The following is a 72,089-nucleotide window of genomic DNA, read 5'->3' as shown; positions in this document are numbered from 1 at the left end:
GTTATAGAGCAAACAACGCAATTATCACAACACATTGGTTGTAATATGGCTTTTTTTACTGGCTTGGCTTCCCCAGTGATTTCACCCAGGTGCCGCTACTGGCGCTAAATTCAGTATAAACTAATGTACAGACTTTATTATACAAGAGATAAAATTCACAAATGCTACAGCACAATGGCAGAGTCATGTCTTAAGTGTAAAACGAATAATGACTTAATAATCCATTTCTGGGAATGCTAAAAAGTCTGGAAGTTGTGGGCGGGGCTAGAAAGTTGGCTGTCAGAGGTATTACAATGTAAACGTACTTTTAATCCGTCTGTCTGCTGTCGTGATGTGACTTTCATTAATGTGATGACTGTTATTTATTGAATAATTATATACTATGTTTAATTGTTACCAGATTAAATTAATCATGTAACAATTAACTCATTTTTGGTGCACCCCGGGAAGAAGTTGTTTGTCGAGTTACCATCTCCCTAATTAAACTCAAGAATATATAAGTTATATATCGATAGTAGTCACTTATTAATCATTACCTCATATTAGTCTCATTCTGAATGATTTATTATTTAAATATTTACAGTAGCATTGGCGACTGAGAAACGTATTGATACAATTTGGCAAACAATAATGCAGACACTAGGGATGGGGGTGTGAGCACGTGGATCTGGGCAGATGAGATGTAGTCATTGTTTGTGTGCGTCTGTAGGTTGTTGTTCGTATGTACTGTATAAGTTTGTATATGGAGTGAAAAAGATTAAATGAAAACCATTTAAAAAATAATCATAATAATTTTAGAACACAACTTGTTTTTTTATACCATCACATTTCTACCTTAGCTTTATGTATGCACTTAGTATTAATTGGACATCAAATGCTAGCTGAAACCTTGCAACAGACCTAACAGCTTGCCTGCTTCTAGCATCCCAACATAAGACAGTATCGAGTTGTGTTGCACATAAGCAATGACTCATATCCCCATCTAAAGATGAACATAACTGATGACTGTGTGATACTTAACCTTTTAGTATCAGACAGGAGTCATCAAAGGCTCAGGGAACATGTCAAACAATAAATCATATAGAATAATGAACAGTTTAGTGAATACTGCAGAAATGTGGTTACTATATACCACACCGTGCAGTGTTTGAATAAAATAAGTCTGTGTGGTATCATTGACTTGCATTTCATTTTGTTGAGGTTAAATATTCAGTACTTCCCTGCAACAATCCAACTTATAGGTAGGCGGACCAGTACAGTGCATTCGGAAAGTATTCCCTTTTTACACCTTTTGTTACGTTACAGCCTTATTCTAAAATGGATTAAGTAAAAAATTGTCCCAATCTACACACAATACACCATAAAGACAAAATAAAAAAAGTTTTTTTTTGCAAATGTATTAAAAATAAATAACAGAAATACCTTCTTTACATAAGTATTTGGACCCTTTGCTATGAGACTCGAAATTGAGCTCAGGTGCATCCTGTTTCAATTGATCATCCTTGAGCTGTTTCTACAACTTGATTGAAGTCTACCTGTGGTAAATTCAATTGATTGGACATCATTTGGAAAGGCACACACCTGTCTATATAAGGTCCCACAGTTGACAGTGCATGTCAGAGCAAAAACCAAGCCATGAAGTCTAAGGAATTGTCCGTAGAGCTCCGAGACAGGATTGTCTCGAGGCACAGATCTGGGGAAGGGTACCAAAATATGTCTCCAGCATTAAAGGTCCCCAAGAACACAGTGGCCTCCATCATTCCTAAATGGAAGAAGTTTGGAACCACATAACAAAGGGGAATCCCTATTGCCTATTGAAAACCACAACCAGGAGAAAAACATCTTGGTTTCATGATATCAATTTGCATTTCATCTATTCAACCTTTCCAACAGAACGTAACCAGTTTTCAATGTAAATCGTGCACATATATGATGACAGGGAAACGAAGTGTCCTTTAAATCATGAGTGCGTTAACAGTCTAGCAGGTCTTCTAACCCCTGATTGAGGGTGGGGGTGTTTTGACACTAAATGTATTTCTATCTTCCCGGCACTAATTACATTCACCCAGATGATTGTTGGGAGATGACAGAGGCGGGTCAGTCCAGCCTCCAGTCCCGAGGAGCATCTGCTCATGAGATAGACTTCTTCCTCATGAACATTTAGTAGGAGAGGCAGAATTCGCTACCGCAACTACAGGGAACATGTGCTTGGTCTGAAATTATTACGGGAGAGGGAATTCTCAGCAGACTTCTCATAGCTATGCAAATGAACCCACATATATATTTCTTATAGTGAAATGTGTTGTTTTACAGGGTCAGTTATAGTAGCTAAGTGCCTTCTTTAAGGGCACATCCACAGATTTTTCACCTTGTCGGCTCGGGTATTCAAACCAGCAACCTTTCGGTTACTGGCCCAACGCACTAACCGTCTACCTGTCGCCCTACCTGGGGCTGAAAAACCTATAAAACAAAAAGGTGGAATGCTTTCGCACTCAAAAAGATGAAGCTTGCATAAAGCTTACTGAATTATTACTTTTTTGAAATTATTTTCACTGCATCTAGGATAGCGTAATCAGATGTTTTGGCTTCACAGCCTTCTTCAATGTCTAGGTACAATTTTCTTTTAATTCAAAAGCATTTGTCAAGAACAGTGCCTTCAGAAAGTATTCACACCCCTTGACTTTTTTCCAAATGTTGTTGTATTACTGCCTGACTTTTAAAATTGATTAAAATGAGATTTTGTGTCACTTGCCTACACACATTTTTTACTAATTAATGTAATATAAAAAGCTGAAATGTCATTAAGTATTCAATCCCTTTGTTATGGCAAGCCTAAATAAGTTCAGGAGTAACAATGTGCTTAACAAGTCACATAATAAGTTGCATGGACTCACTCTGTGTGCAATAGTAGTGTTTAACAGGATTTTTTTATGACTACCTCATCTCTGTACCCCATGTGTACACCCCTTCAAATTAGTGGATTTGCCTATTTCAGCCACACCCGTTGCTGACAGGTGTATACAATCGAGCACACAGCCATGCAATCTCCATAGACAAACATTGGAAATAGAATGGACCGTACTGAAGAACTCAGTGACAAATGTATGCCCTGCTAGAGCTTCCCTGGTCAACTGTAAGTGCTGTTATTGTGAAGTGGAAATGTCTAGGAGCAACAACGTCTCAGCCGTGAAGTGGTAGGCCACACAAGCTCACAGAATCGGACCGCCGAGGGCTGTCCGTGGTTGCAACACTCACTACTGAGTTCCAAACAGGCCCTTGGCCTGTACCACTAGAGGGTGGAGTTCGCCATTTGAGAGAGTGGTTAATGTGCTATAAATCCGGAGGACGCAGGTGAACATAACGAACAGACCACTCTTCATGATTCCACTCATTCGCAAAGAAGCAGGTGCGATTAAAACTCAGTCAGGTCAAGAATATAAGTGTTCTGAGCTTTGATCAACGCTGGGAGCCATATTTAGATGTTGACCCATAATAGACTTTCTTTATTGTGCAAAAATATATATGTAGTTATTAATACAGAGATCCGGACCTCTTTACTAGTGTATTATAGATGATCATGGGCTTGTTTTGTTTCATTAATTTATTGGTGATTAATTATTTATTCATCAACTAGAATATATTTAAAACACCGATTTATTAGATCTGGATAAAAAAAAATCTAAATTATTCAACTGTAATAGAGAGATCAAAAGGAAAAAAATGGAAATGAACCTAACAGTGGTATTTCAGAAATGTTAATCCTTCTTGCATACAATGTCTGAGAGAAGGTAAAATCCTGAAAAATATTCAGGGTCACGACCTTTGAAGTTGGCCATTTCAAGGGGAAGGTGGGTAAAATCTGATTACCTCAGAGGGATAAGAGTGTTTTGTATCTCCTCAGACTTATTTTATTTCCCTTCTCCAAGAATAAACAGCCTATATCTCTGGCAACTCGCCGCAATTGATTTTCTTCCTTCTTTTTTCTTCCTTCTTTCTCAAATCACTCCACCTTAGGCTTTGCCTCCAGCCTCGAGATGGGATTCAATCCATCCCTATGGTCCAAACAGTTCATTCAGATTGAGCCGATAAAGGGGCGTGGGGCGTGAGGAGGAGATTCAATGCCGAGCATAAGAAATGAGTCCCGCTTGGACATATGAATTGTGACCTTGGACATATGAATTGTGATTATAATTGTGGCATCCGTTGTAGTTTGTTAGACTGGCTCAGAATTGTTCAACTCACAGTAGGCCACTTGTTCAGTGTGATTTATGTTGCTTTTATCTTTTGTATTACAATGTCCATCAGAATGCAAATTGAAAGTGTATTTGGATTAAGTATTTTCTTGTCTTTGCAAATATAGTAGGATAAAAATATTCTAGATACAAATAGCTAGCTGTTGTTCAGTGCATGCAAGCCATCTGACAAAACTGGACTTTTACGCCAACATCAGGGGTTTCGGAGCAACTTTTGGAAAACATGTTTAAAATGATAATTTCTAGTTTTAAAGGTAGGCATGAAAGGTCAAACTGAAACGAATCAATTTCCACTCTACACAATTATCAAAAATCAAATATCATCATGACTGCCTCTCTCCTGCATGAAATGAACACATGCAAATCACCCTCTAGACTGAAGCTGCTATCATTTCATCAAAGATCATAATATCATATATTATATGATAATTCAAATTGATTCACACTCTGACAGAACGTCAGTCTATGAACTCTATGAGCAAAGAGTGGCACTTCTGACTATCTTACCTGTTGGTTTGTGGCCTGTCGTTCTCTCTGCCTGTTTTCCTGTCCATCTGTGGGTATCATCATGGCTGCATCTCTCCTGCATGAAGTTAGCACATGCAATACACACTGTAAAAAGTAACTGCCTAACTCATTAAAGAAATTGAGTAGTGGCTACTCAAACATATCCAACAGTCAGTAGAACTCAAATCATAAAAGTAGGACTAACTCATATGTCAATAAGATGTCTTGTCACTTAATGTTTTAGAGTACTGTTAACAAATATTATGTTATTGAGTAAATATAACCTTATTTATTTGTGTTCTGCTAATCTAAAGTTGTTGAGTTTTAAAAGTCAACCTAACAGTTATTAAATAAGTTGTTCGTACTTTATTCCATTATGTTTTACATCTTTACTTAAAATAATAAAAGCAGCAGTCAGACTAACGCCTCCTCTAGCCATTTGGGGGCCCTAAGCAAGATTTGGTCTGGGGGCAAATCCCCCACCCTTGGCAGGACATTGTCTGTCATAGTGTCAGCCTGTTGATTTGTGGCCTCTCTCTGCCTGTCTGTTTGTTCATGGCTGTCACTCTCCTACCATGATCACGAGAGCACCAAACAATGTCTTAACACCTTCATGACCCATAATCATTGTGATGAAGTTAAAGACATCTAAGCTGAAAGCACTCAAAATTGCCAGCTAGTTTTGGCAGTTGCCAAGAACCTTACTTAGTCCTTTGCACAATCTACACAAAATACTCTGTAATGTCAAGTGGAAGAAAAATTCTAACATTCTTTAAAGACTAATGAAATGTAAACACTAATATATCTTGATTAGATAGGTATTCACCTCCCCCAGAGTCAATACTTGTTAGTAACACATTTGGCAGCGATTACAGCTGTGACACTTCTTGGGTAAGTCTCATAAGACCTATAAACACAAGTGTTGTCCAATATTTGCCCATTATACTTTTCAAAATTCTTCAAGCTCTGTCAAGGTGTTGGGGATCATGGCTAGACAGCAATTTTCAAGTCTTGTCATAGTTTTTCAAGCAGATTTAAGTTAAAATTGTAACTTGGCCAGGAACATTCACTGTCTTCTTGGTAAGCAACTCCAGTGTAGATATGGCTGTGTTGTAGTTCATTGTCCTGCTGAAAGTTAAATACCTTTCTGTAAAGCAGACTGAAGCAGGTTTTCCTCTAGGATTTTGCTTGAAAAACTCCCCAGTCTTTGCCGATGTCAAGCATACCCATTACATGATGCAACCACCACCATGCTTGAAAATAAAGAGGCAGTTACTCTGTGATGTGTTGGATTTGCCCCAAAACATAAGGCTTTGCATTTATGTCAAAAAGTGTATTCCTTTGCCGTGTTCTTTTGCAGCATTACTTTAGTGCTTTGTTGCATACATATGCATGTTTTGGTATATTTTGATTCTTCTTTTCACTCTGTCATTTAGGTCCTTATTGTGGAGCCACTACAATTTTGTTGATCCATCCTCAGTTTTTTCCCATCACAGCCATTGAACTCTGTAGCTGTTTTAAAATGACCGATGACCTCATGGTGACATCTCCAGTTTCCTTGTTAGTGGAACAGGGGAACCCAAGAGCAGACTCAGACAAGGAGACTGGGATGAAGTATTTATTGAAGCACTGGGGGGAGATGGAGTGCAGGTCAGGGGAAGCTCTGGCGGGTTGCTGGAAACCAGGTGCGGAGGCTGAGGCCTCTTCACGACTGTCTTGGTATGTTTGGACCATGATAGTTCGTTGGTGATGTGGACACCAAGGAACTTGAAACTTTCGACCCGCTACACTACAGCCACGTTGATGAGAATGGGGGCGTGCTCGGTCTCTAGGATAGGGGGCAGCATTTTCACTTTGGATGAATGGCGTGCCCAGAGTGAACTGCCTCCTACTCTGTCCCAGATGCTAATATATGCATATTATTATTACTATTGGATATAAAACACTCTGGAGTTTCTAAAACTGTTTGAATGATGTCTGTGAGTATAACAGAACTCATATGGCAGGTAAAAACCTGAGAAAAAATCCAAACAGGAAGTGAGAATTCTGAGGCTGTTCGATTTTCAACTCATCGCCTATTGAAATCCCAGTGGGATATGGATCTGTTTGCACTTCCTACGCCTTCCACTAGATGTCAACAGTCTGTAGAACGTTGAATGAAGCTTCTACTGTGATGTGGGGCCGGGTGGGAGGTGTTTGAGTCAGTGGTCTGGCAGAGTGCCAGTTCCTGGTCATGCCACATGATATCGACTTGCGTTCCATTACTTCTATAGACACAAAGGAATTCTCCGGTTGGAACGTTATTGAATATTTATGATAACAACATCCTAAAGATTGATTCTCTACTTAGTTTGATAAGTTTATTCGACCTATAATATAACTTTTTGAAGTTTTCGTCCGACGTTCGCCTGGATCTGCGCGAGCGTTTGGATATGTGTACTATACGTGCTAACAGAAGTAGCTACTTGGACATAAATAATGGACATTATCGAACAAAACAACAATTTATTGTGGAACTAGGATTCCTGGGAGTGCATTCTGATGAAGATCATCAAAGGTAAGGGAATATTTATGATGTAATTTCGTATTTCTGTTGACTCCAACATGGCGTAGAAATGTTGTTTATATCTGAGCGCCGTCTCAGATTATTGCATGGTTTGCTTTTTCCGTAAAGTTTTTTGAAATCTGACACAGCGGTTGCATTAAGAACAAGTGTATCTTTAATTCTATGTAAAACATGTATCTTTCATCAAAGTTTATGATGAGTATTTCTGTTATTTGATGTGGCTCTCTGCAATTTCTCTGGATATTTTGGAGGCATTTCTGAACATGGCGCCAATGTAAACTGAGATTTGTGGATATAAATATGCACATTATCGAACAAAACATACATGTATTGTGTAACATGATGTCCTATGAGTGTCATCTGATGAAGATCATCAAAGGTTAGTGATTAATTTTATCTCTATTTCTGCTTTTTGTGACTCCTATCTTTGGCTGGGAAAATGGCAGTGTTTTTCTGTGGCTATGTACTGACCTAACATAATCGTTTGGTGTGCTTTCGCCGTAAATCCTTTTTGAAATCAGACATGTTGGCTGGATTCACAACAAGTGTAGCTTTAATTTGTTGTCATTCATGTGTGATTTCATGAAAGATAGATTTTTATAGTAATTTATTTGAATTTGGCGCGCTGCATTTTTACTGGCTTTTGGCCAAGTGGGACGTTAGCGTGCCACATATCCCAGAGAAGTTTTAATGGGGGCCTGTTTGGCCCGCCTTTTCCTGTAGTCCACGATCATCTCCTTTGTCTTGCTCACATTGAGGGAGAGGTTGTTGTCCTGGCACCACACTGCCAGTTCTCTGACCTCCTCCCTATAGGCCATCTCATCATTGTTGGTGATCTGGCCTACCACTGTTGTGTCATCAGAAAATGTAATTATGGTGTTGGAGTTGTGTTTGGCCACGCAGTCGTGGGTGAATAGGGAATACAGGAGGGGACTAAGAACACACCCCTGAGGGGCCCCAGTGTTTTCAGGATCAGCATGGCAGACGTGTTGTTGCCTACTCTTACCACCTGGGGGGCGGCCCGTCAGGGTATGAATGGGACTTTAGGTTTTTGTTCAACCCCTTATCTAGCACACCTAACTAACTGGTTGGTCAGCCCTGCAATAGTGATTTGGGATTTGTAAAAAAAAAATTAAGTAGAGACCAATAAATCATCAAATAATCTGAACCTATTATACAATTTGGCTACATAGGCTTACAAACATTTACAATAAATAGCAAAATCACAATAATCACAAGAACGGCTTCAGATCAATGTCTACGTTGAGACCGATGGGAGCAAGGCTCTTTAAATTAAAGATCCAGGCAGCCTCTCGTTTTAACAATAAATTGTTGAGGTCACCCCCTTTCCTAGGGAGGGTGACATGTTCGATGCTGCACAACTAATATAATAATATAACTTAAGGTACGAAATCGAGTGGTTCGCTTCCAAAAAGTTGGCGGCAACTGTGTACATCGAGTTTTTGCACCTAATGGTGCTACAATGCTCCGAGATTCGTACTTTTAATTTGCGCTTACTTTTACCCACATAATTTTTACCACAAGGAAAAGTTATAAAATAAATAACTGCCTTAGTGGAGCACGTGATAACCCTTTGGACTGGGATCCGTTTCCCTGTTTGGGGGTGTTTAAAGGATCTACATTTGTAAGTGCCATTGCATTGAGCGCAGCAGTTACAGTTTCCATCCGGTAGAGGTGCAAATAGACGTTGTGCAGGTGTATTTTGGGGTGGTAAATCAGAGTTTACCAATTGATCTCTGAGATTTCTGCCTCGCGAGAATACGACCAAGGTAGGGTCCGAAAACACATTACGGATACAGTCATCGGATTTTAGAATGTGCCAGTAATTGTGAACGATTGCCTTAATTTGTTTAGAGCACTTTGAATAGTGGGTAGTGAGGACGCAAGAATGCTTATTTTTGTGAGACTGTCCTTGAAAGAGGTCATGTCTCGATTTGTTTTGGATTTTCTCAATGGCAGTATTAATCTGACCATTTTTGTACCCCCTCTCCTTACATTTTCTTTGCGTCATAGCCATATTTCTGTCAAAATCTGAATTTAAACAATTATTTTGATTAGACAGAATTAGCTGTAGGGCAAACTGTTTTTAAAGGAAAGTGGGTGACAGCTATCTGCCCTCATCAAACTGTTACGATCAGTAGAATTCCTGTAAAGATCATTGTACAGAACATTATCCTTACACAAAATCAGAAGATCAAGGAAACTGATTTGACTATCCAAGCGTTATAACACACCCATAAGTTAAGAAGCAGACACAATGAACTCCACCTGGAACGCACCCGTGTCGAACCTGCAACTTGCAACCGCAGGCTAGCAATGTCAGTCAAGCTAGCCAGTTGGGCCACGAGTTGACAGGAACTCGTTCAGAGGTGACGTTTAAATCTATGTTTTAAATTATTGTATTAATTTATGAGCTGCAAATGTAATGCTCACTTATTATTTCTTAATTACCATTTTGCTTCCTATGGCGGGCAACAGCCCGGTTGACAGTCTGGTTGTCGGCCATGCTGGAAATATGATCTTGCATTATTGTGTCATTGTCAATACAGCACATCTACATCATGATATGAAACGTTAATTTGAACCTTCTGACCAGCTGGTGGGTCAGGTGGTGCCCCACTGTCTGATTCATATCAAGTGATTTCTGATGATAGTTCTCGATTATATTGACTGATTGCTATTGTCTGGGGTGAAAGAGACCAGTACTCAGAAGTCAGTGTGGGCGGAGAAGTGACTCACGGAGACCTTTTCAAAATATCTATCCCTCAAAGAAAATGCTGACTCGTTTTTTTCTAAATAAAATTCTTCATTTTTTTATAAACTTTTTTTTATATGGGGGGGGGGCATTTTATCTGCTTCTAACATTGGGGGGACATGTCCCCCCCCAGCTCCTACGCCCTTGGCCAATATACATATACTATACATTATAGGATTTATAAGATATCGTTAGCTTGCTATTGAGACGCATGTTGGTTAAGGCATGCGCCTCAATCATCTTGATGACTACCAGTGCCTCTTCCTCAGTCAGACCCCAGCTCAAACATGTATGGCTAAACTTCCCGAAGACCAATTTTAAAAAAACAAGCCTCAATCATGTTGTTGCAACAATAATAACATGATTTGTTTACTTCTGGAACGAGTGGAGTGTCTCTGTAAAAATGTAGAAGTAGAGTATAAGTGATTGGATACAAAGTATTTCCCTTGACAGTCATTTCCAATTATTGTATACAGGCTAGAAATGGCAGTGCCATGCACTATAAAGGTTTTATAAATGCATAGTCTGATTTATGGTTCAGGGGTGAGTGTGCAACAGAGGTGTTAATGAGTTTACACGGCACTATGTGCAACCTAAACAGCAAGGCATCTGACAAATAAATGCTTTTAGATGCTCCGGAAATTACGACGTCAAACTGAATGTGTTGAAGGTGAGAGAGACACTGCAAGGACACCGTTCTTTAACAACCTTCTCAACATAAAACACGAGTGTACTTCTACATGAAAAAGACATTGCCGGCTCCAGAATTTATAGCAAACCCAATTGAATTTCAGTTAACTCACAAGAATGCCTGATGTTAGCCCATTGATGTACTCTTAAGGAGCCTACCGTTCAAGGCTCTTATGTTATTTTCAGAAGTAAACTGGCTCTGGCAGCCAAAACAGCCAAATACTCCATCTAAACGTTAATCGTTTCAAAATTACGATATGGTTCTAGAAAACATAAAGCCCTTTACTTTCATATCACATCAACATAATTTCACAAAGCAAAAAATACACTTGTTTTAAAAAATACACACTGTTTTAACCGGCTTTATCACAGTTTCAGCCTACAGTATTTTTTCAGTGACAACGCGTTTCTGGCAGCCTTCTTCCATTACACACAGGCGTTCGGAACATGCTACTTACATTGCCTTCAGAAAGTATTCACACCCCTTGACTTTTTCAAAATGTTGTTGTGTTACAGCCTGAATTTAAAATGCATTAAATGTAGATTATTTTGTAAATGGTCTACAAACAACACCCATTATGTTTTGTTTATCAAAATGTTTACAGATTAATTAACATTTTTAAATGTAAATGTCTTCCGTCAATAAGTATTCAACTCCTGTATTATGGCAAGCCTCAATAAGTTAATGAGTAAAAGTGTGCTTAACAAGTCACATAATAAGTTGCATGGACTCACTCTGTGCAATAATAGTGTTTAACATGGTTTTTTAATGACTACCTCAACTCTGTACCCCACACATACAATTATCTGTAAGGTCCCTCAGTCGAGCAGTGAAGGTCACCTATTGGTACAGTAGATAAATAAAAAAATGGTGAAGTTGTTATTTAAACTTTGGATGTTGTATCAATACACCCAGTACTATAAAGCTACAGGAGTCCTTCCTAACTCAGTTGCCGGAGAGGAAGGAAACCGGTCAGGGATTTCATCAAGATGCCAATGGTGACTTTAAAACAGTTACAAAGTTTAAAGGCTGGGATAGGAGAAAACTGAGGATGGATCAACAACGTTGTAGTTACTCCACAATACTAACCTAATTCACTAACCTAAAAGAAATCATCTCCAAAATATTGCTATTTGAAAAAAAAAATTGTTGGAATTTCAGTTTAATCTACCAGAAAAGACAGAACAAATGTTACGGTTAAACGTAAACATACTAATTGATCATCATTATTTTTGGAGAAAAAAAAAACGGTATAATCTTTGTAAATTATATCATAAATAGGACTGGTGGAGTTATGTCACACATGCAGCTAACAAAAATATATGGAAATGTCTGCTCTATCCAAATTTACAACCAACTAATTGAAGCATTTCTGCCAAAATCAGAGGCAAGTGGAAGGGGGAGAAAGTAAGGAACTTGTCTGTCGGCCCTGCATTAAACACCAAAACTGATTAAAGGAAAATATGAAAAATAATAAAGTATAGCAGTTTCATTTAAGGACCAAAAAATGTGTATCTGTGCCTTAAAGGTTGCAGGGTTCGATGTACCTATTCTATGGCACATGGTTTCTGAACTGAAACACAAAACTATGCTGGATTTAAAACTTGGAATTTTTCAATTTAAATTATTATACAACATTTTTGCAACCAATAGAATTTTATATATATGGGGGATACAACCATCCCAGCTCTGCAGATTTTGCTGTGAAGAGACAGAATCATAAGATCACTTGTTTTGGTACTGCCCATATGTAGCTTGTTTTTGTCGTGGGTTCAGGAATAATTGAATAATATCAACATTTACCTGGAGCTAACTCTGCAAATAGCACTGCTGGGTGATTTGAAAAGTTGTAGTCAATCGAACAATAATATAATAATATTATTTAATACTAATAATAATACTCTTTAATATACAATCTGTAGAAACGATGAGAATAGAAAGTTTCAGAACTTTTGTGAAACATTACAGCACAATTAAAAAATATATGACAAATAGAAATCAAAACTGGATGGTGTTCAGAGATACGTAGACATACAGTGCCTTTGGAAAGTATTCAGACAACATGACTTTTTCCACATTTTGTTACTGTACAGCCTTATTCTAAAATTGATTAAATCATTTTTTTCACTCATCAATCAACACACAATACCCAATAATGACAAAGCAAAAACAGGTTTGTAAGAAAGTTTTGCAAATTTAAATATTTCATTTACATAAGTCTCCAGACCCTTTACTCAGTAATTTGTTGAAGCACCTTTGGCAGCGATTACAGCCTCGAGTCTTTTTGGGTATGATTCTACAAGCTTGGCACACCTGTATTTGGGGAGTTTCTCCCATTCTTCGCTGCAGATCCTCTCAAGCTCTGTCAGATTGGATGGGGAGCGTTGCTGCACAGCTATTTCCAGGTCTCTCCAGAGATGTTCGATCGGGTTCAAGTCCAGGCTCTGGCTGGGCCACTCAAGGACATTCAGAGAAGGCACTGTATACTGTGTCCATAAAATGTACAATTGAAGTCAGAAGTTTACATACACTTAGGTTGGAGTCATTAAAACTCGTTTTTTAACCACTCCACAAATCTCTTGTTAAAAAACTATAGTTTTGGCAAGTCGGTTAGGACATCTACTTTGTGCATGAGACAAGTCATTTTTCCAACAATTGTTTACAGACAGATTATTTCACTTATAATTCATTGTATTACAATTCCAGTGGGTCAGAAGTTTACCTACACTAAGTTGACTGTGCCTTTAAACAGCTTGGAAAATGGCAGAAAATTATGTCATGGCTTTAGAAGCCGCTGATAGGCTTCTAAACACCATGGGACCACGCAGGCATCATACCGTTCAGGAAGGAGACGCGTTCTGTCTCCTAGAGATGAACGTACTTGGTGCGAAAAGTGCAAATCAATCCCAGAACAACAGCAAAGGACCTTGTGAAGATACTGGAGGAAACAGGTACAAAAGTATCTATATCCACAGTAAAACGAGTCCTATATCGACATAACCTGAAAGGCCGCTCAGCAAGGAAGAATCCGTGCTTCTACACCTGCATTGCTTGCTGTTTGGGGTTTTAGGCTGGGTTTCTGTACAGCACTTTGTGACATCAGCTGATGTAAGAAGGGCTTTATAAATAAATTTGATTAATTGATTGATTGATTAACTGCTCCAAAACCGCCATAAAAAAGCCAGACTATGGTTTGAAACTGCACATGAGGACAAAGATCGTACTTTTTGGAGAAATATCCTCTGGTCTGATGAAACAAAAACAGAACTGTTTGGCCATAATGACCATCGTTATGTTTGGAGGAAAAAGGGGGAGGCTTGCAAGCCGAAGAACACCATCCCAACTGTGAAGCAGGGGGGTGGCAGCATCATGTTGTGGGGTGCTTTGCTGCAGGAGGGACTGGTGCACTTCACAAAATAGATGGCATCATGAGGAAGGAAAATGTGGATATATTGAAGCAACATCTCAAGACATCAGTCAGGAAGTCAAAGCTTGGTCGCAAATGGGTCTTCCAAATGGACAATGACCCCAAGCATACTTCCAAAGTTGTGGCAAAATGGCCTAAGGAAAACAAAGTCAAGGTATTGGAGTGGCCATCACAAAGCCCTGACTTCAATCCCATGGAAAAATTGTGGGCAGAACTGAAAAAGTGTGTGCGAGCAAGGAGGCCTACAAACCTGACTCAGTTACACCAGCTCTGTCAGGAGGAATGGGCCAAAATTCACCCAACTTATTGTGAGAAGCTTGTGGAAGGCTACCCGAAACGTTTGACACAAGTTAAACAATTTGAAGGCAATGCTACCAAATACTAATTGAGTGTATGTAAACTTCTGATCCCCCGGGAATGTGATGAAAGAAATACAAGTTGAAATAAATAATTCTATCTACTCTTATTCTGACATTTCACATTCTTAACATAAAGTGGTGATCCGAACTGACCTACGACAGGGAATTTTTACTAGGATTAAATGTCAGCAATTGCGAAAAACTGAGTTTAAATGTATTTGGCTAAGGTGTATGTAAACTTCCGACTTCAACTGTATATAGTATGTATAAGCTGAAAGTAGAAGCCTAACAATTGTTGTCTTTTACTTTACTCCAATTAGGGATGGTAGGGTTAGTGGAAAATAATAAAGGAAAATACATACAAAATACAGTATATTTACAGTGCATTCGGATAGTATTCTCTATTCCCCTTGACTTTTTGCACATTTTGTTTTGTTGCAGCCATATTAAATAGTTTTTTTCCTCATCAATCTACACACAATACCCCATAATGAAAAAGCAAAAACAAGTTTTTAGAATTTTACACCAATTTATTAAAAATTTAAAACTGAAATATGTCATTTACATAAGTATTCAGACCCTATACTTAGAAATTTGTTGAAGCACCTTTGGCAGCAATTACAGCCTCACGTCTTCTTGGGTATGATGCTAGAAGCTTGTCACATTTGTATTTGGAGTGTTTCTTCCATTCTTCTCTGCAGATTCTCTCAATTGCTGTCCTGTTGGATGGGGAGAGTCGCTGCACAGCTATTTTCTGGTACAAGTTCGGGCTCTGTCTGGGCCACTCAAGGACATTCAGAGACTTTTCCTGAAGCCATTCCTGCATTATCTTGACTGTGTGCTTAGGGTCGTTGTCCTGTTGGAAGGTGAACCGTAGCCCCAGTCTGAGGTCCTGAGTGCTCTGGAGCAGGTTTTCATTAAGGATCTCTCTGTACTTTTCTCTGTTCATCTTTGCCTTGATCCTGATTAGTCTCCTAGTCCCTGCCGCTGAAAAACATCCCCACAGTATGATGCTGCCACCACCATACTTCACCGTTCACTTTGCATTCAGGCCAAAGAGTTCAATATTGGTTTCATCAGACCAGACAATCTTGTTTCTCATGGTCTGAGAGTCCTTTTGGCGGCTTTTGTCAAACTCCAGACGGGCTGTCAAGTGCCTTTTACTGAGGAGAGTCTTCCGTCTGGCCACTCTACCATAAAGGCCTGATTGGTTGAGTGCTGAAGAGATGGTTGTCCTTCTGGAAGGTTCTCCCATTTCCACAGAGGAATTCTGGAGCTCTGTCAAAGTGACCATCGGATTCTTGGTCACCTCCCTGACCAAGGCCCTTCTCCCCCAATTGCTCAGTTTGGCGGCCAGCTCTAGGAAAAGTCTTGGTGGTTCTGGTGGTATGTAAAGAAGCTATTTCTGTTTCTTATTTTTAATTAATTCGCAAAATTTCTAAAAACCTGTTTTCGCTTCGTCATTATTGGGTATTGTGTTTAGATTGATGAAGGAAAGTTGTATTGTAATCACTTTCAGAATAACATAAGAAAATGTGGAAAAAGTGAAGGGGTCTGAATACTTTCCGAATGCACTGTATATTTACACAAAAATAAATGGGTGGTGGAAATTATGCAGATAATTATATTGATAGAAGCCACAATCTATCTGCAATATTAATGCTGATCTACCCCGTAAATTAAAGAAAATATTCCAAAAACAAAAACAAAGCACTAAAGTAATATTGCAAAAAATGTGGCAAAGCACTTATATTTTTGTCCTTCATACAAAGTGATATGTTTGGGGCAAATCCAATACAACACATTACTGAGAACCACTCTCCATATTTTCAATCATAGTGGTGGCTGCATCATGTTATGGATATGCTTGGTATCGTTAAGGACTGTGGAGTTTTTCACAATTAAAAAAATTATGGAATGGAGCTAAGCACAGGCAAAGTCCTAAAGGAAAACAGGTTCAATCTGCTTTCCTCCAGACACTGGGAGATGAATTCACCTTTCTGCAGAACAATAACCTAAAACACAATGCAACTGGAGTTGCTTACAAAGAAGACAGTGAATGTTTCTGAATGGCCAAGTTACAGTTGACTTAAATCTGTTTGAAAATCTATGGCAAGACATGAATATGGCTGTCTAGCAATGATCAACAACCAAGAATAATGGACAAATGTTACACAATCCAGGTATGGAAAGCTCTTGAAGACTTACTCAGAAATACTCACAGCTGCAATCACTGACAAAGTTGATTCTACAAAGTATTGACTCAGGGGTGTTGAATACTTACAGTATGTAAATGAGGTATTTCTGTATTTCATATTCAGTACATTTGCAAAAATGTAAAAAAAACATGTTTTCACTTTGTCATTCTGGGGTATTGTGTGTTGATCGGTGAGAGAGAAAAAATCTCTTTATTCATTATTTAAGCCAGTGTTATTATTTTTTATAAAGGATTGCAGGTAAATCCATTCCTATTAAATATAGGTATTGTCCTGGCATCGCAAGCAAAAATATTCTAGGCACAGTGTCCACTGTCCCCAAAGAACAAGTATACATCTGGTACACAAAGACACTTCTGTATTTCACAGAAATCTCATGACAACAAATCTTCTTTGTGAATAAAGACACATAATACTTCATGGACTATTTTTTTTGTTGATTCTGTAAAATAATTCTTTCTACAGGACACACCTGGCAAACAAATCGATAGCTTCGAGTAAATGTCACGGCCCAAAAGTTTGAGTGAAAGTCCAATCACTGTACTGTCTGCGCAGACCAAACACTAGATACCTGTCAAAAGTATTTGTTATTCAAGGCTACTGTCTGCCAGATCAATGTGTCACAACAACAAGGAAACCCTTTGAGCCAGGTGGCAGGTATGGCAGGTGTGGTAAATAGTCCCGTATCTGACCTCCAACGCTCCTTTGAGGATGACTCCTGGATAATATGGTGTGATTCGTGGGCTGTTGGTGCTGTCAGAGAGACCGCGGGAGCAGAGACAGGTATGGAGGTGGCTATACAGGATTCTGTGGATGCAGGTGTTGTAGGTATTGTTAAAGATGTGTCAACGGTTCAGAGAAGCCACGTGACGAGACACAGGAGGACAGGAGCATAGAGTACTGTGCTTTGAAGTTTACTGTTAGGGGTGTGGACGAGGGATGCAGAAAACAGCATATGCTTCAGTCTTTCCATGTACAAAACCCCACCGTATGTATAATTCAACAAAGACATTACATAGGGTGGGGTGGGGTGGTTGCGAAGTCTGTTCGGAGTGAAAACATTTTTGTATTTGGACCAGTTGCAGTTGCCAAGAACCTTACTTAGTCCTTTGCACAATCTACACAAAATACTCTGTAATGTCAAGTGGAAGAAAAATTCTAACATTCTTTAAAGACTAATGAAATGTAAACACTAATATATCTTGATTAGATAAGTATTCACCTCCCCCAGAGTCAATACTTGTTAGTAACACATTTGGCAGCGATTACAGCTGTGACACTTCTTGGGTAAGTCTCATAAGACCTATAAACACAAGTGTTGTCCAATATTTGCCCATTATACTTTTCAAAATTCTTCAAGCTCTGTCAAGGTGTTGGGGATCATGGCTAGACAGCAATTTTCAAGTCTTGTCATAGTTTTTCAAGCAGATTTAAGTTAAAATTGTAACTTGGCCAGGAACATTCACTGTCTTCTTGGTAAGCAACTCCAGTGTAGATATGGCTGTGTTGTAGTTCATTCTCCTGCTGAAAGTTAAATACCTTTCTGTAAAGCAGACTGAAGCAGGTTTTCCTCTAGGATTTTGCTTGAAAAACTCCCCAGTCTTTGCCGATGTCAAGCATACCCATTACATGATGCAACCACCACCATGCTTGAAAATAAAGAGGCAGTTACTCTGTGATGTGTTGGATTTGCCCCAAAACATAAGGCTTTGCATTTATGTCAAAAAGTGTATTCCTTTGCCGTGTTCTTTTGCAGCATTACTTTCGTGCTTTGTTGCATACATATGCATGTTTTGGTATATTTTGATTCTTCTTTTCACTCTGTCATTTAGGTCCTTATTGTGGAGCCACTACAATTTTGTTGATCCATCCTCAGTTTTTTCCCATCACAGCCATTGAACTCTGTAGCTGTTTTAAAATGACCGATGACCTCATGGTGACATCTCCAGTTTCCTTGTTAGTGGAACAGGGGAACCGAAGAGCAGACTCAGACGAGGAGACTGGGATGAAGTATTTATTGAAGCACTGGGGGGAGATGGAGTGCAGGTCAGGGGAAGCTCTGGCGGGTTGCTGGAAACCAGGTGCGGAGGCTGAGGCCTCTTCACGACTGTCTTGGTATGTTTGGACCATGATAGTTCGTTGGTGATGTGGACACCAAGGAACTTGAAACTTTCGACCCGCTACACTACAGCCACGTTGATGAGAATGGGGGCGTGCTCGGTCTCTAGGATAGGGGGCAGCATTTTCACTTTGGATGAATGGCGTGCCCAGAGTGAACTGCCTCCTACTCTGTCCCAGATGCTAATATATGCATATTCAAAAAGGATTTACGGCGAAAGCACACCAAACGATTATTCACTTTGGACGTCAAACTGAATGTGTTGAAGGTGAGAGAGACACTGCAAGGACACCGTTCTTTAACAACCTTCTCAACATAAAACACGAGTGTACTTCTACATGAAAAAGACATTGCCGGCTCCAGAATTTATAGCAAACCCAATTGAATTTCAGTTAACTCACAAGAATGCCTGATGTTAGCCCATTGATGTACTCTTAAGGAGTCTACCGTTCAAGGCTCTTATGTTATTTTCAGAAGTAAACTGGCTCTGGCAGCCAAAACAGCCAAATACTCCATCTAAACGTTAATCGTTTCAAAATTACGATATGGTTCTAGAAAACATAAAGCCCTTTACTTTCATATCACATCAACATAATTTCACAAAGCAAAAAATACACTTGTTTTAAAAAATACACACTGTTTTAACCGGCTTTATCACAGTTTCAGCCTACAGTATTTTTTCAGTGACAACGCGTTTCTGGCAGCCTTCTTCCATTACACACAGGCGTTCGGAACATGCTACATACATTGCCTTCAGAAAGTATTCACACCCCTTGACTTTTTCAAAATGTTGTTGTGTTACAGCCTGAATTTAAAATGCATTAAATGTAGATTATTTTGTAAATGGTCTACAAACAACACCCATTATGTTTTGTTTATCAAAATGTTTACAGATTAATTAACATTTTTAAATGTAAATGTCTTCCGTCAATAAGTATTCAACTCCTGTATTATGGCAAGCCTCAATAAGTTAATGAGTAAAAGTGTGCTTAACAAGTCACATAATAAGTTGCATGGACTCACTCTGTGCAATAATAGTGTTTAACATCGTTTTTTAATGACTACCTCAACTCTATACCCCACACATACAACTATCTGTAAGGTCCCTCAGTCGAGCAGTGAAGGTCACCTATTGGTACAGTAGATAAATAAAAAAATGGTGAAGTTGTTATTTAAACTTTGGATGTTGTATCAATACACCCAGTACTATAAAGCTACAGGAGTCCTTCCTAACTCAGTTGCCGGAGAGGAAGGAAACCGGTCAGGGATTTCATCAAGATGCCAATGGTGACTTTAAAACAGTTACAAAGTTTAAAGGCTGGGATAGGAGAAAACTGAGGATGGATCAACAACGTTGTAGTTACTCCACAATACTAACCTAATTCACTAACCTAAAAGAAATCATCTCCAAAATATTGCTATTTGAAAAAAAAAATTGTTGGAATTTCAGTTTAATCTACCAGAAAAGACAGAACAAATGTTACGGTTAAACGTAAATATACTAATTGATCATCATTATTTTTGGAGAAAAAAAAACGGTATAATCTTTGTAAATTATATCATAAATAGGACTGGTGGAGTTATGTCACACATGCAGCTAACAAAAATATATGGAAATGTCTGCTCTATCCAAATTTACAACCAACTAATTGAAGCATTTCCGCCAAAATCAGAGGCAAGTGGAAGGGGGAGAAAGTAAGGAACTTGTCTGTCGGCCCTGCATTAAACACCAAAACTGATTAAAGGAAAATATGAAAAAGAATAAAGTATAGCAGTTTCATTTAAGGACCAAAAAATGTGTATCTGTGCCTTAAAGGTTGCAGGGTTCGATGTACCTATTCTATGGCACATGGTTTCTGAACTGAAACACAAAACTATGCTGGATTTAAAACTTGGAATTTTTCAATTTAAATTATTATACAACATTTTTGCAACCAATAGAATGTTATATATATGGGGGATACAACCATCCCAGCTCTGCAGATTTTGCTGTGAAGAGACAGAATCATAAGATCACTTGTTTTGGTACTGCCCATATGTAGCTTGTTTTTGTCGTAGGTTCAGGAATAATTGAATAATATCAACATTTACCTGGAGCTAACTCTGCAAATAGCACTGCTGGGTGATTTGAAAAGTTGTAGTCAATCGAACAATAATATAATAATATTATTTAATACGAATAATAATACTCTTTAATATACAATCTGTAGAAACGATGAGAATAGAAAGTTTCAGAACTTTTGTGAAACATTACAGTACAATTAAAAAATAAATGACAAATAGAAATCAAAACTGGATGGTGTTCAGAGATACGTAGACATACAGTGCCTTTGGAAAGTATTCAGACAACATGACTTTTTCCACATTTTGTTACTGTACAGCCTTATTCTAAAATTGATTAAATCATTTTTTTCACTCATCAATCAACACACAATACCCAATAATGACAAAGCAAAAACAGGTTTGTAAGAAAGTTTTGCAAATTTAAATATTTCATTTACATAAGTCTCCAGACCCTTTACTCAGTAATTTGTTGAAGCACCTTTGGCAGCGATTACAGCCTCGAGTCTTTTTGGGTATGATTCTACAAGCTTGGCACACCTGTATTTGGGGAGTTTCTCCCATTCTTTACTGCAGATCCTCTCAAGCTCTGTCAGATTGGATGGGGAGCGTTGCTGCACAGCTATTTCCAGGTCTCTCCAGAGATGTTCGATCGGGTTCAAGTCCAGGCTCTGGCTGGGCCACTCAAGGACATTCAGAGAAGGCACTGTATACTGTGTCCATAAAATGTACAATTGAAGTCAGAAGTTTACATACACTTAGGTTGGAGTCATTAAAACTCGTTTATTAACCACTCCACAAATCTCTTGTTAAAAAACTATAGTTTTGGCAAGTCGGTTAGGACATCTACTTTGTGCATGAGACAAGTCATTTTTCCAACAATTGTTTACAGACAGATTATTTCACTTATAATTCATTGTATCACAATTCCAGTGGGTCAGAAGTTTACCTACACTAAGTTGACTGTGCCTTTAAACAGCTTGGAAAATGCCAGAAAATTATGTCATGGCTTTAGAAGCCGCTGATAGGCTTCTAAACACCATGGGACCACGCAGGCATCATACCGTTCAGGAAGGAGACGAGTTCTGTCTCCTAGAGATGAACGTACTTGGTGCGAAAAGTGCAAATCAATCCCAGAACAACAGCAAAGGACCTTGTGACGATACTGGAGGAAACAGGTACAAAAGTATCTATATCCACAGTAAAACGAGTCCTATATCGACATAACCTGAAAGGCCGCTCAGCAAGGAATTATCCGTGCTTCTACACCTGCATTGCTTGCTGTTTGGGGTTTTAGGCTGGGTTTCTGTACAGCACTTTGTGACATCAGCTGATGTAAGAAGGGCTTTATAAATAAATTTGATTAATTGATTGATTGATTAACTGCTCCAAAACCGCCATAAAAAAGCCAGACTATGGTTTGAAACTGCACATGAGGACAAAGATCGTACTTTTTGGAGAAATGTCCTCTGGTCTGATGAAACAAAAACAGAACTGTTTGGCCATAATGACCATCGTTATGTTTGGAGGAAAAAGGGGGAGGCTTGCAAGCCGAAGAACACCATCCCAACTGTGAAGCAGGGGGGTGGCAGCATCATGTTGTGGGGTGCTTTGCTGCAGGAGGGACTGGTGCACTTCACAAAATAGATGGCATCATGAGGCAGGAAAATGTGGATATATTGAAGCAACATCTCAAGACATCAGTCAGGAAGTCAAAGCTTGGTCGCAAATGGGTCTTCCAAATGGACAATGACCCCAAGCATACTTCCAAAGTTGTGGCAAAATGGCTTAAGGAAAACAAAGTCAAGGTATTGGAGTGGCCATCACAAAGCCCTGACTTCAATCCCATAGAAAAATTGTGGGCAGAACTGAAAAAGTGTGTGCGAGCAAGGAGGCCTACAAACCTGACTCAGTTACACCAGCTCTGTCAGGAGGAATGGGCCAAAATTCACCCAACTTATTGTGAGAAGCTTGTGGAAGGCTACCCGAAACGTTTGACACAAGTTAAACAATTTGAAGGCAATGCTACCAAATACTAATTGAGTGTATGTAAACTTCTGACCCCCCGGGAATGTGATGAAAGAAATACAAGTTGAAATAAATAATTCTATCTACTCTTATTCTGACATTTCACATTCTTAACATAAAGTGGTGATCCGAACTGACCTACGACAGGGAATTTTTACTAGGACTAAATGTCAGCAATTGCGAAAAACTGAGTTTAAATGTATTTGGCTAAGGTGTATGTAAACTTCCGACTTCAACTGTATATAGTATGTATAAGCTGAAAGTAGAAGCCTAACAATTGTTGTCTTTTACTTTACTCCAATTAGGGATGGTAGGGTTAGTGGAAAATAATAAAGGAAAATACATACAAAATACAGTATATTTACAGTGCATTCGGATAGTATTCTGACCCCTTGACTTTTTGCACATTTTGTTTTGTTGCAGCCATATTAAAAAAAAAAAATCCTCATCAATCTACACACAATACCCCATAATGAAAAAGCAAAAACAAGTTTTTAGAATTTTACACCAATTTATTAAATTTTTTTAACTGAAATATCTCATTTACATAAGTATTCAGACCCTATACTTAGACATTTGTTGAAGCACCTTTGGCAGCAATTACAGCCTCACGTCTTCTTGGGTATGATGCTAGAAGCTTGTCACATTTGTATTTGGAGTGTTTCTTCCATTCTTCTCTGCAGATTCTCTCAATTGCTGTCCGGTTGGATGGGGAGAGTCGCTGCACAGCTATTTTCTGGTTCAAGTTCGGGCTTTGTCTGGGCCACTCAAGGACATTGAGAGACTTTTCCTGAAGCCATTCCTGCATTATCTTGACTGTGTGCTTAGGGTCGTTGTCCTGTTGGAAGGTGAACCGTAGCCCCAGTCTGAGGTCCTGAGTGCTCTGGAGCAGGTTTTCATCAAGGATCTCTCTGTACTTTTCTCTGTTCATCTTTGCCTTGATCCTGATTAGTCTCCTAGTCCCTGCCGCTGAAAAACATCCCCACAGTATGATGCTGCCACCACCATACTTCACCGTTCACTTTGCATTCAGGCCAAAGAGTTCAATATTGGTTTCATCAGACCAGACAATCTTGTTTCTCATGGTCTGAGAGTCCTTTTGGCGGCTTTTGTCAAACTCCAGACGGGCTGTCAAGTGCCTTTTACTGAGGAGAGTCTTCCGTCTGGCCACTCTACCATAAAGGCCTGATTGGTTGAGTGCTGAAGAGATGGTTGTCCTTCTGGAAGTTTCTCCCATTTCCACAGAAGAATTCTGGAGCTCTGTCAAAGTGACCATCGGATTCTTGGTCACCTCCCTGACCAAGGCCCTTCTCCCCCAATTGCTCAGTTTGGCGGCCAGCTCTAGGAAAAGTCTTGGTGGTTCTGGTGGTATGTAAAGAAGCTATTTCTGTTTCTTATTTTTAATTAATTCGCAAAATTTCTAAAAACCTGTTTTCGCTTCGTCATTATTGGGTATTGTGTTTAGATTGATGAAGGAAAGTTGTATTGTAATCACTTTCAGAATAACTTAAGAAAATGTGGAAAAAGTGAAGGGGTCTGAATACTTTCCGAATGCACTGTATATTTACACAAAAATAAATGGGTGGTGGAAATTATGCAGATAATTATATTGATAGAAGCCACAATCTATCTGCAATATTAATGCTGATCTACCCCGTAAATTAAAGAAAATATAACAAAAACAAAGCACTAAAGTAATATTGCAAAAAATGTGGCAAAGCACTTATATTTTTGTCCTTCATACAAAGTGTTATGTTTGGGGCAAATCCAATACAACACATTGCTAAGTACCACTCTCCATATTTTCAATCATAGTGGTGGCTGCATCATGTTATGGATATGCTTGGTATCGTTAAGGACTGGAGTTTTTCACAATTAAAAAAATTATGGAATGGAGCTAAGCACAGGCAAAGTCCTAAAGGAAAACAGGTTCAATCTGCTTTCCTCCAGACACTGGGAGATGAATTCACCTTTCTGCAGAACAATAACCTAAAACACAATGCAACTGGAGTTGCTTACAAAGAAGACAGTGAATGTTTCTGAATGGCCAAGTTACAGTTGACTTAAATCTGTTTGAAAATCTATGGCAAGACATGAATATGGCTGTCTAGCAATGATCAACAACCAAGAATAATGGACAAATGTTACACAATCCAGGTATGGAAAGCTCTTGAAGACTTACTCAGAAATACTCACAGCTGCAATCACTGACAAAGTTGATTCTACAAAGTATTGACTCAGGGGTGTTGAATACTTACAGTATGTAAATGAGGTATTTCTGTATTTCATATTCAGTACATTTGCAAAAATGTAAAAAAAACATGTTTTCACTTTGTCATTCTGGGGTATTGTGTGTTGATCGGTGAGAGAGAAAAAATCTCTTTATTCATTATTTAAGCCAGTGTTATTATTTTTTATAAAGGATTGCAGGTAAATCCATTCCTATTAAATATAGGTATTGTCCTGGCATCGCAAGCAAAAATATTCTAGGCACAGTGTCCACTGTCCCCAAAGAACAAGTATACATCTGGTACACAAAGACACTTCTGTATTTCACAGAAATCTCATGACAACAAATCTTCTTTGTGAATAAAGACACATAATACTTCATGGACTATTTTTTTTGTTGATTCTGTAAAATAATTCTTTCTACAGGACACACCTGGCAAACAAATCGATAGCTTCGAGTAAATGTCACGGCCCAAAAGTTTGAGTGAAAGTCCAATCACTGTACTGTCTGCGCAGACCAAACACTAGATACCTGTCAAAAGTATTTGTTATTCAAGGCTACTGTCTGCCAGATCAATGTGTCACAACAACAAGGAAACCCTTTGAGCCAGGTGGCAGGTATGGCAGGTGTGGTAAATAGTCCCGTATCTGACCTCCAACGCTCCTTTGAGGATGACTCCTGGATAATATGGTGTGATTCGTGGGCTGTTGGTGCTGTCAGAGAGACCGCGGGAGCAGAGACAGGTATGGAGGTGGCTATACAGGATTCTGTGGATGCAGGTGTTGTAGGTATTGTTAAAGATGTGTCAACGGTTCAGAGAAGCCACGTGACGAGACACAGGAGGACAGGAGCATAGAGTACTGTGCTTTGAAGTTTACTGTTAGGGGTGTGGACGAGGGATGCAGAAAACAGCATATGCTTCAGTCTTTCCATGTACAAAACCCCACCGTATGTATAATTCAACAAAGACATTACATAGGGTGGGGTGGGGTGGTTGCGAAGTCTGTTCGGAGTGAAAACATTTTTGTATTTGGACCGGAGGCACCTGTATTTACGTATGCAGTGGTGGCAAGCTATTAACATTTTTTGTTTTGTTGAAATATGCATTTTGTCTATTTTTTAACCCACCTGTAGGCTAGAATTGCAGTCTATAATGTCAATTTGAGTGTAGCTACAGTCATAGGTTGGTTGACGGATTGGCATCCAAATGTTCCACATGTCACGTTAGCCTCACAACACCATAAGGCTTTCGTCCATTCTATATTGAGTGAGTTTAAACACTTTTTAAACGCATTACACTAAAGTGGTAACATTCCCAAGTTGCACCAACCATTAGCCAGTATATCAATAGAGAAAGCACAGCTTAACATTAGCCAATGGCTATGTTTTGCCATAATTGTCTGGGTGCCAATATCCTTCACAGCACAGGATTTGAGGCAACCACAGTGCTGACTGATATCGTGGCTGTTCATTGGCTCTCTGACTGACGATTATGGGGGATGTTTTTGAGGAATTCTCTCAAATCTTTTTTTTCAACCAGTCTGAAAAAACTTTTTAAACTTTCAGTGTGGCAATGGGAAAGTATTAGAATGAAAGTTTGTGAAAGAAACCGCAAACTTTATATTATGTTGTCCATCCACGCTGCGCTGTTTTTATCCCACATCGTTGCGAAAGGAACACAACTGTGATCTGCAGTGGCTGAGTGCATCTCTGGGAAAACAGCATTAGCTCTGCACGTTGGCTGGTCTGTCGGCATCAGATAGCTTGCCGCAGCTTTTTAAAAGCCAGGATGCACTTTATCAGACTGAAGACCTTCAAGAAAGTTTGGGTGAAACTTTTTCATGGATACATCCTGGACCTTGGTCTTTAGTGTGGAGTGTGTGGTGATGATGACTATACTGTCTACTTTCAGGGGTGGAGGGTGAAGTTTCCCTTAAACGCTGATCTTGGGTCAGTTTAGCATTTCCCCCACTAACAGTTAAAGGGGCAAACAGCAGTTGCTGCATACATTTTTGGACTTAGAAATTAATGTAATATACCCATTGATTATTGAAGAATCTAACCTATGAATTCCTAATGAGCTTAGTTCAACTGTCGTACCCCATCAGAATGCAAAATATACAGTGTCTTCATATCCATTCATACTTCATGACCTATTCCACATTTTGGTGTGTTACAGCCTGAATTCAAAATTGATTAAAGGGATACGATGGAGTGTACTGACTAATGGCCATCTCTCTGATTAATCATGGGGTTTCTGAAGGCTTGTTTTATTAAAGGGATACGGTGGAGTGTACTGACTAATGGCCATCTCTCTGATTAATCATGGGGTTTCTGAAGGCTTGTTTTATTAAAGGGATACGGTGGAGTGTGTGTGTGGGTGTATGTGTGTGTGTCTGCCCTGCCCTGCCCTGCCCTGCCCTGCCTTTGGAGGTTGGCATTATTGAATAAACCAGAAATTGAAATAAATTGAATTACTCCTCCTGTGTCCCACATACAGGATGTTCCATCACCTTATGTAGAGGTTATTTACTGTATTGTCCCAGGATGTTCCTTCACCTTATGTAGAGGTTATTTACTGTATTGTCCCAGGATGTTCCTTCACCTTATGTAGAGGTTATATACTGTATTGTCCCAGGATGTTCCTTCACCTTATGTAGAGGTTATTTACTGTATTGTCCCAGGATGTTCCTTCACCTTATGTAGAGGTTATATACTGTATTGTCCCAGGATGTTCCTTCACCTTATGTAGAGGTTATTTACTGTATTGTCCCAGGATGTTCCTTCCCCTTATGTAGAGGTTATATACTGTTTTGTCCCAGTATGTTCCGGTAGAGTCCCACCTGGCCAACATCCGGTGAAATTGCAGAGCGTGAAATTCAAACTACAGTATTATAAATATTTAACTTTCATAAAATCACAAGTGTAATACATCAAAATAAAGCTTAACTTCTTGTTAATCAAGCCGCGGTGTCAGATTTCAAAAAGGCTTTACGGCGAAAGCAAACCATGCGATTATCTGAGGACAGCGCCCCGCATACAAACACATGGAAAAAATATTTCAACCAGGCAGGTGCGACACGAAAGTCAGAAATAGCGATATAAAAAATGCCTTACCTTTGATGATCTTCTTCTGTTGGCACTCCAAAAGGTCCCAGTTACATCACAAATGGTCCTTTTGTTCGATAATGTCCTTCTTTAGATCCATAAAAACTCAGTTCAGCTGGCGCGCTTCAGTCAATAATCCACCCAGTTTCCCTCCATCAAAATGCATACAAAATGAATCCCAAACATTACTAATAAACTTTTCCAAACAAGTCAAACAACATTTATAATCAAACTTTAGGTACCCTTATACGTAAATAAACAATAAAATTTAAGACGGAGAATCGTTATTGTCTTTACCGGAGAAAAATACCAAAGAACGCGCTCTCGTCCACGCACTTGGAAACACTACAAAAACCAGCCTGAAACTATTTCTAAAGACTGTTGACATCTAGTGGAAGCCCTAAGAACTGCAATCTGGGAGGACTTGGCCTTATAATTAAAGTGATAGCCATTGAAAATAGAGGTAGGCTGAAATTTATTTTTTGGGGATAGTTTGTCCTCGGGGTTTCGCCTGCCATATCAGTTCTCTTATACTCACAGACATACTTTTAACAGTTGTAGAAACGTTAGAGTGTTTTCTATCCACATATACCAATTATATGCATATCCTAGCTTCTGAGCCTGAGTAACAGGCAGTTTACTTTGGGCACGCATTTCATTGGGACGTCAAAATACTGCCCCCTACCCAAGAGAGGTTAAGGACGGTTGAGCTAACGTAGGCTAATGCGATTTAACATTATGGCCTTTCTCTTGCATTTCAAAGATGATGGTACAAAAAAATACAAAAAAACGCATGTTTTTTTCTTTGTATTATTTTTTACCAGATCTAATGTGTTATATTCTCCGACATTAATTTAACATTTCCACAAACTTCAAAGTGTTTCCTTTCAGATGGTATCAAGAATATGCATATCCTTGCTTCAGGTCCTGAGCTACAGGCAGTTAGATTTGGGTATGTCATTTTAGGCAAATTTTTCTTTTAAAGGGCCGGATCCTTATTAAGAGGTTTTTAAGCATTACAATGGAAGGTAGTTTGGCACGGAGAAGATAAGAGTCAGCCTAATCCTCTCTCAAATTTGGGAACAGTTGATAAATGACCCTGTCATCGGATAATGCCCACAGCTTAGAAAATATGTGCATTTGGAATGGCACACTGAGGTCAGCACGACCATCTGTTTCTCGCACGTTCCAATTAAAGTATGTTTACCAACTGTAAAGAGCAGTACCGTGGCTCCTGCAGTTATTCAAAAATGACTTCTCTCCCACCCCCGATCCTCAGCTAAATCTATGAATGTCCTCATACAGATCTCCACCAAGGGTTAGCTTAGGTATTCAGCACATAAGGTGTATGATGCAAAACAATCTGTCTGAAATTATCTACATTATTTGAATATACACTTCATGAATTATGGTTGAATTTACATTATATCTTCCTACCCGAAGCAACTTCAAGTCAGTGCATAAGACATTAGAGGCTATAGAAAATGCAATGTAGTTCTCATTTATGTATTTTTCATAGTGAAACGCCTCATAGTTATAACCCATATGACCTAATACGTCTAACTGGAAATGATGAGCCCTGAAAACATGAAAGCAACATAAAACAAGGAGGTAAATAAGAAGCTGTGCTTGGCGCGCTCCCTCGTTCCATCCCTCTGTCTTTCCCGTTAGCTCTTATCCTTCTCTAGCCTCCTCTCCTCAGACTCCTATCACCCCCTACACCTCTTCTGTCTCCCTGATATCTCCTTCTGGATGCGATCCCAGCCACTTCTATTCAACTCTCAGACTTCAACCTCTTTCATCTCTCCTCTTTCTCCCCAGGCTCCTCTATCTATCCTGACTCTGCAGGGTCCGGTCTCTGTCCGTCCAATAAAAACCCATCCGACAACATTGACATCCCGTTTCCTTCCTCCTCCCTTTCTCCTTTAATCGTTGTTATGACATGTTTATTTCACCCGGGGAGAATGAAAATATAGACTTAGATCAGGCTAGAGTGAAGCACAGTGGAGTTCTCATTTCTGAGCTAATATCTGGTTTGAAGTTTAGTTTCTCAATTAGACCATTTCTGCATGTTGTGGGGATAGTTGCTGTCAATATCCAAATGAGCCTTCTGGTCCAATACATCACATATCTATGTAGGTTATTTTGAATTCCACACATTGCAGCTAAACTTTGAATTGCAGCATACGTGAGATTGGTTAACTGAGTATACAGTAAGTGTACCGGTTATAATTTCAACTTGAGTATAACTTAATCAATATTATTGGTTGATCATGTAGTCCTACCATTTTACATCCAAAGGTACATACATTTTATTGTTTGAAATATGGATTGTTATAGCACAAATCAATAAGGAGCATATCGCAATATAACCATAAACATGAACGTGATCATTTTTTATTTTTAAATGTTACAAATAGAGTTATAGAACATTATGCAGAGAGCAGGATTTAGTGTGTTTGTTCTCTGAAGGGACCCATTTGTTTTCCTTTGTGTTATGTGTTGGTGCTGTGCCCTTTGGGCTCAGGGAAATTGGAAAATAGTTCAATTAGCACTAAGGTGCTGAAAAAGAACCCTCTCTCCTTTTCTGCGTTTGACTTTTTTCCTGCATTAAATTAGAGATGAAAACTCCCTTTGGTGAAACCAGCCAAGGGTAGGTGTGGACTCCAAATGTATAGCTTTCTGGTGAATGGACAACCCACAGATGCACGCACACACACAGTCTTGTACAGCTAACCTTGTGGGGACACACAATTCAGTCCCATTCAAAATCCTATTTCCCCTACCCCTAATCCTAAACCTAACCCGTACTCTTACCCATCAACTTACCCTAACCCTAAACTTAACCCTAACCTTAACCCTAAACCTAACCCTAGCTCCTAACTCTAACCCTAAAACTAATCCTAGCTCCTAAACCTTAACGTAATTCTAACCCTAACACTAATTCAAACCTTAACCCTAAACCCCCTAGAAATAGCAATTGACCTCGTGTCACGTTCCTGACCTATTGTTCCTTTTTCTTTTATTTATTTAGTTGGTCAGGGCGTGAGTTGGGGTGGGTTGTCTTTGTGTGTTTTTGTATTGTCTAGGGTGTTGTATGGTTTAGGGGGTTAAGTAGAGTAGATGGTTTAGTGTTCAGTGTAGGTGTCTAGGAAAGTCTATGGTTGCCTGAATTGGTTCTCAATTAGAGACAACTGGTTATTGTTGTCTCTGATTGGGAGCCATATTTAAGGCAGCCATAGGCTTTAGCTGTTGTGGGTAATTGTCTATGTCAGTGTGTAGTGGTCAGTGTCAGCACCATTTCTGTTTATATAGCTTCACGGTTGTCAGTTTGTTGTTTTGTTTCGTTTGTTGCTCTTCTCAAATAAAAGAAGAATGTATTTCTCACACGCTGCGTTTTGGTCCTCTCTACAAAGTCAAGACGATCGTGACAGAATTACCCACCAAACCAGGACCAAGCAGCGTGAAAGGATGGAACAGCGCTTAGTGGAGGAATGGACCCGGGAAAAGGATGAGTGGAGAACAACCTGGGAAGAGATAGACAGGTGGGCGTGCGATCCAGAGAAAGTGCCGGAGCCTGCCTGGGATTCGCTGGAGCAGTGTGAGGAGGGTTACAGGATTATGGAGCTGGAGAAAGGAGCACGAAGGCAAGGTAGGAAGCCCTCGAGGAAACGCCAAAAATTTATTGGGGAGGGGCTCATGGGGAGTGTGGCGAGTCCAGATAGGAGATCTGCGTCAACTTCCCGTGCTACCCGTGAGGACCCTAAGAAGGAACCTGAGCCAGTCGGGCTGATATTGGAGGTGAGCAATGGGAATGATACAGAGACTGTTAAGGATTTATTGGGGAGGTTGGAGGAGAGTGAAATGAGGGAGCTGCTGTGTTGGTGCGTGAGGCACAAAATCCACCCGACAGAGCGTGTGCGGGAAGTGATGTTACCTGAGTCAGCTCTCCATGCTCGTCCTGAGGTGCGTGCTAACCGTCTGGGAATGACAGTCCCACGAACCAGGCCTCCTGTACGCCTCCCTAGTCCTGCACCTCCTGTAGCAGTTCCACGTGCTAACTCTCCTGTGGCAGCCCCTCGTACCAGTCCTCCAGTTCCGGCACCACGCACCAAGCCTTTTGTGCGTCTCCAGAGTCCAGTACGTCTTGTTTCTCCTCCCCGCACTAGCCCTGAGATGCGTGTCCCCAGCCCGGTACCACCAGTTCCGGCACCACGCACTAGGCCTAATGTGCGTCTCCAGGGTCCAGTATGCCCTGTTCCTCCTCCCCGCACTAGCCCTGAGATGCGTGTCCCCAGCCCGGTACCACCAGTTCCGGCACCACGCACTAGGCCTAATGTGCGTCTCCAGGGTCCAGTATGCCCTGTTCCTCCTCCCCGCACTAGCCCTGAGATGCGTGTCCCCAGCCCGGTACCACCAGTTCCGGCACCACGCACTAGGCCTAATGTGCGTCTCCAGGGTCCAGTATGCCCTGTTCCTCCTCCCCGCACTAGCCCTGAGATGCGTGTCCCCAGCCCGGTACCACCAGTTCCGGCACCACGCACTAGGCCAAATGTGCGTCTCCAGGGTCCAGTATGCACTGTTCCTTCTCCCCGTACTCGCCCTGATGTGCGTGCCCTCAGCCCGGTACCACCAGTGCCGGTACCACGCACCAGGCCTATAGTACGCTTTGAGAGTTCAGTGTGCCCTGTTGTTGTTCCCCGCACTAGCCTGAAGGTGCGTGTCCTTAGCCCGGTACCTCCAGTTCCGGCACCACGCACCAGGCCTACAGTGCGTCTCAGCCGGCCAGAGTCTGCCGTCTGCCCAGCGGCGCCTGAACTGCCCGTCTGCCCAACGGCGCCTGAACTGCCCGTCTGCCAAGCGGCGCCTGAACTGCCCGTCTGCCAAGCGGCGCCTGAACTGCCCGTCTGCCCAACGCCGTCTGAACTGTCCGTCTGCCAAGCGCCGCATGAACTGCCCGTCTGTATTGAGCCTTCAAAGCCGCCCGTCTGCCATGAGCCTGCAAAGCCGCCCGTCTGCCATGAGCCTACAGAGCCGTCCGCCAGACAGGAGCCGCTAGAGCCTTCCGCCAGACAGGAGCCGCTAGAGCCTTCCGCCAGACAGGAGCAGCCAAAGCCTTCCGCCAGACCGGATCAGCCAGAGCCTTCCGACAGAAAGGATCAGCCAGAGCCTTCCGCCAGACAGGATCAGCCAGAGCCTTCCGCCAGCCATGAGCAGCCAGATCCGTCAGCCAGCCATGAGCAGCCAGATCCGTCAGCCAGCCATGAGCAGCCAGATCCGTCAGCCAGCCATGAGCAGCCAGATCCGTCAGCCAGCCATGAGCAGCCAGATCCGTCAGCCAGCCATGAGCAGCCAGATCCGTCAGCCAGCCATAAGCCGTCCAGCCAGGATCCGCCAGAGCCGTCATCCAGCCAGGATCCGCCAGAGCCGTCATCCAGCCAGGATCCGCCAGAGCCGTCATCCAGCCAGGATCCGCCAGAGCCGTCATCCAGCCAGGATCCGCCAGAGCCAGCCAGCCAGGATCCGCCAGCCAGCCAGGATCCACCAGAGCCAGCCAGCCAGGATCCGCTATCCAGCCAGGATCCATCCCTCAGTCCGGAGCTGCCGTCCCTCAGTCCGGAGCTGCCCCTTATCCTGGTGCTGCCCCTTATCCTGGTGCTGCCACTTATCCTGGTGCTGCCCCTTATCCTGGTGCTGCCCCTTAGTCCGGTGCTGCCCCTTAGTCCGGTGCTGCCCCTTAGTCCGGTGCTGCCCCTTAGTCCGGTGCTGCCCCTTAGTCCGGTGCTGCCCCTTAGTCCGGTGCTGCCCCTTAATCCAGTGGGGTTAATGTGGAGGGTGGTCATTTGGAGGAGGCTACGAAAGCGGGTAGTGACTATGGTGGGGTGGGGACCACGACCAGTGCCAGAGCCGCCACCGTGGACAGACGCCCACCCAGACCCTCCCCTAGACTTTATGCTGGTGCGCCCGGAGTTCGCACCTTAAGGGGGGGGTTATGTCACGTTCCTGACCTATTGTTCCTTTTTCTTTTATTTATTTAGTTGGTCAGGGCGTGAGTTGGGGTGGGTTGTCTTTGTGTGTTTTTGTATTGTCTAGGGTGTTGTATGGTTTAGGGGGTTAAGTAGAGTAGATGGTTTAGTGTTCAGTGTAGGTGTCTAGGAAAGTCTATGGTTGCCTGAATTGGTTCTCAATTAGAGACAGCTGGTTATTGTTGTCTCTGATTGGGAGCCATATTTAAGGCAGCCATAGGCTTTAGCTGTTGTGGGTAATTGTCTATGTCAGTGTGTAGTGGTCAGTGTCAGCACCATTTCTGTTTATATAGCTTCACGGTCGTCAGTTTGTTGTTTTGTTTCGTTTGTTGCTCTTCTCAAATAAAAGAAGAATGTATTTCTCACACGCTGCGTTTTGGTCCTCTCTACAAAGTCAAGACGATCGTGACACCTCGTGAGGAATAATAAAATGTCCCCAATTTTTGTTGGTTTACTATGCTTATGGTCCACACACACACACACACACACACACACACACACACACACACACACACACACACACACACACACACACACACACACACACACACACACACACACACACACACACACACAATCAGGTTCAGACAGGTGACTACTTAAGTGTGTCTGGATGGAACAGTGGGTCCACCAAAATGGAGACAGTGAATCATTTCCACCTTGATGTTTGTTATTACTGTGGTCATCTTCCAGGAAGCCTTTTGACCCTCTCCATATGATTGACAATCGTTCAAGCGAGGAGGCATCTGATTTCCGGCCCATCACAGTAGATGGACCCTGTATTGCTCTCCTGGATTTCAGTTATGAACGCACAAGGACCTGCAATCACCTGAGTCTATATGTCATTAGCCATCAAATGACATCGGATGTGTGACGCCGAGGGAAGCGGCGGCTATTCAAGTCCCCCCCCAATGGAAATGCTGTGTCCAATCGATCTGCCTTGTGTGACACATTGGTATTTAACCTACCCACAATCCTTTCCTGGATGCTGATTGCCCATTATATTGGACATGGGCTTTGATCTGGGCTCCAGGGCTCTGTCTCTGAACCTGCTCCCCACTCTGTCACACGCAGAAGATGTTGTGTGAACTGCAGACCTGCGAGGCCACTCATTTCCTGTCCTCACTCAGTGTGCGTATTCAGGCAAATGTGTCAGGGTAAACGGAAGCCCTTCTTATAGTGCTTACAGGTTTATAGAACTCATGCATGGGTTTTTCACCGTGATAATGAAAAACTATTTTACCTATGCGGAACGAGACACTTTCCGTCTGGAGAGAGAACACCATGCATTTTAGACCCAGAGTGATCATGTACTTTAGATACATACTATCGTTCAAAAGCGATTTTCACATTGTTGTAGTATTCAGCTAATTTGTCAGTGTAACTTTAGTTGAACCCATATTTGCACATCACAAAACCAGACACTGCACGTAAAAGTATGCAGTGGATTGAAATGGGTGCAATTATTGGTGTTCTGTTAGGGGATAGGCCTTGGGCCAGAGTTGTTGATGCCGAACCTAAATTGGTTGGACCTGCATCAACAATGGGAATATTTTGATTGTTCTGTTTGAAATAATAGTTGGTTTGTACTTACTGTTAGGGATACAGTCTATACAATCAATCACATACATAAAGTTGTTTCATATGAATTATATTCCAGACACATTATACTACAAACCAACACCAAAATAGCGTTATTTCCCATATAACACTTTCTAATTTCCTACCCCACACATAATTTCTCCTTTGTCAACAAAACTCATCTGTTCCTTCTGTCACAGTTAATGTATACATCAGAGCCTTGCTTTGTCCCAGCTTGCACAAACAATACCGTATGAAAATTGCCCATTTAAGTGCCGGTCACCGAAATTGATTTTCTGTTTGCGAAATAAGGCTGTTTGAATAGGTAGGTTTCTTTTTTCGAGCAGGAACCTATTACCTGTGCTCAAAGAAGAAACCTCTTCTCCATATAAATGAGGCTATCGTTTCTCAGCTCACTCTCTATTTGTCCTGCTACAGTGCTGGGGGAATCCGAATGCTCATGTTTTTTTTTTCTAAACTCATTGGCCGATGAGGACCTAGTTGCCGACCAAGTGAAACTGAAGCACTTACGAGCCATGCACAGGTGTAATTGGGGCCGTTACACTAATGCTAAACCCAGGAATATCCTGAAACCCTGCCCTTTGGGGTAGTTTCAGTCTCCCTTGCCAGGCTTCCAGGTGTGTATGGTTGGTGAGCAAGACTTGGAGTGAGATAGCCAAGGAAATTCTGGTAACGCTTTATATTACAGCTAGGAATAAATAGGTTTTTGTAAAGTGCTACTGAAATCCTGCCTTCCCTTCATCCTTTTCTTTGTAATTACCACAACCAGTTATGGGTCTCTTGAACAGCAATGATTTCCTTTCCAAACCATTTTCATTGGTGAAGAACAGGCTCATGCTCAAGTTAGCTCTGATTTGGTTTTCAGGACCAATGCATGAGAGCTGACAGTGAGTTTCTACTTTGAATTGTGGTGTAATTTGCCTGTGTCGAAGGTATCGTACATTAGAGCGGAATCTTTTAACACCAAGTGGTGCACCAAGTTTTTCCCCCTTAGACAAGCAAAATAAGTTGAGATCAAGACCAACTACCTTGCCTAAGTGACTAATTAGGCACTCGTATTTGCTCTGAGTGGACATCACTAAAAGGCCCCTGCAGTCTCCAATCTCCTCCAGCCTCCAGTCCACTTGCGTGTAAGTCGTCTGGTTCCATATTGTCTTTCGCCAAAGGGCTATGCATTCACGTACACGCAGACACTGATAGTTTATGGTGGCTTTGATTCTCTTGAAGGACAGAAATAGCCCACAGGTAGGAACAAGTTTTCCTCAAGCAGTCATCGAAAATGGAATTCAACGGAGATGAATGTCCGACAAAATAGCACAAACAGTCCCTTTTTTTAGCTGATGCAACTCGTCCGAAAATAGTTGACTGGAGTTGTACTTTTGACAGAAAGAAAATGACAATGTAGTACCTCATATACAGTTGAAGTCGGACATTTACATAGACCTTAGACAAATACATTTAAACTCAGTTTTTCACAATTCCTGACATTTAATCCTAGTAAAAATTCCCTGTCTTATGTCAGTTAAGATCACCACTATTTTTTAAGAATGTGAAATGTTAGAATAATAGTAGAGAGAATGATTTATGTCAGCTTGTATTTATTTCATCACATTCCCAGTGGGTCAGAAGTTTACATACACTCAATTAGTATTTGGTAGCATTGCCATCAAATTGTTTAACTTGGGTCAAACGTTTTGGGTAGCCTTCCACAAGCTTCCCACAAGAAGTTGAGTGAATTTTGGCCCATTCCTCCTGACAAAGCTGGTGTAACTGAGCCAGGTTTTTAGGCCTCCTTCCTCGCACACATTTTTTCAGTTCTGCCCACAAATTTCTATGGGATTGAGGTCAGGGCTTTGTGATGGCCACTCCAATATCTTGACTTTGTTGTTCTTAAGCCATTTTGCCACCACTTTGGAAGTATGCTTGGGGTCGTTGTCCATTTGGATGACCCATTTGCGAGCAAGCTTTAACTTCCTGACTGATGTCTTGAGATGTTGCTTCAACGTATCCACGTAATTTTACTTTCCTCATGATGCCATCTATTTTGTGAAGTGCACCAGTCCCTCCTGCAGCAAAGCACCCCCACAACATGATGCTGCCACCCCCGTGCTTCACAGTTGGGATGGTGTTCTTCAGCTTGCAAGCCTCCCCCTTTTTCCTCCAAACATAACGATGGTCATTATGGCCAAACAGTTCTATTTTTCTTTCATCAGACCAGAGGACATATCTCCAAAAAGTACGATCTTTGTCCCCATGTGCAGTTGCAAACCGTATTTTGGCTTTTTTTAATGGCGGTTTTGGAGCAGTGGCTTCTTCCTTGCTGAGCGGCCTTTCAGGTTATGTCGATATTGGACTCGTTTTACTGTGGATATAGATCATTTTGTCCCTGTTTCCTCCAGCAGCTTCACAAGGTCCGTTGCTGTTTTTCTGGGATTGATTTGCACTTTTCGCACCAACGTATGTTAATATCTAGGAGACAGAACGCATCTCCTTCCTGAGTGGTATGGCGGATGCGTGGTCCCATGGTGTTTATACTTGCATACTATTGTTTGTACAGATGAATGTGGTACCTTCAGGCATTTGGAAATTGCTCCCAAGGATGAACCAGACTTGTGGTCTACAATTTTCTTTGAGGTCTTGGCTGATTTCTTTTGATTTTCCGATGATGTGAAGCAAAGAGGCACTGAGTTTGAAGGTAGGCCTTGAAATACATCCACATGTACACCTCCAATTGACTCAAATTATGTCAAATAGCCTATCAGAAGCTTCTAAATCCATAACATCATTTTCTGGAATTTTCCAAGCTGTTTAAAGGCACAGTCAACGTTGTTGCGTATGTAAACTTCTGACCCACTGGAATTGTGATACAGTGAATTAGAAGTGAAATAATCTGTAAACAATTGCTGGAAAAATGACTTGTGTCATGCACAAATGTCCTAACCGACTTGCCAAAACTATAGTTTGTTAACAAGAAATTTGTGGAGTGGTTGAAAAGCGAGTTTTAATGACTCCAACCTAAGTGTATGTAAACTTCCAAATTCAACTAAGTGCTCATGCATCTCAGTGTGTCTCTGGCCTAAGGCCACAGCCACACTGAGATGAATGAACACAGATAAAATTGTATATTCAAAAGTACAACTCATCTCTACTTTCTTCTGACAAGTTCGCACGAAAAGACGGATCTTCGTCTTCGCACAATAATCTTGGTTGTCCGGCAACGGATGACTCCCATTAAAAAAACATGGGCTCCCTCAAATTCTTCAACACGAAATCCCAATGTGGCCATGGCCTAATGCTGGCATCACTTCCTGATGGAGACATAAGCCTTATCCCATTCTCCTGTCTTGCAGTCTCTGAATGCATGTTAGAAAAAGTTTCCGGTGTGCGAGGGTGTGAAAGCGCATTTCCCTCGATCATTTTGCACTCGACCTGTGAGACTTCATGCCAGTGACAAACCCAAAGTGCTTTGTACTCAGCAACATGTCACACATTTGGCAGTGCTTAGAGCTCAGACCGCAAGACAGAATGGGACAGGGCGATACATGCTAATGTGACATTTCTCAAGGATCCCTAGCAAATGACAATTCAATGGCTCCAATGAAAAGATTGACTTCTGGGTAAAACTACAAAAGTGTAAAGACTTTGTTTTGCATGTCAGTCACATCCCACACTAAATAAAGCATCGAATTCCATCAACTATATAAAAATATAAATCTTAAGATTTATGCTAGATGTATTTGAGAAAATATACAATTGCACATGAACCAGTGACATAGCACTGGACAAAATTTGAGACACGGCAAACAAGAACCCAGTCAAAAATGGATATATTCCAGTCTTTTCGCTTTTTGTTCATCATAGGCTGGAGATCTTTATATGACATTGTGGAGTGTTGACTGCATTTGCTGTCTGTGCTGTTAATTTCTGTTTGAAATCTAAAAAAAAATGCTAATCATTAAAAAGAAAACGATAGCCCACTTAAGAAACAAATCTGAGCCTTTATTGGAATGTTGCGAGGCATTAAATAAACAAATCACATCTGTTTTTTAATAATTTGGTATTTAATTTTAAAACAAATCTAGGCTAACAATACTGGTCCGACAGTCATTCTCTTTCAATTTCATTGTTATTATTTCATGAATAGTTTTATTTTCTTTCGCTAAGACATAGAAGAGGAAATCTGGCATGGTCGAAAGTGAAAGCGAAGGCGTGTTAATGTTAATGTAGAATTAAAGGGAGAATAGCAAGGACAGACAAATGGGGGAATGATGAGGGAGAAACATTTCAGTTTTCTAACTTAAGAAAATACTGCGTATCAAAGCTGCATTGTGGGTTAAAACAGTCACTTGCTGATACTGGTATGCAATAAAAACTTTCCCCAATTTCCCAACTTTTACATATAAAAAACCTTTACGAAATATAAACAAGCTCTTGCTGTGATACACAAAGTGAAGTGCATTTGAAGCAGAAAAATGTAATGGAAAATAAAGAAGACAATATGTTCTATAACCTTGGCATGATCAACGATATCTTGAGTCGTCAGATATTGCCCGGACTCATGTTCTTTAAACATAAATAAATGTTTCATGACTTCTGGTTTTATTATCATCAATGTTGTTGTCATCATCATTACATCTACCACCACCATCCTTACCATCATCGTTTAGCTTTCTGCATGTTGCTTGACAGATCCGGAAATGATCTTTTATTGTTTTGGTTTAGAAACCATATTTCCCTCGTTTTGGAAAACAAAAACAAAACAAAAAAAGGAACATTCACAATACATTTTCCAGCCGGACTGTTTCTTTTTTTCTCATAAAAAAAAGAAAAAAGATCTGTATCGCCTCTCGTTCTGTACATCCAGAGTGAACAAGCAATCAAAAAGCACAAACTCACCACCCCTGACCCACTGTCTCCCCTCCCAACCCCTACCCACCCAACCCTACCGACCCCACCCGGTCTAACCATTAGGATGTTGGAGGGCCACAGTTAAGACATGACTCCGAACACGGGGTTGTGGCGACAGATGCTAGGGCCAATCTCCTCATAGTCCTTTTTGGTGTGGCATACCTGGTAGAACTCGGGCTAGAAAAGAGAAAGCAATGTGTTGATATTTGGCATATTTGAATAAAAGACAAACAACCTTTGTGTGCGGTTTTGACTCTTGTTTTTGAATACTAGTTGTTCCTGTCAAAACCAGCACCTGGAACTCGGACACACTGCTGTGCAGAGAGATTCCCTCCTTTTTTTCATCTTAAAAACATGTTTCAGATGCACATCTCAACCATACAAACCAAAAGGACATTTCAGAAAACAGAAACAAATAAATGATGCCCTGGATAACCCAAGACTAAAAGTCTGTAATGCTGTGCTGTAAAATCTCACACTGATGACAACCCACTTCACAGGCACATCATTACAGTCCCAGAGTTCCTGTTCTAAAAAAAGTGCCAATCGGTTGGCTCATCATGAGTCATGCAATGTTGTAACCTCCCGAAACATTGTCAAAGGATGCTCCCGAGTACATTATGGGAGTTTCCCTTTCATATTCAATTAAAATAAGGACTTTTTTTTTATTACTTTTGCATTTCAACTGAGTTACAGGGAAACTGGAAGATAGCATGCCCTTAAGTAAGCACTACATGGCAGTAATCATGCTGACAATACAAATCACTGAAATTCAGATAAAGTGCTGACAGTAACCTTTCAGCACTAATACATTTTTAGGGAGGCAAGTTTCGCAGATGGCATATAAAATAACATTCTCTGAATGACATTTCCAATCATTAAGTTGCTTTACTATGTGCCAAGTAAGAGGTTTCCTTATAACAGGAAATGTGTGCCATAGAACAACTAATACTAATTTCCACAATTTTAGTTTTAGTACTGTTTGTTACCTACAGAACGGCGAAACGGATTTGTGATACTTACAGTTGAGGCTAACATGGATCCTCCGAACCACACTGCGTATCTCTGCATATGATGAGTGATGACTTGCACATCGATTGGTTTGGGCTGACAGGGCAAAAGCAAAACACCACAAATAAAGATCTTACATGTCTTACCTCCTACATTAACCTAATGCTCTGCCAAAACTGTAGCTGGTTACAACTAAGAGAAAAAAAACAATAAGAACAGGAGCAGCTCGCGGGGACCACAATTATTAGGCTAAATAGACAACTCTCCATGACTAGGGACTGCTCTCACCTTGAGCTTGCCCCCGCTCAGCTCCTCGCTCATCTTCAGCCTGGCGTCCACCGTCCTCTTCAGGTCCCTCTGCAGACGCCGCCCAAAGTCCCTGAACATGGTGGAGCCGCCCGACAACACAATGTTCTGGAGAAGAACACAGCGTGTCGAGTTAAGATTGGTTAACATGTCCTAACACACAAAACAGGGTTCAACTCGAGCACACACACCACACACACAATATTGAAAGGGCCCAGAGAACCGATAAGTCTGTACAAGTTAAACCCAAAGTGCTGATTGGATATTAATTGGATGTGGTTTTTCAACCAATATCTATGTAGTTCAGGGATATGATTACCTTGTAAAGGGGACGTCTGACATCAATGGGGCAGTTCTGGATAACCTCGTCCACAACTTCAGAGATGGGCTGGGTGAAGTCAGGATTGGCAAACTGGTGGATTTTGAGGAAGAAGAGTGTGAGAGAAAGTTTAAAAGTGTGTACACGCCTACGTTCACAGATAAATATCTTTAAAAAAGTGGCAATATGTAACTTTTTGGTCGACCTGACCAAATTCACGTTGCTATCATTCTACCTGAAAGCAAGTCTAAGAAGCAGTAGATCTGTCCTATTTCTATGCTTCCCGTTCTTAAGTTTATCTTTTACTTTCGGGTTTGTACATCAGATTCAAACAGCTGAAACAACATTTTTGGTTATGGAAAATACATTTCACAGCGGTTTAGACGGTACAATGATTCTCTACACGATACTAGCTTATTTTGTCACAAACTGAAATTAGGCAACCTACTAGATTTTTAGCAACCAGGAAATGGCGGAGCAATTTCTGCATAGTGTAACCTTAAAATAACACCTTAACCATTTTAAAGACGTCTTTATCCATCATTCACTCTGGCCTCTGCAGCTCTTAACTGCACAACTCATCTTCTGGCTGTAGTTTGTGTTTATAGGTCATCTGTGCTTTCAGTGTCGTAGTACCCTACTTATGACGGTCCTAACCACTCATTTTAAGCTACTCTAACCTAGAGACCTGGGGGGGGGTCAGAGTTCTGCTAGCATTATGCTAATGTGGGATGACACTGAAGAGGAACATCTCCCACTCATAGTATGCTAGGTGATTAGCATAGCGCAAACCTCTCGCTAAGCAGCCGTTTAAATAGCAAAGTGCTCACTGCTAACCTCCGGGTGGAAGAAGATCTCAGGGCCGAGGAAGCGCTCGTAGCCTACGTCGACGGTGAACTCCTTCTTGCTGATGTTGTTTATGCCGGTGTACTGCTTGATCCACTTGGAGCCGTCCGTGTCGTACTTGCTGAACTCCTTCACTAGGTCCGGACACACGTAGCTGAACCTCTCCTGGTGTAAAAAGACATGGAAGACAACGCGTGAGTGGATGCTTAACTACAGTGTAACTGGCTACATTGGATTTGAAATGATACAGCTTTAATGTGAGGGTATTTTCATCCATTTAGGTTGAACCGTTTAGAAATTACAGCCCTTTTTGTAAATCCCCCCCTCCCCCCCCATTTTAGGGGACCATAAGTATGGGAACAAATGAAGATATTTGTGTATTAAAAGTAATACGTTTATTATTTGGTCCCATAATCCTAGTACACAACGATTACATCAAGCTTGTGACTCTACAAACTTGGATGCATTTGCCGTTTCTCAGAAATGAAATGGTAAATAATGTATTGTGCCACTTTTCATGTAAATAAGAATATAATATTAAACACTTTCACGTTAAAATGTGGATGCTACCATGATTACGGATAGTCCTGAACGAATCGTGAATAATGTTCAGTGAGAAAGTCAGACGCAAAAATATCATACCCCAAGACATGCTAACCTCTCACCATTACAATAGGGGAGTTTAGCATTTTTTTTGGGGGGGGGGGGGGGGGGGGGTATTTATGCCTCTAACATTCTCACTCATCATTATTCATGATTCATTCAGGACTGTCTGTAGTCATGGTAGCATAGAAGAGTTTAGAAACATATATCATTATTTACAATTAAACGTGACTCCAAAAATCACACAAAACACCATTATTTTCTATTGGGCACAAAATGATCTGAAACAGAACCAAAACAAACAGCAAATGGATCCAACAAATGTGTAGTCACAAGCTTGATGTATTCATTGGGTGCTATGAATCTCAGACCAAATACTTAACTTTTTACTACTTTAATACACATGAATTTGTCCCAATACTTTTAGTCCCCTAAAACGCAGGGAATATGTGCAGAAAGTGATGTAATAACTAAATGGTTCACATGATATGGATGAAAATACCCTCAAATGAAAGCGGACAATCTGCACTTCAACCTCATAGTCATTGCATAATTTCAAATCCAAAGTGCTGGAGTACAGAGCCAAAACACAACAAATGTGTCACTGTCCCAATACTTTGGAGCTCACTGCATGTTACATCATGTGGGACCAGCGTGGTCTTACAGAGCAGAACTGAAAGTTTAAAAAAAGTCAATAGTTATTTATCGTTTTAAGTTTTAGTATTCATCTTGATGAGCAAATCAACTCAGGGAGGTAAAAACATATTGGTTAAATCCTGAGACCAGTGACTCTTCTTCCTCGATTTAGCCGTTGCTGATAAAGGACCTGCATGATTTCAGCCTTGTTAAGACCCACATGATTTTGGTCCTAATTACGTTCTAAATAATTTTGTCAAAAAACCCAGGACTCCACTTAATTCTCCATAACACACGTTCTGGTAGATAGGAACGCAAACGATTGGATAGCTCTTTTCCAAGAGCAAGAACAATGAATACAAACCAAGCGACCAATTGTAGTCAAGTCTCAGTAGGATGAAAAGCCTGATAATTGTTTTTCACCCCGAGACAAACACTTATCTTCAACACAAGGGCCAACAAGGATTTTAGATGAGTCTTCCAATAAACATTTACTGCTTTGGATAAAAGGAAGCGAAGTGAATCACAATGGATTCTGGTAAAAACGAGCAGCAATTACAAGCATGGGTTTAACGGGAACAGCACACCCTAAGAAACACCAGGGGAGTCAAGCGGTCTATCTTGAATTGTAAACAGAACAAAACAATCAAAAACACAACCACGTCTATGTATCCCACGTTTCAAACTTCTTCACAAAAGAGCAGTTTGAATATCAAGTGATGTTGTTCTTTGCGTTGAGGTATGAAACTTTCCGGTGGAATAAGGCTTCCACCTAGTGTTCAAGTCTACACACTACAGGCAAAGTGAACATTTCACATCCTCTTTTAGACATCTTGGTTTAGTATTTTCTTTATTTACATTTCATAAAACATTGTGAGGTGTGCTAGCACCATTTCATATACTCAGTCAACTTCCCAACTTTAAGTGCAAACAGTGACCAAATCTTAACTGTGTGAGTAGTGGTTGATAGAGGAATGCTGTTGGGGCGCATGCCTTCATACAGTCACAATATATTTAACCTTTATTTTGACAGGAAGACAATGTTGAGACCAAGGTCTATTTTCCAGATGAGCCCTGTATAGCACCACAATACCCATAAAAATACAATAAAAACACATTAAACTACACATTCATATACACAACATTACACAAAAAGCAAAACACAATAAAAAAAACATTCTTCAGTAGAAAGGTCACGTTACACCTGTCTGAAATTACCTAGGAGGCACCAATTCCTCCAACGGCATCCAAGGGTTTAAGAGTAGAGGCAGCTGCACTTTGATAAATAGTATCGCCATAATCAACAGGCAGAAAGATTGACTGCACAATATGCTTCCTGCTGACTAAAGAGAGACAAGTTCTGCTTCTGTAAAAAATAATAATTTTAAAACGTAGTTTCTTAACAAGCTCAGTTGTATGTTTTTTAAACAATAAATCATTGACAATCCAAATACTAGGGTATTTGTATGCACGGACTCGATTATAGCACCATCCGAGGAGTAATGCAGTAATATCTTACAATTACACAACATATACCCAATACACACAAATCTAGTAAAGGAATGGAATTAAGAATATAAAAATATATGGACGAGCAATGTCAACACGGCATAGAATAAGATACAGTAAAATAGTATAGGATACAGTATATACATATGAGATAGGTAATGCAAGATATGTAGACATGATTAAAGTGACTACTTTTCCATTTATTAAAGTGGCCGGTGATTTCAAATCTATGTTTATAGGCAGCAGCCTCTAATATGCTAGTGATGGCTATTTAACAGTCTGATGGCCTTGAGATAGAAGCTGTTTTTCAGTCTCTCGGTCCCAGCTTCGAAGTACCTGTACTGACCTCGCCTTCTGGATGATAGCGGGGTGAACAGGCAGTGGCTTGAGTGGTTGTCCTTGATGATATTTTTTGGCCTTCCTGTGACACCGGGTGCTGTAGGTGTCCTGGAGGGCAGGTAGTTTGCCCCCAGTGATGCGTTGGACAGACCGCACCACCCTCTGGAGAAGTCTGCGGTTGCAGGCGGTGCAGTTTCCGTACCAAGCAGTGATACAGCCCGACGGGATGCTCGAGTGTGCATCTGTAAGAAGTTTGTGCAGGTTTTAGCTGACAAGCCACATTTCTTCAGCCTCTTGAGGTTGAAGAGACGCTGTTGCACCTTCTTCAAAACACTGTCTGTGTGAGTGGACCATTTCTGTTTGTCAGTGATCTGTACGCCGAGGAACTTGAAGCTTTCCACCTTCTCCACTGCTGTCCCGTCGATGTGGATAGGGGAGTGCTCCCTCTGCTGTTTCCTGAAGTCCATCTCCTTTGTTTTGTTGACATCAAGTGAGAGGTTATTTTCCTGGAACCACACTCCCAGAGCCCTTATCTCGTCCCAGTAGGCTGTCTCGTCATTGTTGGTAATCAAGCCTACTACTGTTGTGTCATCTGCAAACTTGATGATTGAGTTGAAGGCGTGCTTGTGGGGCCCCAGTGTTGAGGATCAGCGAAGTGGAGGTGTTTCCTACCTTCACCACCTGGGGGGAGGCCAGTCAGGAAGTCCAGGACCCAGTTGCACATGGCGGGGTTCAGTCCCAGGGCCTCAAGCTTATTGATGAGCTTGGAGGGTACTATGGTGTTGAATGCTGAGCTACAGTGGTTCTTCCTTTAAAAGTTTTGAGCTTATGCCGCGGCCGTTAGTGGTAGATGGTGACATTCGGCCATTGCACCACACTATCACAAGGGTGAGTTAGAACGCTTATCTATTAGATATTCTCACAGACCAGATTCGTCCTAACATAAAATGCCCCTTAGATATTAATTTTGAATCCTCCAATCCTCTAAATTGAATTAGACCTCCAGGGCCAATTTATTGATCTTCAAGTATTTCAATTTTCTGAGTTCTGAGAGTCGTTATACCAATTATTATTGGATTATTCACCATGGCAACCACTTGTTAGTTTAACATTGAAAATTGTGCGATTTTTTTATTGAATTCAATCATATTTGTACCACTGTAGATGCTGTATTTATTTACAGTAGTGTATTAAGTACTCTAAAGTTTTACATTTCTAACTCCCAACCTCATGCAACCGCAAAATGTCTGATAAAGCACATAAATTTGCAGTATTTTTATCATCAACATCTTTATGCTTTCGTTAATAAAATGTTTAAAATAATATTTCATAATGCAGATGTTTATTTCAACTGCTGTACATCTCAGCTACATAATCCCCAAGTCTAACAGTATTTTTGAAATGTCTCCAGTAGATTCTCCATTCCCCCTGAAAGCCCCAATCTGCTCACTTAAATGAATAGAGATCCTGGTCATGGTGCTACATAATCAAAGTGAGGACAATCGGCGTTCTGCTGTATACTTATGGTCTACTGTAACCTGGAGTCACACCTTTCCAGTACTCCTCACCTCACCCCGCCCCAAACTCCACCCGTAACACGTTTACCATTCAAAAATGATTTTGCGACCAAAGAGAACAGACGAAATGGACATCGTTTTCATCAAGCCAGCTTCTGTGTTTTTGGTTGATGGCCAATTATAAAAACAGTCAAATGCATTCGTGAATTATTTAAGGTTCCTTTCTCTTCTCTGTGCTGGAGTTCTTTTAAGAATACAAAAGAAGCCTTCCACCCTCGATGGGCTATCAGCAGGACAATAGACTCTTGCCGAGGTGATGCCCCTCTCTCACCCTCTCCACTGTCTGACACCTCGTCAGTAGCCCCAAGGCTCTCGTTCCGATGCGCTTCCTACATGATCAGCCATACATACAAATACATGCGTTTGTCCCCAGAGAATCTAGAAGAGCTCCGTTCTGTTTTACCATGGGATTTCATGAGATATGTCAAATGTAGACGACAGTCCGCAATGATTCAAACGGTTACACGTTGATAGTCAGTCATATGTAAAACATATTTATGCAGCGTTTGGTGACGTCTATCTCCGACATCTATTAAAGATTCATTCCTCAACTGAACAATGAGGAAATTAGCAAATGATGGTGCACTGCATTATTGTTTCATGACTTGCCTAGTTAAATAAAGGTAATACATTTTTTTTTTTTTACATTGTGAATTATACAGACTTGTTAAGCCAAGATTCACAAAATACGAATTTATGAGTACAAAACGCTCGTTGAACAATATTCTATTTAAGAATACAAAAGACGCCTTTCACCCTTGATGGGCTATCAGCAGGACAATAGACTCTTACTGAGTCCACCGAATGCACTTTTTTCTAAACACATCTGGATGGATCCATAATGAATTACTATGGGAATAAATATCACTGAATAACAGAACATTTTGAATAAAGTAGGCTAATGAAGGCAACAGATTGGGTGTTCCAGTAAGCAACAAAGTCATCCAATTGTTATAATAGGATTTGAAGCAATAGCCTAACTGTGTGTGGTCAACTATTTCAGCACCGTTTTGTGCTGCTCTGAGACATGCATGGGGACTGGTCTTGATAGAGCAATGAGATTTTTATTTTCACTGAATCTCCATTTGGGTATTGGTTAGACTAGAATTAGGGTGTGAAAATGTTAGGATTATTTTGCTCTTCACTCACAGTCACTTAGTAGCCTAGGCCTACTCCCGACCGCCGCTCTGATATCCAATAATTCTTCCCAGCTGTATGTAATAACACAAAACATTTTCTGGGCTAACAATGTAATAAATAATACATTAGAAAAACGAAATACTGCAAAGTTTCCTAAGAGCAAGAATCGAGGCAGCCCTCTCTTTCGGCGCCATTTTCACAAAGTACCATATAATAACCATGTAAATCTCTCACGAACAAGGTGACTTTTCAACAAAATGAATTGTGGAAAAACGACTGGAACCATTTCTTAGTTTGACTGCTAGGTTTTATGGGTATTATGACTCATACTGTGGTACTCTATTAAGCACGAGTTTTAAAATCTGTAAGGGCTTCCTGCACAACTGCAATATCAGACTGTAGCCAGGTCAGCAGTCAGGGCAATTGCGTACATAATAGGATCATCTGCATATAGATTAAATCTACAATTAACAAAATGACTATAAATAGTGAAAAGAACAGGTCCTAGTATCGACCCTTGTGGAACACCTTTATGTATTTCAAGAAATTCGTAGTTAACCCCATCAATCACAATGGTCTGAGTTCTGCCACTAAGTTAATCATGAAACCATGAACAGGTGTCAGAGCTCAGGCCTATCGAGGACAACTTAATCAATATAAACAGTATCAAATGCTTTTGACAGATCCACAAACAAAGCAGCACATTTAATTGCAGTGTCTAATACACTGACAAGATCATTGACAACTAAAGTGGTGCCGTAATAGTACTATGCCCAGGCCTAAACCCTGATTGGTTTAAAACTCAAAATACATTTCTCAGAAAGAAAAAATAGCAAAATTGTACATTTACCAAGGATTCACAAAGCTTAGCTAGACAAGGAAGCCTTGAAATGAGGTGATAATTATTAAGATCACTACAATCCCCGCCCTTATGAAGTGGCAACACGAGAGCTGATTTCCATACTTTTGGAATATTTCCCGATAACAATATTAAATAAAAAATGTGGGTTATTGGAAAAACATGATGGGAGCTGCACACTTAAGCAGACTGGGATCCAAATTGGCCAGCGCCTGTGGATTTTTTGTTGTCTATTGCTAGAAAAGCATCCAGGACTTATTTTTCTGTAAATAGCCTAAAAGAAATGCTTTGACGATAATTTCTCTGATCATTCAGCAAACCCCCCTATCAGCATCCAGCCCAATATCATTGTGAATAGGCTTAAAAGTTCTTTCAAAGATAAATAAAATGGTGATTAAATGCATCAATGATGACATTTTTTTTGTAATGAGGCTCGTGTCTGAATAATTTGTTGTGGCAGAGAGGAGGAAGTAGAACCCTTTAGGGAGTAGACATTTTTCCAGAATTTAACTGGGTTCCCATTACAATCTGAAAAAGAGGTAACAAAATAATCAGATTTAACCTTACTAATTTGTCTTACACAATGATTCCTCAGTTGCTTAAAAGCTTGCCAGTCTGGGCCTAAGCCTGTGTTCATAGCCTTGACCCAAGCATCATCTCTTTTATGAATGACTTCTGATAATTTCGGAGTGTACCAGGCATTCGATCTACCTTTTAATCCTTATTTTTTTGAAGGGAGCATGATAATCCACAATAGTACTAAACACATCTGCAAAAAGAGTGAAATATAAATCAGGTTCAGGAATGGATAAAATACAATCAAGGTCACTAAAATAAAGATCATGTAAAAATGCCTGTTCACTGAAGTTAAAGTTCCACTTTGTTATGACACGAGGCTTAGATTTTTGTATTCTCGATCTCGAACACAAACAAGTGGGCAATGGTCACTAATATCTTGGGTGAAGACACCAGTAGAAATATATTTCTCTGGTGTATTCGTTAAAATAAGATCAATCAGAGTTGACTTTGAAGGATCTTTAGGGTTGGTCCGTGTAGGATTAGTCACCAGCTGGGTTAGGTTTAGATCATTACATGCGTCTTTTACACAATTTAGGTCACCCAGGATAATAACTTCTGATTTAGTAAAAGACGTCAACAAACTAGTTAACTCCTTGAGTGCACAAAGGTTAGTCGAGAGAGGACGGTAGACCTCTATGGCAGACAAAGGCTTAAAGATGGTAGGTCACATTTTTTGGCAAGGGGAATAGATTTCAGTAAAAATACCAATTATTTTTAATAAGAATGGCCACACCACCACCTCTACTCTGATTATCAGCTCTGAACACATTATAACCCTCAATATTAATATCAGATTCCAGAATGTCCCCAGAGATCCAAGTTTCAGTCAATACCAGAATGTCCGGATTCATCTGCATAGCCCAGATCTTGATGTCATCCAGTTTAGGAAGTAAGCTCCTAATGTTCAGATGCATCAACCCAAGTCCTTTATGATGTTTAATGTCACACGGAGTCTCCAACTCAAACAAGCTACTTCCAGTAGGCGGTTGCAGACCCTGTCTGACGGTTGATATGGATATAGTTCGTATGGCTTAGGGCTGGGCAGTATACCATATTTTACGATATACCGTTATTGATGCATGGACTGGTTTGGGTTTTTACTTTACCTTCTATAACGGTATTTAAATGTTTGGTTTGTTAAATGTGATATGCCGTGTGTAATGTCAATTTTTGTAGTTTACTTTGCTACTCGAGTCATCGCTCTCCATGCCGCTTTCCATACAGACCGAGCCCCGCCCCGTCACTCAAGGAGCACATTTGTTATTCCTCGACCACGAGACACTTTCTTTCAGTCTGCACGGTCAATGCAGCACATGCAACAATGTTGATGACAATAACGCCGTTTTCACTTTGCTTCTTAATATAAACCCACTAGCGTTCTATAATTACACTATTACTTTGTGTTTCTTACATCTGCAAACAGCTAGTTTCTATTTTCTTAGCAAATTGGGCCAGAATGTTGTTAGCCGCTAATGCTAATCGCTAATAAAATGTACTGAGTCAACGCAACCGTAATTAGCTATACAGCCTGATAATACCAGCGATGACGTAGACCTAAATCAGCATGTTTGTGCAACAGTATCTTCTAAATCAAAGAGGAAGACGCAAAGCAAGAACGTTAGCTACATGAAGTAGCGAAGAAAAACATTCAATATAGCCAAAGATTATAGGGTGCCCTAGGAAACGCTGTAGAAATCAGCCTATCAACACTTTGGTTCCTACCCTGTCACAATAACTCCTCCCTGACATTTTCATTTGTTGTCATGTCAAACAACACTGTATACAAAGTGCCCACTATTATATAATTACTATAGAATTAGAATAATCCTTCTATTTCCATGATTCAAACAGTTCACACAAGTGTTTTGCTCTAAATTGCAAGTCAAATTGCAATTGCAACATTTAGTTTAAAAAAAGGTCTAGATTGTTTGCCCATAACATGTAGCAGTGTTGAAATGATCTCAAATGAGTGCTGTAAATGCAGAAATTGCTGTAAATTAATTTAGGTAGAAGTTGAATTGAACAGTATAAAACAATCAGAATGGAGAAACACCCGTTGAAATCACTTAGAATGTATGTCTTGCCACACTACGGTAACACACTACTCATAAAGCAAATGTTGAACTTTCATTACTCAAAAACATACAATACTGTCCAATTATCTTTTTTTAAATTTTTTATATTTTTTATAAATACCGTGATATGATATTTTGACCATATCGCCCAGCCCGAGTATGGCTATAAGATTGCATGGAACTGCCCCATTTGGTCGATCCCTATTAGTAATAGAAATTGGAATTGCTTTTTAGGCCCTGTGGCCGCAGCCAACGTCAATATGAGGAACTCTCAGAGTAACCAATTATGGAATGTTATAAACTGACTTACATGAGCTTTGGTTGCTATTGTGCATCAGCCCAAGCCCTCTACATGATTTGAAAACCAATAAATGGGACTAGTAGACTAGTGCCAGAAAGACAAAACAGTGAGACTTCTGCCAGAGTGGTCGGTCCGGGACCAGAGTGACAGGTATTGTGATGCAGTAGCATGATTTGCATGGAACTTTTGACCTGTTGTAGTCAAGCCAAGCTCGTATGCTAATACCATGTAGAATATGTTGTAAATCGTCCCCGAAACTGTTCTTGTGAAAGCGAAACATACAGTATTTTGTTGGCCTACGGAACTGCAACAGGGTATGTCATTTCTGTGTGAAGATTCCCTAAGACAACACAGGACCATTTCAATTAGAATTCAACATTCTGGAAAAACTTGCCTCAGAGAACCAGGGATACAGTTAGGGTTGAAAATTTGGTCTAGGATTGGCGCCTTGACTATACTATGAACCAGTACAGTGGTTAGTAATAGGAGGAGTGGTGGATGATCGGAAATGTAGTTCGCTGCAACCTACCTTGACCGCCTTAGCTGTCTCCAGGGACTGCTCTGGGGGGATGCCCACCTCCCTCTCCCTCAAAAGCTGCTGGGTGAAGTAGGTGATGTCACGACCAGCGATGGGAATGTGCTTTATACAGCTGCCGATGACGTAGCCCTCAGCCTATAGCAACACAAAGGCAGATGAGTCAGAGTTCACAATGCTTGGAGTAAGGTGATGTCACAGCATATCAGAATAAATAGGTCAAAGTAGAAGCACATGTTTAAATGACTCTACTTCCTGATTTACACTGTGGTGCTCAACTAAACTTACGGCTTGGATATTTTATTTTCACATTGCCCTTTTCAGCATGGTTTCCAGCAAATATGGTGGATGTGTAACAAGGCCAGGCCAGTACAGTACAGCTTAAATGTGGCTCAGTAGTGTGAAAAGGGTATGAGGGAATATACTGTATACTTTTACCAAACTTGAATGACCATGAATAAGCAGTGGCTTGTACATCCTGCAGGGCACTTTAAAACCAAAATGGTGACTAAATCACCATTGCACAACTTGTGTTCTTGCCAGGAAATTCCTTCTTTACCTAAGTCTGTGTGTCAAAAGTATACAGTGTCCTACTTTCATAGTTTCCTCTCCATCATCTGCACTGATTGAAAATAAATGGACAAGAAAAAAAACTAAAACATACCCACAATATGAATCTTTTCCCTGGCTTTTAACAATCCAGTCTTTTTTAAGATGAGTTCAGAAAATACGAAAGGAGACAAGCAAATGAGGCCACTGAAAAGTATTGAGACGCATGAACCTCAACTTGAACGATTAGAGGTCTGGCTGAGGGAGCCTTTCACTACAACCAGGGATGTGTTCAGTATGGCACACAGAATCCAAACACTTTGTAACGGAACAAACAAATCACTTCAGATTGTACCTCCCCATTACAAAAAGTTCTCTCCCTATACTGTGTGTTGTAATATATCTGTATTTTCTGTCATGTGTGAGAAGGCTGTCCTTCGGTCAGCTGATTGTGCCACTCACCACAGGGATAACGTGGGTGACTCCGTCTCCACTGTCGATGACCGTCCCCGTCAGTGTCCTCTCCCCTACCTGTCTGGATGTCCAGGAGGCCGCCAGTGCCAGGACAGCCTTGGGGGGGGGGGGGCAGAGAAAACAGCATCAATGTGACACCATTGTAAAACAACACTGTCGTGTCCTACATCAGCAAGTCCGCGATGTCATTGACCAGATCCTTTACCACAACAGCAGAGGGCAGTTACGGAGTCTGTGTTTTATACAGTTTAACAGCATATCGGCTGTGTGTGTGTGTGTGTGTTAGATAAAATTGTGTTCCCAGAGATTAAGCGTTTACCTGCACTGCGATGTAGAGCCCTGGGACGTTGAAGGACTCAAACATGATCTCTGCTGTGTACTCTCTGTTCTCTGGTGTGTTCAGAGGAGGCTCTGTCTGCAAGAGGACACCACAGTACTGGGAGTTAAAACTTCCACACACAGACACACTAATCCAACCCGCATCAGGTTTAATAACAACCACATGGACACTCAATTAGGGCTGGCACAATTACCGTATAACCGACGGTTATGACCTTTTAATTATTTTAGCGTGTGGAATGAACAGCTGATTGAAGACCGGACGGCCTGGCATTCGTGCGGTAGTGTCCGTTTCAGCGGTAACATGGACTTGTTAACAATGTTTTTAAGCACCAGCTGCTCTGACAGCTGGTGCATAAAGCTAGTGAGGGAGATGTGAGTCTCCAGCTTCAGTGATTTTTGCAGTTCTTTCCGGTCATTGGCAGCAGAGAACTGGAAGGAAAGGCGGCCAAAGGAAGAATTGGCTTTGGGGGTGACCAGTGAAATATACCTGCTGGAGCGCGTGCTACGGGTGGGTGCTGCTATAGTGACCAGTGAGCTGAGATAAGGCAGGGCTTTACCTAGCAGAGACTTGTAGATGACCTGGAGCCAGTGGGTTTGGTGACGAATATGAAGCGAGGGCCAGCCAACGAGAGCATACAGATCCCAGTGGTGGGTAGTATATGGGGCTTTGGTGACAAAACGGATGGCACTGTGATAGACTGACATCGCCGAAGTCGAGGATCGGTAGGATGGTCGGTTTTATGAGGGTATGCTTGGCAGCATGAGTGAAGGATGCTTTTCTGTGAAATAGGAAGCCAATTCTAGATTTAATTTTGGATTAAATAAATCATTTTTGGTATCATTTTCATGCTGAAGATTCAAGAAAAACGTTGCATTTTTCAAAATGTTCCATCCAATTCGCTTTATTTTTGTAATACATTACACTTGATCGTTCTTGAATAAGTACCTTCATTTCTTTTCGTTTTTCCTCTTTTCACCTATGTTAGGTGAATAAACGTCATCCAAAATTCCATGACCGTCACCTCAATTACATGTAAAACTCCTCGCTTTGCACCTACAGAACAGGTCTTAGTTACAATGCATTATAAGAGCCTCACAATGCATTTATAACTGTCAGGGTTAAGTTAAGAAGTCCTATTGAAATAGGCTCTATTTTCAACCTTTTACTAAGGAATAGTCAACTTTGTGTTAATGGATCACAAACACTGGCTTTAAATGCAACCCAATTCACAGAGAATGAGATAAAGCTCATAATGTAAAGATTTTGGCCGACTGTTTTAAACATTTAGTTTCAGTTCTCTTCACTAGCGGATCCATTTCACATGGCTCACAGTGCCGATATCATCGTACTTCCTCAAGTCTCTTGACATTTATGACATCACTTTTTAAACCACGGGTGCACAACTCAGGCCCTTGAGTTCCACAGTACAGCCGGTTTTTGTTTCTCCCAGGAAGTTGGAAAGAGAGCCTACCCTCTATCCATCAACATGGTTTCTTCCTATTCCGTAAATGTCCCATTTGGCCCATGGGCCTCTTACCAACAGGAAGTAGTGGTCCTCAGGCTCTGCCCTCAGGTACTTGAAGATGACCTGCTCCATGAACCTCTCCATTAGGTCCCAGTCCTCCACGATGCCGTGACGGATCGGCCACTGGTGGGCGAGAGGTCAAAGGTCAGTCACACAGGCAAACACAAAGGCTAGTAAATTACTAAGTGACACCAAGTACACCAACAGACACTTTAGTGCATGATTGAATGAAACTTCAAGTACACCAACTTACATTTAGGACATGACCTAGTGACAAACCAAGTACACTGAACAAAATTATAAAACGCAACACGTAGTTGAGTTGGTCCCATGTTTCATGAGCTGAAATAAAAGATCTCAGAAAGGCTCCATACGCACAAAAAGCTATTTTTCTCAAAAATGTTGTGCACAAATTTGTTTACATCCCTGTTAGTGAGCATTTCTCCTTTGCAAAGATAATCGTTCCACTTGATACTTGTGACATATTAAGAAGCTGATTAAAAACAGCATGATCATTACACAGGTGCACAGTGTGCTGGGGACAATGAAAGGCCACTCTATAACGTGCAGTTGTTACAACGCCACCGATGTCTCAAGTTCAGTGAGTGTGCCATTGGCATGCTGACTGCAAAAATGGCCACCAGAGCCACTGACAGAAAATGTAATGTTCATTTCTCTACCATAAGTCTCCTCTAACGTTGTTTTAGAGAATCTGGCAGTACGTTCAACCAGCCTCAGAACTGCAGACCACGTGTATGGCATCGTGTGGGCTAGCGGTTTGCTGATGTGAACAGAGTGCCCCATGGTGGCAGTGGGGTTATGCATGTGCAGGCATAAGCTACGGATAACAAACACAATCACATTTTATCTATGGCAATTTGAACGCACAGAGATACAGTAACGAGAGCCTGAGCCCCACTGTTGTGCCATTCATCCGCCGCCATCACCTCATGTTTCAGCATGATAATGCATGGCCCCATGTCTCAACAATCTGTACACAATTACTGGAGGCTGAAAATGTCCCAGTTCTTCCATGACCAGCATACTCACCAAACATGTCTCCCAATGAGCATGTTTGTGATGCTCTGGATCGACCTGTAGAACAGCGTGTTCCAGTTAATACCAATATCCAGAAACTTCGCACAGCCATTGAAGAGGAGTGGGACAACATTCCACGGGCCACAATCAAAAGCCTGATCAACTCTTTGCGAAGGTGATCTGCCTTATGCAGAGGGACACATGGTGATCACACCAGATACGGACTGGTTGTCTGATTCACGCCCATATTTTTATTTTTTTGTATCTGTGACCAACAGATGCATATCTGTATTCCCAGTCATGTGAAATCCATAGATTAAGGCCTAATGAAACTTCAATTGACTGATTTCCTTACATGAACTGTAACTCGGTAAAATCTTTGAAATTGTCTGCATGTTGCATCTATATTTTTATTGTTCAGCATACAATAACATACATTTCGTAGGCCTGCATGGCTTAGGAACACTAACATTCATTCAGTACATGGCTTAGTGACTAGCTGTGACAGATGCCTCTCTAGTGAAGTATACTGGTTTCCATATTGCCTTGGAATAGGAATCTGTTAAACACACAGTATGTGAGTTATCACGACACCTTGCAGGCCGCGTGACACGCCTTGCAGGCCGCGTGACACGCCTTGCAGGCCGCGTGACACGCCTTGCAGGCCGCGTGACACGCCTTGCAGGCCGCGTGACACGCCTTGCAGGCCGCGTGACACACCTTGCAGGCCGCGTGACACACCTTGCAGGCCGCGTGACACACCTTGCAGGCCGCGTGACACGCCTTGCAGGCCGCGTGACACGCCTTGCAGGCCGCGTGACACACCTTGCAGGCCGCGTGACACACCTTGCAGGCCGCGTGACACACCTTGCAGGCCGCGTGACACACCTTGCAGGCCGCGTGACACACCTTGCAGGCCGCGTGACACACCTTGCAGGCCGCGTGACACGCCTTGCAGGCCGCGTGACACGCCTTGCAGGCCGCGTGACACACCTTGCAGGCCGCGTGACACACCTTGCAGGCCGCGTGACACACCTTGCAGGCCGCGTGACACACCTTGCAGGCCGCGTGACACACCTTGCAGGCCGCGTGACACACCTTGCAGGCCGCGTGACACACCTTGCAGGCCGCGTGACACACCTTGCAGGCCGCGTGACACGCCTTGCAGGCCGCGTGACACGCCTTGCAGGCCGCGTGACACGCCTTGCAGGCCGCGTGACACGCCTTGCAGGCCGCGTGACACACCTTGCAGGCCGCGTGACACACCTTGCAGGCCGCGTGACACACCTTGCAGGCCGCGTGACACACCTTGCAGGCCGCGTGACACACCTTGCAGGCCGCGTGACACACCTTGCAGGCCGCGTGACACACCTTGCAGGCCGCGTGACACACCTTGCAGGCCGCGTGACACACCTTGCATGACAACTTCCAATTGGTGGGCTTGTAAATAAAAATTACTTCTAGGCTGTCATGGTTGGCAGGTTTGTTTGTGGTTTATGTGAGCTTTGATATACTGTATTGGGTGGGCCTGTAGCCTTTTCAAGTCAACAGGTTTGGTACCTTTGTGGCGTAATTGGGCTTGTCTATCCCCTCGTCGCCAATGAAGAAGTCCAGGTCGTCCACCCCCTTGACCGTCCTTGATCCAACCTTGGCTGACTCTTTGATTGCAATACCTGGGAGGAAGAGATGGAGGGACAGAGAGCAAGAGCGCACGAGAGAGAAAGAGCAAGAGAGCACGAGAAGGAGCGTGAAAGAGAAAGAGCGAATCGATTAGACTAAGGCTGTGTTTGATGAAAGAGCTTTGTTAGGGATACTATGTGTGTTCTCTAAAGAAGACACAAATTCAGTCAAACACCAAGTGCAAGAGTGAACTATGTCCTCACTGTTCACTCTCCGGACTTGTATTCCCAACGCATGGCCCCAAAGGGTTCCTCTTTGAAACCGTGTTAGCTCTCTGCTTGACCAGCTTTAAAATTACTTTGGTCTAGGCAACACAACATGTAAAAAAAATAAAATAATCACCACTGGCTGAGTTCAAGTTCAACAGTTAGGCCTACCCTCTATGTGAGGCGAATCGTCTGGACAGATATACTCACATGATGGAACAATGAACTGTGGCTCTGTGTTCCCTGCATACCCCAGCTTTGTGTATCTGGAAGAGAGCGAAAAGGTAGCTACACCATTAGATTTAACAGCCATGGTAGACTTAACACATGCTCACTGTGCACATTTATGTTGTATGGGTGCCAGTTTATAAAAAAGGAAAAATATATATTAGCAAGCCTAGACTATATTTGGGTTAGCTTCAATACAACCCCTGTTCTTCCATGGATCAGAGCCAACAACTGCAGCTCAACTCTGAATAGCCTACCCTTCGATAGGAAGAGTGTAAAAGGGCATTTGGAATCAAAGCGGCTATTCATACATTTCCCAAAATCCAACACACGTATAAATCTTAGCATAGCGTCATCCTACAACTAGTTTGAGTGCCAGCAGTGTTGCATTTGAAGTTCACTTGCAGTAGGCTAAAGCCTTCCACAGATCGATAATGAAGCCTAGAGTGCTCAGCCCCAAAATGTACAGAAACTGTCAAAATCATTAAAAATGGGCATATTAGTGTTTGAAAGTTGGCAGTCGGCAGAAATCTCTGAAAACTTGGGGTGGGCATTTAGGCTAGCATGGCACAGACTTCCCACACATACCCGGAAACCTATCTAATGGTCTTTTGTTGTGGTCAAAACTATTTCCCAAATTTTTCCCACATATAGACGTAACACTTGGAACATAACCTAGCTTAAATACCACATCAAAGACTTAAATACTAGTACATTTCATGGGCCTTTCTATGACCCATTGTGTAGTGGCGTTTTGCTAGGCACATGCTAGCCAGATGTCGGCGGCTGTGGCTCTGTTCTCCCATCGTTTCCTGGACAGGGCCCATGGGAATGATAGAGGACACTGTTGGAGAGTGCCAAAGCACAGTGTGCATCAAAGACTACAGTAGGCAAGTAACTACTAGTCATAACAGTGCAGTCTTTCAGTTCATGTACTTAGGAGGCAGTAGCAGTCTAAAGTGCATGAACCAAAAATAAGGACATAGCCTAGTTGATACACACACTAGTTAGAGATATGGTAGGGCTGTCCCCGACTAAAAAAGTCTTAGTCGACCGAGAGTCGTACTGTTCTTTCGACCAATCGATAAAATACACAAATGACTCAAGAAAGAACACGATGTTCACACTGTGTTCAAAACAATGACAGCGAGTACCTGTGTGACTGGTGCACGTTGTCTCGCTCTCCTCTCTACTGCAGCGAAAAGGCATCACAGCACAGAACATGTTTATTGCGCTGTCCGTGCTGAAGCTGCAACATCATTTACGCCATGTAGTTTGTTAATTGTTTCTGACTGAAAAGTTCTGTTTACGAAATACCTCATTTGTTTTGGAAAAAAACAGCCTATTCCCTCAACCCTTGCTCTCTTTACGTGAAAAATGTAAGTGGCGCATGCATGTGACCAATAGGGCTTGACCTATAACCTATCATAATCACGTCAATAAATTGTTTATAACAAACTCCGAACACGTGACAGCAAAATGGATGTGGCGGACGTGAAAAAGAAACTCGAAATGGTTACTCAGGAGGGAAAGGGGAAGTCATCTGCGGAAGTTGTGGAAAAACTACTGGAGATCAATAAATCCAACACACGTATAAAAGGAGGGTATAGGAGCAAGAGTTGCGTGCGGATTGTGTGTGCCAAACAGTTGCTGTTAGATTACAATATTTTTCTTTTTTCAGACAATTTGGAACAGTGTACACACTAAATAAGTATACCAGAGTCTATTCTAAAAAATATATATACAACAGACCACCATAGTCCCTGTGCCCAAGAACACTAAGGTAACCTGCCTAAACGACTACCGACCCGTAGCACTCACATCTGTAGCCATGAAGTACCTTGAAAGGCTGGTCATGGCTCACATCAACACCATCATCCCAGAAACCCGAGACCCAAACCAATTTGCCGCCATCTCCATTGCACTCCACACTGCTCTTTCCCACCTGGACAAAAGGAATACCTATGTGAGAATGCTATTCACTGACTACAGCTCAGTGTACAACACCATAGTGCCTTCAAAGCTCATCACTAAGCTAAGGACCCTGGGACTAAACACCTCCCTCTGCAACTGGATCCTGGACTTCTTGACAGGCCGCCCCCAGGTGGTAAGGGTAGGTAGCAACACATCCACAACGGTGATCCTCAACACAGGGGCCCCCCAGGGGTGCGTGCTCAGTCCCCTCCTGTACTCCCTGTTCACTCATGACTGCACGGCCAGGCACGACTCCAACACCATCATTCAATTTGCCGATGACACAACAGTGGTAAACCTGATCACCGACAACGACGAGACAGCCTATAGGGAGATCAGAGACCTGTCCGCGTGGTGCCAGGACAACAACCTCTCCCTCAGCGTGATCAAGACTAAGGAGATGATTGTGGACTACAGGAAAAAGAGGACCGAGCACACTCCCATTCTCATAAACGGGGCTGCAGTGGAGCAGGTTGGGAGCTTCAAGTTCTATGGTGCCCACATCACCAACAAACTAACATGGTCCAAGCACACCAAGACAGTCGTGAAGAGGGCACGACATACCTATTCTCACTCAGGAGACTGAAAAGATTTGGCATAGGTCCTCAAAAGGTTCTACAGCTGCACCATCGAGAGCATCCTGCCTGGTTGCATCACTGCCTGGTATGGCAAGTGCTCGGCCTCCGACCGCAAGGCACTACAGAGGGTAGTGCGAATGGCCCAGTACATCACTGGGGCCAAGCTTCCTGCCATCCAGGACCTCTATACCAGGCGGTGTCAGAGAAAGGCCCTAAAAATTGTCAAAGATTCCAGCCACCCTAGTCATAGACTGTTCTCTCTGCTACCGCACGGCAAGCGGTACCGGAGCGCCAAGTCTAGGTCCAAGAGGCTTCTAAACAGCTTCTACCCCCAAGCCATAAGACTCCTGAACACCTAATCAAATGGCTACCCAGACTATTTGCAGTGCCCCCTCTTTACACCACTGCTACTCTGTTGTCATCTATGCATAGTCACTTTAATAACTCGACCTACATGTACATACTACCTCAAATAACCGGTGCCCCCGCACATTGACTCTGTATCGGTACCCCCCCCCCCCCCCCCTGTATATAGTCTCGCTATTGTTATTTCACTGCTGCTCTTTAATTACTTGTTAATTTTATCTCTTATTTTTATCTGTCTTTTTTGAAACAGCATTGTTGGTTAGGGGCTCGTAAGTAAGCATTTCACTCTAAGGTCTGCACCTGCTGTATGCATGTGACTAACACAATTTGATAATTGGTAAGTCAAATCGCAATTGCAACATTTGGTTAAAAATAAGTCCTAGATTATTTATCGTGCATATCGTGCAGCCCTTGGTGGCAGTGTGGAAATTCTCTTAATTGAGCAGTGGTGTAAAGTACATAAGTAAAAAATACTTACAAGTACTACTTACGTCGTTTTTTTTGTTGGTATCTGTACTTGACTATTTTTTGACAACTTTTACTTCACTACATTCATAAAGAAAATACTGTACTTCTCACTCCATGCATTTTCCCTGACACCTAAAAGTACTCGTTACATTTTGAATGCTTAGCAGGACAGGATAATGGTCCAATTCACACACTTGTCAAGAGAATATCCCTGATCATCTACTACCTCTGATCTGGAGGACTCACTAAACACAAATGCTTTGTTTGTAAATTATGTCTGTCTGAGTGTGCCCCTGGCTATCCGTAAATAAAAAGAAAAAAAGTAAATGGTGCCATCTGGTTTGCTTAATATAAGGAATTTGAAATTATTTACACTTTCACCTTTGATACTTAAGTACATTTTCTCAATTGCATTTACTTTTGATACTTAAGTATATTTAAAACCAAATACTTTTAGACTTTTACTCAAGTAGTATATTACTGGGTGACTTTCACTTGAGTCATTTTCTATTAAGGTATCTTTACTTTAACTCAAGTATGACAATTGGGAACTTTTTCCACCACTGCAATTGAGTGCAGGAAATGCAGAAATTAATAAAAGTGATGAAATTTGTTTTGGTTGAAGTTGAATTGAACAGTATAAAGCAATCAGAATGGAGAAAGACTCATTGAAATCACTTAGAATGTATGTGTTGCCACCCTAGGATCACCCACTACTTGTAAAGCAAATGTAGAATTTGTATTATACAAAAACTAAAAATACTGTCAAATACCGTCATTGTTTTTTAAATACTGTGATATATTTTTTCCATATCGCCCAGCCCTAATATAAAGCCTTTATTACAGCAGACTAAAAACAGTAGCATGCATTTGTGAATTGCGGTTTATTTATTGTTAAGGCAAATTATTCAAAATTCCCTTTGGGATTTAATTTTAAAACTAAAATGCTTGATTGCATTTCAAAGCATGAATGACTCGTATTCTGTGTGATGGCATGAACGAATGATACAGTAGCCTATTTATTGAAATATAGGCGTAAGTAAATTAAGACTAAACAGGGACGTGCTCTCAGGCCTACAGCTCAATGGCTATTCAAGGCTACTAAACAAAGCCTACTAATGATAACGACATTACATATTATTATAATGACGATCGTCATAATTGTAATAACAATAAGAAGGAGATCAAGAAAAGAGGGTATAGGAGCAAGAGCTGCGTGCATATTATGTGTGACAAAGAGGTGCTGTATTATTTTTCTGCCAGTTTGGAACAGTGTAAACACTGAATAAATAAGTAATACCAGTCTGTTCTAACAAAAAAAATTGCTTTGTCCGACATTTTACCGTTGCATGAGGCTTGGTGCTCACGGACTCAGTAGGCTATTAAAAAAACAAACACTCAAACAGAAAACAGATCTGTCTAACTTTTGTAGATACTGTATATGTGGATGATTTATAAAGCCAGGTACATTTAACAGTTAGGCTATTGATTACAGACCTAATTAAGTTGGGGTTTCCTCTCTACTAAATTTGCTTTGACAATTAGGCTAAGGCAAGGGCTGTTTCCTCGTCTCTGCTGCTGCCTCCGCCGCATTGTTCTCAATCCCAATATGCTGGTTAACTTTACTATTATGCACATAGCAACACGGGGAAAGGTGCCAATTATACGGCGCACTGTAAATTACATTTAAGAACCGCGGACAGCGACCCTATCCATCGAGGGAGAAAGCGCATTTGTAATAAAATTGATTTTAGTGTTGCACCATTATTTTTACATACAATTTCAGTATCACGTGTCTTAGAGTGATGGACTGTGCCATCCCTGTGGCCTCTGCAATGGATTAGTCCACCGAGACAGGTGCAAATCAGACAGGTGTCTTGTGCACCATTAAAAAATATATATATTTTGCGACTGCTCGACTAAAGAAATGTCGGTCAACCAACAGTCTATCGACCAAACAAATGACCAGTCGACTAAAATGTGGTCAGCTCTAGGATATAGCCTAGTCTAGTTGAGACAATACCGTAAGGATATAGCCTAGTTGAGACAATACCTTAAGGATATAGGCCTAGCTTAGTTGACACTACAATAAGGATGAGACATTGTCTAAAGGTGCTTTTCAATTCCATAGTTTCAATGAATAGGCTATAGCCTAGCTAGAAAGTAGGCTAGGCCTAGTTGCTTATAAAAGCCTAACTATGAAGAAGAAGAATTCTACTATGTGTACTTGGAACGTGGAAGGCACAAAAACACAGGCTTAGGGCTTCATTCCACTGAACAGCCCTAGCATGTCTGGGGCAGCTACCTGCCTCAACAAGCCTGTTGCACCACACTCCTAGCAGTGGACACAAACACAGGAGTGTTTCAATTCCAAATCGACCCCCTAGCCCAGGGTTCCCCAACTGGCGGCCCACAGGCCGAATTTGGCCCATGGGTGGGGGTTTTTGGTGCCCCAAGTGTTCTGAGCAAATTTGCATTCTTATTTAACATTGTCATTGTTGGACATAAAATACTAAATTAAAAACACTAGGAAATCAGCTCCAAGTGATTTTAATTTTGGAAATCTTTTCCCCAACTATTCCCACGAAAAATATAGAGACATGATCGTATACAAATGTAAGCAATGACTACGTTTTAGTCAAATATATCTGTTTGGGCTTCTTGCGGTCAATTTGCATTCTACAAATTATTTGTAATTTAAAATAAATCGGCCCAGGGCTGAATCTACTTGCTGATCCCTGCCCTAGCCCTTCGTCACTATATCTTAAAGGATTGGATAGGTGAGATAGAGAGGAAGGTAGGCTGTCCATTGTCCTAACTCACCCTCTCTATAGTGGGGATATTCTGACATACTGCTTACACCCAATCTTCTAAAAATCTAGGCCCACTTTCTATGAAAGAGATAGAAGGTAGGGGCTAGAGATAGAGTCGGGATTGGGCAGTGGGCCTGGACTGGGTAGCTCTCTGTGAAATGCTAACTAGGCCTATCCACTAGGCTACACTATGAATCAAGGCCAAATGCAGGCTAAATTTAGACAATGATTAGGCCTAAATATATACGAGATAAAAACTGTTTGCTGTGGATGATAAGCAACGGACGACTCCACCCTAGTCGCAGGTACTAGTCTCAGTTGTAAGCCTTGCCTGCAACACCTAGCCTACATATGAAGCCTTTGTTTTGACCAAGAATGGACCCCTGCAAAAAACATATTATACAGTAGCCTACATAAAATAGTGGCTCTTTCACATAGCCCCGAACACAACTTTTACAGAGGAGTGGACAAACTAGCCCTACAGAGTTCTAAGAATAGCATCCCACTTGTGCATGAGGTAAAAGGATGTGGAGTTCAGTTCACACATTTTGGCTATCTGAGCGTGACTCATGAGCTGTGTGGTGGTGTACTCGATTTGACTTCTGCTGGTCTGGTACTTTAGCATCTTGGCCTTCTCAGCATTTTCAAACATCTGCTTTACAAAGGAGTTAGCCTCATTCTCCATCCTCAGCTGTAGTTTCCTGTCCTCTTCCCCAGCGAGGACCAGATGCACTAGCCTAATAGCCCAAAGGGAGGGGGGAAGATAAGTGGAGAGGTATGCAGGGCAACATACGGAGTGACGAGTTCAAGTCTTTACATGCAAGTGCTGCAGCACAGTCGCATCTCAGTTAGGCAATAACCCTAACTATAGTATTAAACATAAATCCCTGTCATTTCAAATAATCTACATCTAGGCCAAGGATATATCAAATGCATACATTAGATATTGCTCCTTAGATTAAATCATGTACATTGATAAACAATAAGTAGGCCGAACAATTAACACAAGTAACAGATGCAGAGAATTGCACTAGCAATACTTATTCAAAGACTGAGGACCGAACAAAAACATTCTTGTGTTACTAAATAAGACTCACCAAAGTGATTATTTGCTAAAACGAGGCAACTAAAATGTTGTGGTGTATTGCACAGTTCGATAATGAGGGATTAGCCTAAACCTAACTGTTCCTAATTCACTGGCTTTGAATACATCTTGGGACGTGCAATGAATATATTGGCATCCAAAAATATTGGGCATAATGCAGAAGTATGCACAATCAATGAAAAGCGTTGTAGAACTGTGAGGTCACTCAAGTGAAAATTCCCTTGCTTATTTACGAATTCGAATCAGTCTTTGTTATTCAGAAAAATATTTCATGTGTAGTTTCATTTGAGATATATAAGGATCAGACTAGGGCTAAAGTGAAGAAATTAGAGAAGTTTGCTAATCAAAAAAACATGTTCAGATGCCGAAAACGACCATATATGGACTAAAAAGCGTGAATGAGGAAGTCGACAATATAGGAAGTCGCTCTGCGCGTGCTCAAAGTCGGGGATGACTTGTAGTAGGCACTGTAAAATTACTTATGAACTGTATAGCTAGTAGCTACCATTACACAGTACAAAAAAATATGCAAAGCCCATTTATAATGTCCACTCAGAGTAAGTCAGAAATGTAAAACAGTTCTATTAGAACCCCAGCAATAGGGTTAGTATTTTTTTGTATTGAAAAAGCCTTTCCGACAGAAAAACATTTTCTGATATCAAGCAATTAGCAAGCTTATAGCCATCTAGCTAACGCGTTAGCCAACTAGCGAACACAGCAAACCGCAGTCAATTACAATGAAACAGTCGTGCAATAACGACCTAACAAAACAATGAAAACATTTGTTTCGCAATGAATCGGCATGAAAGGTTACATTAATTATATTTAGCAAGCTAACTAGCAACACACCCAGTTGCTGACAGTGATGGGCTATGTCTCGGTGACACCCAAAATCTCGATGCTCTGTCTGTACCGCGTTCTAGTTTGAATAGCTTACCCTGTACCACAGTCGACAACACACGCCGGTAATCGTCCTGCCATCTCGTGTACTTCTGGTAATCACAAATGTTTGTTTTGAATTGAAAGCAGTCTGTGTCGGGTGGAGGATCTTGCAAACCGTCCACAGGAGTACGGAATCCAGAACCCGTACAGTTTTTACTTCCGCACTTGGTCTTGGACAGGCAGGTCGTCACTAGGTAACACAGCCACAAAGTCATAAACCCCGCCTCTTTCTACAATTTCGCATCTTAAAATCTGATTTTAAATCTTAACCACACCGCCAACATTATGTCTTCACCTATGCTTTAAATAAGAACAAAAAACAAAAAAAATGTCATTAATATTTTCCGATATAGCCAATTTGACTTTGTGGATGCGTTATCTAGTGGAAACCGGCAGGCAGGGAGAGGCAAGATGGCTGACGCCGGGGAGCGCTTGAGCAATGCAGGCAGTGTGGTTCACAGTGGCCCCTGTGTTCGAAGGTAAAATAGAGACATAAGTGTACATGCATATAAAGTATGATTTGCACATGTCAAATATGAGTTTCACCTGTATTATCAGTTTTGTAGTCGCACACAACACTTGCAAGCACGTAAGTGATGTGTGAATAAATACAACACTTGCAAACATAACTTGATACATTATGTGAATACATTGAATAAGATTTACAAGCATGCAACTCAATTTGAGAATTAATGCAACTACTTTACTAAACTTGCAACTGGGGACTCTTCATCTGTGAATCAAAACTACATTTGCTCATGTCAAATCTGCTTGCTTTGAGTTTAGTGTCTAACCTCTGCGTTCTATCTTGTCCCAGACTTCTGCTGATCAAGTTTAGCCCATGTAGTCACTGTGCTTCTGCCGCTGCATTGCTTAGGGGCTTTTAGGCTGGGTATCTGTAAACCACTTTGTGACTGTTGATAAGGGCTGTCCTGATTACCTTGAGACAATAGGCATGCATTTATAACAAGAACAGTGAGTGTTGTTTTGGTTATATATCCTTATTTTACAAATGTGAACGCTTAGCCGATCAGGAGTGGACTACATTTTAATTAAAATGATGCGCTAGGATGAAATCCACCACTTTTCTAATGAATACTCCTTGTCAAAACAACAGCATTTTCTATGTATTTATGATAAATATTCCCTTTTGTCAATAACAGCTTTTACACATCATGGCAACATGCTTGACTGAAAAAAATATTTAAACATGTCTTTAGACTTTATGGAGATTATGGGGCTGATGCTGTTGCCCATTTTTCCAGTAAAATATTCACTGTCCCCCCCCTACCCCTTTAATCACTCCCTCTCAGGCTCTTGTTTGCAGACTTCCTGATTAACCTGATCCTGTGGGTGGAGGGCTTCTTGGCAGCCATCCCCTTCAGCACGCTGGTGGCCATCTTGGCTTTGTGGTTTGGCATGTCTGGGCCCCTCACCTTCGTGGGCGCCTAGCCTACTTGGGCTTCAAGATGCCTGTGAGTTTCACCTATCAATCACGCTGTCTGTATGGATAACTCAGGTCATCTTACATCATGTGCATTTCCCCCCTAAGGTTGCAATCTCTTTCACACTGGTATAAATCAGAGAAAACATAGCATACTAAGAAGGGTTTGTCTTGATGAGTTTCTATGCTACTCTCTGTGCTCCAGGCACACAAAAATATACTTTATTTACATACAGTACCAGTCAAAAGTTTGGACACCTACTAATTCAAAGGGTTTTCTTTAGTAAAAATAAACTCAGCAAAAAAAGAAACGTCCTCTGATTGTCAACTGTGTTTATTTTCAGCAAACTTGATGTGTAAATATTTGTAGGAACATAACAAGATTCAATAACTGAGACATACACTGAACAAGATCCACAGACATGTGACTAACAGGAATGTAATAATGTGTCCCTGAACAAAGGGGGGGTCAAAATCAAAAGTAACAGTCAGTATCTGGTGTGGCCACCAGCTGCATTAAGTAGAACGAGCAGTATGGCTGATGGCATTGTCATGCTGGAGGGTCATGTCAGGATGAGCCTGCAGGAAGGGTACCACATGAGGGAGGAGGATGTCTTCCCTGTAACGCACAGCGTTGAGATTGCCTGCAATGACAACAAGCTCAGTCCGATGATGCTGTGACACACCGCTCCAGACCATGACGGACCCTCCACCTCCAAATCGATCCCGCTTCAGAGTACAGGCCTCGGTGTAACGCTCATTCCTTCGACGATAAACGCGAATCCGACCATCACCCCTGGTGAGACAAAACCACGACTCGTAAGTGAAGAGCACTTCTTGCCAGTCCTGTCTGGTCCAGCGACGGTGGGTTTGTGCCCACAGGCGACATTGTTGACGGTGATGTCTGGTGAGGATCTGCCTTACAACAGGCCTACAAGTCCTCAGTCCAGCCTTTCTCAGCTTATTGCGAACCGTTTGTGCACTGATGAGGGATTGTGCGTTTCTGCTGTAACTCGGGCAGTTGTTGTTGCCATTCTGTACCTGTCCCGCAGGTGTGATGTTCGGATGTAACGATCCTGTGCAGATGTTGTTACACGTGGTGTGCCACTGTGAGGAGGATCAGCTGTCAGTCCTGTAGCGCTGTCTTAGACGTCTCACAGTACGGACATTGCAATTTATTGCCCTGGCCACATCTGCAGTCCTTAAGCCTCCTTGCAGCATGCCTAAGGCACGTTCAAGCAGATGAGCAGGGACCTTGGGCATCTTTCTTTTGGTGTTTTTCAGAGTCCGTAGAAAGGCCTCTTTAGTGTCCTAAGATTTCATAACTGTAACCTTAATTGCCTACCGTCTGTAAGCTGTTAGTGCCTTAACGACCGTTCCACAGGTGCATGTTAATTAATTGTTTATGGTTCATTGAACAAGCATGGGAAACAGTGTTTAAACCCTTTACAATGAAGATCTGTGAAGTTATTTAGATTTTTACGAATTATCTTTGAAAGACAGGGTCCTGAAAAAGGGACGTTAATTTTTTTGCTGAGTTTATTTTCTATATTGTAGAATAGTGAAGACATCAAAACTATGAAATAACACATATGGAATCATGTAGTAACCAAAAAAGTTACTTCAAATTTAAATATATATTTTACATTTGAGATTCTTCAAAGTAGCCACCCTTTGCCTTGATGACAGCTTTGCACACTCTTGGCATTCTCTCAAACAGCTTCATGAGGTAGTCACCTGGAATGCATTTCAATTAACAGGTGTGCCTTCTTAAAAGTTAATTTGAGTAATTTCTTTTCTTCATGCGTTTGAGCCAATCAGTTGTGTTGTGACAAGGTAGGGGAGGTATACAGAAGATTGCCCTATTTGTTAAAAGACCAAGTCCATATTATGGCAAGAACAGCTCAAATAAGCAAAGGCAACAACAGTCCATCATTACTTTCAGACATGAAGGTCAGTCAATGTGGAAAATTTAAAGAACTTTGGATGTTTCTACAAATGCAGTTGTAAAAGCCATCAAGCGATATGATGAAACTGGCTCTCATGAGGACCCCCACAGGAAAGGAAGACCCAGAGTTACCTCTGCTGCAGAGGATACGTTCATTAGAGTTAACTGCACCTCAGATTGCAGCCCAAATAAATGCTTCACAGAGTTCAAGTAACAGACACATCTCAACATCAACTGTTCAGAGGAGACTGTGTGAATCAGGCATTCATGGTCGAATTGCTGCAAAGAAACCACTACTAAAGGACACCAATGAGAAGAAGAGACTTGCTTGGGCCAAGAAACACCAGCAATGGACATTAGACCAGTGGAAAATCCAAATGTGAGATTTTTGGTTCCAACCGCCGTGTCTTTGTGAGACGCAGAGTAGGTGAACGGATGATCCAATCCCCGCATGTATGGTTCCCACCGTGAAGCATGAAGGAGGAGGTGTGATGGTGCTTTGCTGGTGACACTGTCTGTGATTTATTTAGAATTCAAGTCAAACTTAACCAGTATGGCTAGCACAGCATTCTGCAGCGATACGCAATACCATCTGGTTTGCGCTTAGAGGGACTATTATTTGTTTTTCAACAGGACAATGACCCAACACACCTCCAGTCTGTGTAAGGTCTATTTGACCAAGAAGGAGAGTGATGGTGTGCTGCATCAGATGACCTGGCCTCTACAATCACTCGATCTCAATCCAATTGAGATGGTTTGGGATGAGTTGGACCGCAGAGTGAAGGAAAAGCAGCCAACAAGTGCTCAGCATATGTGGGAACTCCTTCAAGACTGTTGGAAAAGCATTCCAGGTGAAGCTGGTTGAGAGAATGCGAAAAGCTGCCAAAGGCAAAGGG

General features: G+C 41.4%; 1 protein-coding gene across 1 annotated transcript; it reads right to left on the bottom strand.

Annotated features, from left to right (window-relative positions):
* Window positions 1-39,947: 39,947 nt before the first annotated feature.
* LOC120058196 (actin-related protein 3-like) lies at window positions 39,948-67,982 on the bottom strand. Its single transcript, XM_039006685.1, has 12 exons — window positions 67,797-67,982; window positions 59,538-59,593; window positions 59,002-59,114; window positions 56,416-56,526; window positions 54,855-54,950; window positions 54,524-54,631; window positions 53,507-53,650; window positions 43,351-43,524; window positions 42,514-42,606; window positions 42,177-42,302; window positions 41,901-41,984; window positions 39,948-41,054 (listed from the first exon to the last, which is right to left on the bottom strand). Exons 1-12 carry the CDS (start codon window positions 67,838-67,840, stop codon window positions 40,959-40,961), a joined length of 1,245 nt encoding a protein of 414 aa, XP_038862613.1. The 5' UTR covers window positions 67,841-67,982; the 3' UTR covers window positions 39,948-40,958.
* Window positions 67,983-72,089: the final 4,107 nt, after the last annotated feature.

This window comes from Salvelinus namaycush, chromosome 13 (genome assembly GCF_016432855.1).
Source record: "Salvelinus namaycush isolate Seneca chromosome 13, SaNama_1.0, whole genome shotgun sequence".
NCBI classification, from domain to species: Eukaryota; Metazoa; Chordata; class Actinopteri; order Salmoniformes; family Salmonidae; genus Salvelinus; species Salvelinus namaycush.
The sequence above is the reverse complement of the archived record's forward strand: the minus strand, read 5'-3'. Positions and strand labels throughout refer to the sequence as shown.

Bases quoted from the DNA above. Each gene is read 5' to 3' on its own strand.
- LOC120058196 (XM_039006685.1), bottom strand. From the start codon at position 67,840: ATGGCAGGACGATTACCGGCGTGTGTTGTCGACTGTGGTACAGG. The intron at 54,632-54,854 runs GTAAACGCTTAA...CCCCCCCCCAAG, and splicing joins GGCTCTACATCGCAGTGCAG to GCTGTCCTGGCACTGGCGGC. The intron at 53,651-54,523 runs GTGAGTGGCACA...GTGTTGCTATAG, and splicing joins TCACCCACGTTATCCCTGTG to GCTGAGGGCTACGTCATCGG.